This window comes from Bos taurus, chromosome 12, assembly GCF_002263795.3.
Source record: "Bos taurus isolate L1 Dominette 01449 registration number 42190680 breed Hereford chromosome 12, ARS-UCD2.0, whole genome shotgun sequence".
Classification (NCBI taxonomy): Eukaryota; Metazoa; Chordata; class Mammalia; order Artiodactyla; family Bovidae; genus Bos; species Bos taurus.
The window spans coordinates 42,046,408-42,118,496 of NC_037339.1; the positions used below are offsets into that span (position 1 = coordinate 42,046,408).

A 72,089-nucleotide genomic window follows, 5' to 3' on the forward strand; every position below is an offset into this window, starting at 1 on the left:
AGAGGAGCCTGGTTGACTGCAGTCCATGGGGTCGTGAAGAGTTGGACACAACTGAGCAACTTCAATTTCACTTTTCACTTTCATGTATTGGAGAAGGAAATGGCAACCCACTCCAGTATTCTTGTCTGGAGAATCTCAGGGAAGGAGGAGCCTGGTGGGCTGCCGTCTATGGGGTCGCACAGAGCTGGACACGACTGAAGAGACGCAGCAGCAGCAGCACACATTCTTTCATTTTACAAATTCTCATTGAGGCAAAAGTCACATATAAATTTAACATTTAAGTGTATGATTCACATAGTATCTGCATAGGGAATTTCATAAGAGATAGACAAAAAGCAGTTTAATAATTTTCTGGATAAAAGAAAGATTAGTAAGTGACTGCTTAATTGTCATAAGGTTTTCTTTTGTTGTTATGAAAATATTTTTAGAGAAGTGGTTATTTGCAAAACATGTCAAACATACTAAGTGAATCACACACTTTGAGATGTTAATTTTATGTTATCTTTTGTTTACCTTTCATTGTATCAAAGTTTTCTTTTAGAGGAGAGCAGAAGGCAACCTTCACATTGAGAAAAACATTGAGCTGTTTGTGACACAGTTTGGTTTTGCTAAAGGAATGCTGAAGTCTTAGGTCAACTTTACCTGTTAGCATAACTTTCCTTTCACTTCTCAAAATAGCGATAACTGAATTCCAGTTTATAGCTGAGCATATGACCCTGAAGCTTTGTGCAGCATATTTTTGTTCACCCTTCTGTGGTCATTTTTATTCTTCTCCTTGCCCTGGAAACAAGAAAGTAAGTTACAGTTAAGTAAGAGTATTAGTCACTCAGTCGTGTCCAACTCTTTGTGACTCCATGGACTGTAGCCCTCTAGGCTCCTCTCTGTTCATAGAATTCTCCAGGCAAGAACTGGAGTAGGTAACCATTCCCTTCTCCAGGGGATTTTTCTTTTTCTTTTATTTATTTATTTAATTTATTTTAATTGGAGGCTAATTACTTTACAATATTGTAGTGGGTTTTGCCATACATTGACATGAATCAGCCATGGGTGTACATATGTTGCCCATCCAGGTCTCCTGTATTTTAGGGAGGTTCTTTACCATCTATGCTACCAGGGAAGTCCATAGAAAACAGGCTTGCTAATCCTGGGCCTCAGGCTGGGGTTATACATTTGAGAATACAAGTTCCAAGTAAGAAACTAGAGGGTGGGAGAAATAGAGTCAGAATTTTCACTTCTACTGATTTCTTATTTCAGGTTACAGGGCTGATGGCAAGAGCTGTTCTCGATACAAACCTCTCTCTCTCTCCCTCTCTCCTCTGTTTTGATAATCACCCTCACCCCCTTATCCCTGCAGGACCAGGTGCACTAATGCTGGTTTCCTGTTTTGGTGGATTTGGAGAGGGTCAATTATCACCCTTTCTTGTGAGCCTTGGTTCTTGGTAAGGACCCAATGAAAACTCTGAGTTCTTACCCAAGCAAAAACAAGTTTACTGAAGAAAGAACAGAAAGAGTACCTCAAGAGAGAGGTGGCCCAAACTAAAAGAGACACTGGCCCCAGAATGATGAGGTATGGGGGTTTTCAAGACAGGGTTTTTGTATATTCATCTAGGTGGGTGTGGACTGACAGTTTTGATTGATAGACTCTATTGAGCTTGTCTTTCCTGTAAGTCAATCTGTTATAATCAGTATGTATAGAATGTTTATGAACCCTTAGTGGGCTTCGGGCTGCCTAAGGTCACTTGAAGACAGCTGTGCATCAAAAGTGAATGTGCCAAAGTTGAGAAGTCCCCGTAGTTAGTCTGTATCCACTGTGCACCTAGGGTGCAAGCTCTGGAGTTGGAAACATCTCTATGATTATTTTGCAGCACATCTGTGAACACTTCTGGGCCACACGGGGGCATGTCTGGGGTGGGGTTTAGAGACCAATATGAATCTTTCCTGGCTAGGCCACATCTCTTTGCTCATGGCTAACTTCCCACCTAGTATCGTTTATTACATCTGTTTATCAGATGTCCATCTCTCCTACCTTTCTTGTATTAATACCAAGCCTAGCATGATAGGCTGACACAGTGTCTTTGAAATATACAGGCATTTTCTAATAGGGAAATGAAACCCTCCTCCCAATGACATCACTATTAATAACCGAAAGTCATGTTAAAACAACATGAAAACAATTCACCTAATTATATACTTTGAAATATAAAGGGAAATAAAGGATAATACCTAATGTTGCTGAGGCTATGGAAAACAAATTAATTGGCTAAATTAGCTTACATTTCTAAATTCTAAAGATAAAACATTATACTTACTTCATTGAATCGTTGTAAGGATTATATAAGTTATTACAAGTTAAGGATTTCACACAAAGGCTGGCATACAGAAAGCAAATAATAAATATTATATGTCATTACTATTCTTTTTTTTTCCATTAAAACCTAGCTTTAAAACACTGATTTTCGGTCAAGGATTCATGTGAGAATCACCTGGTAAACTTTCAGTGATTATACATCCTGAGAACACAATTTAGGGGCCTCTGATTCAGTAGGTGTTGTATGAAGGTCTAAGTGTTGACCAATCTCCACAGAAAGTACTAATATCTACTCTTCACGATATTTGTTTTGTTACATGAGAAAATATTTAAAATATAGCTAAGTGAAAGTAAATTATGGTATTTATTGTCTAATTTAGACCCCATAGATTTCTTGATAAACATTAAAGATTGAAAACTTATGCCAGTGACAATAAAAGTAATATATCAAATAATAAATTCCTCAAATCAGAAAAAAAAAATATTACATTTGGCCTTTATAGATTTGGACAATATTTTTTATAGGAGAATTTCAAATAGGTAGATAAAGAATCTTTCAGTGTTTAAAACAAAAACAAAACAACTCCAGCAAATGGCTGCAGAGTTACTGTATATTAACTTGTATAGATACAGATAATCTATGATACTGAGTTACCAAAGGGAATTTGAAAGTTCATTATGACAGAAACTCTGTGCTTGCTCAGTTGCTCAATCATGTCCAATTGCCTATGATCCCATGGACTGGAGCCTGCCAGACTCCTCTGTCCATGAGATTTCCTGGGCAAGAATACTGGAGTGGGTTGTTATTTCCTTCTCCAGGGGATGTTCCTGATCAGGGATCAAACCATAGCCTCCTATACAGAAAGATTCTTTACCACTGAGTCACCTGGGAAGTCAAAAACTATAGAGCCAGCAAAAACAGATAATATCAGTTACGCATTGGTATCATGAAAATATTATTCTCATTCTGCAGTCCCTGTTTTTTAGTAAATTTATCTTTAGTTTGTACTGAATATTTTCTTTAAAATAGAAAAAACTTATCCCAGTGTACAAATTTACCAATTTAAAAAGTGTAAATTTGAAGCTGTTTAATTTATACATGTGAACAAATACAACTTGCAAACCTTCTTTGTAAAATTACAAAGGTGCAGCTGTATCAGATTCATTAGGTAGGGAGTTAGGCATGAGCAATAAGGGTGGCCTAGCTGAAAAAATTTCAGTTCAGTTCAGTTCAGTTCAGTTCACTCGCTCAGTCATGTCCGACTTTTTGCGACCCCATGCACTACAGCACACCAGGTCTCCCTGTCCACCACCAACTCCCAGAGCCTACCTACACTCATGTCCATTGAGTCAGTGATGCCATCCAACCATCTCATCCTCTGTCATCCCCGTTTCCTCCTGCCCTCAATCTATCTTTCCCAGCATCAGGGTCTTTTTGAATGAGTCAGCTCTTTGCATCAGGTGGCCAAAGTATTAGAGTTTCAGATTCAACATGAGTCCTTCCAATGAACACCCAGGACTGATCTGCTTTAGGATGGACTGGTTGGATCTCCTAGCAGTCAAGAGTCTTCTCAAACACCACAGTTCAAAAGTGTCAATTCTTCAGTGCTCAGCCTTCTTTATGGTCCAATTCTCACATCCATATGTGACTACTGGAAAAACCATAGACTTGACTAGATGGATCTTTGTTGACAAAGTAATGTCTCTGCTTTTTAATATACTGACTAGGTCGGTCATAACTTTCCTTCCAAGGAGTAAGCATCTTTTAATTTCATGGCTGCAGTCACCATCTGTAGTGATTTTGGGGCCCCAAAAAATTAAGTCAGCCACAGTTTCCACTGTTTCACAATCTATTTGCCATGAAGAGATGGGACTGGATTCCATGATCTTAGTTTTCTGAATGTTGAACTTTAAGCCAACTTTTTTCACTCTCCTCTTTCACTTTCATCAAGCGGCTCTTTAGTTCTTCTTCACTTTCTTCTTTAAGGGTGGTGTCATCTGCATATCTGTGGTTATTGATATATCTCCCAGCAATCTTGATTTCAGCTTGTGCTTCTTCCAGCCCAGGGTTTCTCATGATGTATTCTACATATAAGTTAAATAAGCAGGGTGACAATATACATCCTTGATGTACTCCTTTTCCTATTTGGAATCAGTCTGTTGTTCCATGTCCAGTTCTAACTTTTGCTTCCCGATCTTCATATAGATTTCTCAAGAGGCAGGTTGGGTGGTCTAGTATTCCCATCTCTTTCAGAATTTTCCACACTTTATTGTGATCCACACAGTCAAAAGATTTTTCATAGTCAATAAAGCAGAAATAGATGTTTTTTCTGGAACTCTCTTGTTTATTCAGTGATCCAGCGGATGTTGGGAATTTGATCTCTGGTTCCTCTTCGTTTTCTAAAGCCAGCTGTGACATCTGGAAGTTCACAATTCAGGTATTGTTGAAGCTTGGCTTGGAGAATTTTGAGCATTACTTTGCTAGCATGTGAGACGAGTGCAATTATGCAGCAGTCTGAGCATTCTTTAGCATTGTCTTTCTTTGGGATTGGAATGAAAACTGACATTTTCCACTCCCGTGGCCACTTCTAAGTTTTCCAAATTTGATGGTATATTGAGTGCAGAACTTTCACAGCATCATCTTTTAGGATTTGAAATAGCTCAACTGGAATTCCATCACCTCCACTAACTTTGTTCGTAGTGATGTTTCTAAGGCCCACTTGACTTTGCATTCCAGATGTCTGGCTCTAGGTGAGTGATAACACAACCATGGTTATCTGGGTCATGAAGATCTTTTTGTACAGTTATTCTGTGTATTCTTGCCACTTCTTGTTAATATCTTTTGGTTCTGTTACATCCATACCATTTCTGTCCTTTATTGAGCCCATCTTTGAATGAAATATTACCTTGGTATCTCTCATTTTCTTGAGGAGATCTCTAGTCTTTCCCATTCTATTCTTTCCCATTCCAGGAGAAAGGAACAGTGACCCCCACATGAGACTTGTCTGTGGGTGTCTGGAAGTCCCCAGTTAAAGTGTCAGTCAGTGGCAGCCTGCTGCAGGGTTGGGGGTGTGGACTGTAGCAGTAAATGGATAATATCTTTTGAGGGAGGTCACCAATATCTTCATTACCTCCACCATAGTTTGAAAGTGAAGTTGCTTAGTCGTGTCCGACTCTTTGCGACCCCGTGGACTGTAGCCCACCAGGCTCCTCTACCCATGGTATTCTCCAGGCAAGAATACTGGAGTGGGTTGCCATTTCAGGGAGGGAACACAGCTCCAGCTATCAACAGAAACTTGGTTTAAAGGTTTACTGAGCACGGCCCTGCCCATCAGAATAAGACCTTGTATCACCCTCAGTCAGTCTATCCCATCAGGAAGCTTCCAGAAGCCTCTTATCCTTCTCCATCAGAGGGAAGACAGACTGAAAACCACAGTCACAGAAAATTAATCAATCTAATCACATGGACCACAGCCTTGTCTAACTCAAGGAAACTATGAGTCATACCATGAAAGGCCACCCAAGTAGGACAGGTCATGGTAGAGAGTTCTGACGGAATGTGGTCCACTGGAGAAGGGAATGGCAAACCACTTCAATATTCCTTCCTTGAGAACCCCATGAACAGTATGAGAAAGCAAAAAGATATGACACTGAAAGATGAACTTCCCAGGTCAGTAGGTGCCCAATATGCTTCTGGAGATCAGTGGAGAAATAACTCCAGAAAGAATGAAAACAAAGCCAAAGGAAAAAACAACACCCAGTTGTGCATGTGACTGGATATGGAAGCAAGGTCTGATGCTGTAAAGAACAATATTGCATAGGAACCTGGAATGTTAGGTCCATGAATCAAGGCAAATTGGAAGTGATCAAACAGGAGATGGCAAGAGTGAACATCGACATTTTAGGAATAAACGAACTAAAATGGACTGGAATGGGTGAATTTAACTCAGATGACCATTATATCTACTACTGTGGGCAAGAATCCCTTAAAGGAAATGTAGTCATCATAGTCAACAAAAGATTCTGAAATGCAGAATTTGGATGCAATCTCAAAAACGACAGAGTAGTCTGTTTCCAAGGCAAACCTTTCAATATCATGGTATTCCAAATCTATACCCTGACCAGTAATGCTGAAGAAGCTGATATTGAATGGTTCTATGAAGACCTACAAGACCTTCTAGAACCCCCACCCAAACAAGATGTCCTTTTCGTTATTTGGGACTGAAATGCAAAAGTAGGAAGTCAAGAAACACCTGGAGTAACAGGTAAATTTGGCCTTGGAGTACAGAATGAAGCAGGCCAAAGTCTTATAGAGTTCTTCCAAGAGAACGCACTGGTCATAGCAAACTCCTCTTCCAACAACACAAGAGAAGACACTATACATGGATGTAACCAGATGGCTAACACCAAAATCAGATTGATTATATTCTTTGCAGCCAAAGATGGAGAAGCTCTTTACAGTCAGCAAAAACAAGACCAGGGGCAGACTGTGGCTCAGATCATGAACTTCTTATTGCCAAATTTAGACTTCAATTGAAGAAAGTAGGGAAAACCTTTAGACCATTCAGGTATGACCTAAATCAAATCCCTTATGATTAAACAGCAGAAGTGAGAAATAGATTTAAGGGAATAGATCTGATAGACAGAATGCCTGATGAACTATGAACAGAGATTCATGACATTGTACAGGAGGCAGGGATCAAGACCATCCCCCCAAAAAAAGAAATGCAAGAAGGAAAAATGGTTGTCTGAGGATGCCTTACAAATAGCTGAGAAAAGAAGAGAATCTAAAAGCAAAGGAGAAAAGGAAAGATAAAACCGTTTGAATGCAGAGTTCCAAAGAATAGCAAGGAGACATAAGAAAGCCTTCCTCCGTGATCAGTTAGAATAATCATTTCCAAATAAGAGAAGCACATTTGGAAAAAAGTTTAAATGAAAAGTACTGCATAATACATTAGTTAAATCATAGGAAATCTATGATGAGAAGATAATTAGGGCTACAGACTTCAGACTATGAACACAAATATAATTTAAAACAATAAGCTTAATTCTTCATGTTGAAATAATACAAGAAATATCTCCCCTTTACTTTTTCTTAGATAATTTACTTTAGATACATGTAATTATTAAGTACTTTCTCCTCTTTTGAAATGGACACACATTCTTTTGAAACTAAACAAGCCTTTAGTCAGCTTTATCATGGCAAGTATAACTTTTCAGGGACTCAGGAGCTATTTAGCTGAAATGCAAACGTTAAGGAAGACTGCATCCTTACCTCCCAGTTTCTATAGGAGGATAAGAACTTAATTTCAGTGGGCACCTCACTTTGGGTTGCAAAAATACTTTCTGTGGTAAGTATATGAGATTTCCTCCCACTTCTGGATAAAGCCAAGTAGCTGATACAAATAGTCACCTCAATTCCAAGTGTACCCAGGATGAACTATGTGTAACAAATGGTGCCCTCAAGTCCTCTGACTTAAGGACTAGTCATTGTTTATCTCCAACAAAGGTCCATCTAGTCAAGGCTGTGGTTTTTCCTGTGGTCATGTATGGATATGAGAGTTGGACTGTGAAGAAGGCTGAGCACCAAAGACTTGATGCTTTTTAACTGTGGTGTTGGAGAAGACTCTTGAGAGTCCTTTGGACTGCAAGGAGATCCAACCAGTCCATTCTGAAGGAGATCAGCCCTGGGATTTCTTTGGAAGGAATGATGCTAAAGCTGAAACTTCAGTACTTTGGCCACCTCATGCGAAGAGTTGACTCATTGCAAAAGACTCTGATGCTGAGAGGGATTGGGGGCAGGAGGAGAAGGGGACGACAGAGGATGAGATGGCTGGATGGCATCACTGACTCGATGGACATGAGTCTGAGTGAACTCCTGGAGTTGGTGATGGACAGGGTGGCCTGGCGTGCTGCGATTCATGGGGTCGCAAAGAGTCAGACACGACTGAGCGACTGAACTGAACTGAACTGATTGTTTATCTTGAAACTAGATAATTAGTGAGTTTTATCTGTTTGGCTGTGTCAAATGCTGATATTTCTTTTTGTTTTTTTTTTCAACTTTTTAACAGACTGCTGGTGATTTTGCCCCACATTCTGGTTTAATACTTATTCAATTATAACATGTCTTCTTTCTCTGCAACCTCTGTGGAGAGGGTTTCTGGCTTGGAAGAAGGCTTTTAATTATATTTCCCTAACAATTTTAAAACATTATTTCACCAAATACACATGAACAGCTTCAAAACATTTTGCTGACTGAGTGAAGGAGCAGAGATTTTTCAGTTTGTATCACTTAATTGAGCTACAGCCTCTGACACTTCTATCTCTGAAAGAAGAATGGCTCCTCACCATACTTTACCTAACCCTTATAAAAGGGAAATTCTAACTGTTATTTTAGTCATATTTCTGAATTCTAGCCTCAAGGAAATCTAGAAGAATGTATTTCGGTTTCCTAACATGAGGAAGAAAAAAAAAAAAAATGTGGCAAATTAAAAGTGCTGGTTTTCCAAAAAACTTAAACAATGATCACAAATTTCACTAATTGACTTTGAAGTGAAGACATCTGCTATTCTTTTGCACTGACCTTTCCAAGAAAAAAAATATCAAAAATAAATACAACAGCAATAATAAAAATAAACCAGGCTAAAATACATATCTATGAATAAAAAAAGACATTTAATGCCATCTTCGATTTCTTTGTTCATTCTTATGAGCTGGAAGATAGAAACAAGTAAAACAGCCTTGAGGCTCACGTTTTGGGGTAGAATAGCCATCCCATTAGCCCTGGATGACTTACTCTGGACTGTTATGTGGAAAAGAAATGAGCTTTTACTTTATTGGAAGGCCATTGTAGCCCGGGTTCTTTTTATTACAACAGCATAGCCCATACCAATGGTCGTTTGGTGTTGCTATGGCAACCCACTCCAGTATTCTTGCCTGGGATTTAACGTTTAATATTTGTTCAGTACCCTCTACCAATAGCAGCAGGTGTGGGCTGTAAAGTCTATAAATCCCCAGGAAAGCCTACTTTCTAACATCCTCCTTAGATATTATCATATAGGATAAGACTATAAACTATAAGATGTGCAAAGGAATTATTACAAAACAGCCACAGAGGCAGTTCAAAGGGTTATCAGAGAACAACTCTCCTCCAGTCAATTCCATCATGAGATCTAGTTAGAGGAGGGCATCATTCCAGGAACCCAGGCTTCAGAAGCGCCACGTGTCTCATGATACATCCACCAAAAAGGTAAAAAACAATGCATCAGTCTCAGTTCTGTTGTTCAGCCGTGTCCGATTCTTTGTGACCCCATGAACAGCAGCAAACCAGGCCTCCCTGTCCATCATCAAATATAGGAGTTTACTCAAACTCATGTTCACTGAGTCAGTAATGCCATCCAACTATATCATCCCATGTCATCCCCTTTTCCTCCTGCCTTCAATCTTTCCCAGCATCAGGGTCTTTTCAAATGAGTCAGCTCTTCACATCAGGTGGCCAAAGTACTGGAGTTTCAGCTTCAACATCAGCCCTTCCAATGAACACCCAGGACTGATCTCCCTTAGGATGGACTGGTTGGATCTCCTTGTAGTCCAAGGGACTCTCAAGAGATTTTTCCAACACAGTTCAAAAGCATCAGTTCTTTGGTACTCAGGTTTCTTTATAATCCAATTCTCACATCCATGCATAACTACTGGAAAAACAGCCTTGACTAGAAGGACCTTTTTGGCAAAGTAATGTCTCTGCTTTTGAATATGCTGTCTAGGTTGGTCATAACTTTCCTTCCAAGGAGTAAGTGTATTTTAATTTCATGGCTACATCATCATCTGTAGTGATTTTGGAGCCCCCAAAAATTAAGTCAGCCACTGTTTCCCCATCTATTTGCAATGAAGTGATGGGATCAGTTGCCATGATCTTAGTTTTCTGAATGTTGAGCTTTAAGCCAACTTTTTCACTCTTCTCTTTCACTTTCATCAAGAGGCTCTTTAGTTCTTCACTTTCTGCCCTAAGAGTGGTGTCATCTGCATATCTGAGGTTATTGATCTATCTCCCAGCAATCTTGATTCCAGCTTGCGCTTTTTCCAGCCCAGCGTTTCTCATGATGTACTCTGCATATAAGTTAAATAAGCAGGGGGACAATATACAGCCTTGATGTACTCTTTTTCCTATTTGGAACCAGTCTGTTGTTCCATGTCCAGTTCTAACTTTTGCTTCCTAACCTGCATACAGGTTTCTCAAGAGGCTTGTTGGGTGTTCTGGTATTTCCACCTCTTCCAGATTTTCCAGTTTATTGTGATCCACACAGTCAAAGGCTTTGGCATAGTCAATAAAGCAGAAATAGATATTTTCCTGGAACTCTCTGGCTTTTCCAATGATCCAGAAGATATTGGCAATTTGATCTCTAGTTCCTCTGCCTTTTCTAAAACCAGCTTGAACATCTGGAAGTTCATGGTTTACATATTGCTGAAGCCTGGCTTGGAGAATTTTGAACATTACTTTACTAGCATGTGAGATGAGTGCAATTGTGTGGTAGTTTGAGCATTTTTTGGCATTGCCTTTCTTAGGGATTGGAATGAAAACTGATCTTTCCCAGTCCTGTGGCCACTGCTGAGTTTTCCAAGTTTGCTGACCTATTGAGTGCAGCATTTTCACAGCATCATCTTTTAGGATTTTAAATAGCTCAACTGGAATTTCATCACCTCCACTAGCTTTGTTCATAGCAATGCTTCCTAAGACCCAGTGAATTCACATTCCAGGATGTCTGGCTCTAGATGAGTGATCACACCATTGTGATTAACTGTGTCATAAAGATCTGTTTTGTACAGTTCTATGCATTCTTGCCACCTCTTCTTAATACCTTCTGCTTCTGTTATGTCCATACCATTTCTATCCTTTGTTGAGCCCATCTTTCAATGAAATGTTCTCTTGGTATCTCTAATTTTCTTGAAGAGATCTCTCGCCTTCCCCATTCTATTGTTTCCTCTATTTCTTTCCATTTATCTCTGAGGAAGCTTTTCTTATCTCTCCTTGCCATTCTTTGGAAGTCTGCATTCAAATGGGTATATCTTTCCTTTTCTCCTTTGGTTTTTGCTTCTCTTCTTTTCTCAGCTATTTGTAAAGCCTCTTCAGACAGCCATTTTGCTTTTTTGCATTTCTTTTTCTTTAGGATTATCTTAATGCCTATCTCCTTTACAATGTCACGAACTTTCGTCCATAATTGATCAGGCACTCCGTCTATCAGATCTCGTCCCTTAAATCTATTTCTCACTCCACTGTATAATCATTAGGGATTTGCTTTAGGTCATACCTATAAAAGGTGACACGACTGAGCAACTGAACTGGACTCGACTGAATGATCTAATCGTTTCCCCCACTTTCTTAAATTGAAGTCTGAATTTGTCAATTTGTAAATTAGGAGTTCATTATCTGAGCCACAGTCAGCTCCTGGTCTTGTTTTTGCTGACTGTATAGAGCTTCTGCATCTTTGGTTGCAAAGAATTTAATTAATCTGACTTCAGTGTTGGCCATCTGGTAATGTTCGTGTGTCGAGTCTTCTCTTGTGTTATTGTAAGAGGATGTTTGCTATGACTAGTTCATTCTCTTGGCAGAACTTTATCAGCCTTTTGCCTGTTTCGTTCTGTTCTCCAAGACCAAATTTTCCTGTTACTCCAAGTGTTTCTTGGCTTCCTACTTTTGCATTCCAGTCCCCTATAATGAAATGGACATATTTTTGTGGTGTTAACTCTAGAAGGTCTTGTAAGTCTTCCTAGAATCTTTCAACTTCAGCTTCTTCAGTGTTAATTGTTGGGCATCGATTTTGATTTCTGTGATATTGAATGGTTTGCCTTAGAAACGAACAGAGATCATTCTGTCATTTTGGCTATATATGTACCCAAACAATTTAATTTTTTGTGCATTTTGTTCTTATTAGAGGACATTGGTTCTGTGGAAAGTGAAGATGTGGAGACTAGAAACACACCACGGTTATTTCCGTATCTTTCCAAATAGCAAGAATTCATGAGTCTTCCATAACAATTTCTGGATAGTGATTATAAATTTCTTGTTTCTTTTTATATCCCTCTACATGTTCACGTGGGTTTCCCTGGTGGCTCCGGTGGTAAAGAATCCACCTGCAGTGTGGGAGACCTGGTTTTGATCCTTGGGTTGAGAAGCTGCCTTGGAGTAGGAAATGGCAACCCACTCCTGTATTCTTGCCTGGATAATCCCCATGGACTGAGGAGCCTGGCGGGCTGCAGTCCACAGGGTCACAAAGAATCGGACAAGACTAAATGGCTAAGCACTGTGCACATGTTCAAGAAATTGCTCGCAAACTACTGCAGTATTCTCAACAGGTTCACAAGGCACCTATGGTACATTTTGAAATATTAAACAATTTATATTATTTTAATTTAAATATACATAATAAGCATTATGGAGAAGGCAATGGCAACCCACTCCAGTACTCTTGCCTGGAAAATCCCATGGACAGAGGAGCCTCGTAGGTTGCAGTCCCTGGGGTCGCTGCAAGTCGGACACGACTGAGCAGCTTCACTTTCACTTTTCACTTTCATGCATTGGAGAAGGAAATAGCAACCCACTCCAGTGTTCTTGCCTGGAGAATCCCAGAGATGGGGGAGCCTGGTGGGCTGCCATCTATGGGGTCGCACAGAGTCAGACACGACTGAAGCGACTCAGCAGCAGCAGCAGCAGCAGCAGCATCAATAAGCATTATGCCTATAAAGTATAATACTATACTTTTTGAAACTTTACAGATAATAAAAACCTAGAGTACGTTGCTTTGCATTGAAATGAGGAAACATATTTTCAAGTATACTGGAAGCAATGACATTGTTTGGAATAAATCAAAGAACAAATATTATAGTTTCTGAATCTGACCCAAGTAGAATACCTTGCTGATATTTTTATCACTTTTTGCATTAAAGTCTTTCAAGAACAAATCCTAAGAATGTCAACTAAACATTATTAAAATAATTAGATTTAATTTAGACTATTTGAAACTTTATATTACATACAAGAGAAGATATATTCAAAATAACAAAGCATTCTTCTATAAAGAGGAAACTGTAGCCATTGACATAAAATTAATTTTCAATCATATCTTTATAGTTATTTAATACAAACTGTTGATTATTATGTATATTGCTAGAAAAGCTTACAAAAATAGGTCTATCATTGGTGATTTCACTTTAAAACACTCTTTAAAAATTAAGAAAAGTGATTTAAGTAAATTGAAAGTGGGTAAAAAATATACAGCTAAAGTGACTACTCAAAATAATATAAGAAACATAGAGCAAGGATGTAAAAATGCACAAATGGAATAATTCATAAACAAGGAAACTTCAAATTAAATGTTATGAAGATTATTTGTAAGGTTACTATGTTTTGCCATGTAGTCTAAATTGAAAAGAGTATTAAATTAAGCAATTCCCTACTACTCTCATTTTTATAATAATATACCAGTAGTGAACATTTTAAAGCAGAAAGAATACAGGAAATATTCTTTGGCTCTAGATGCTCATTTAAGAATGATTTAAAAAGTCAGGATATAATGAATAGTAACTTATATGTTGGGCTTCCTAGGTGGTGCTAGTGGTTAAGAACCAATCTGCCAATGCAGGAGAAATAAGACCTGGTTCAATCTCTGGATTGGGAAGATCCCCTGGAGAAGGAAATGGTAACCCATTCCAGTATTCTTGCCTGGAAAATCCCATTGATGGAGGAGCCTGGCAGGCTACAGTCTGAAGTGACTTAGCATAAACACATACAATTTATATGTTAGACTCAAAATATTGTTGTAAAATTTTCTGCAATTATGAGACAACATGTAAATATCACATAGAAAATTCATGGTTGATTTCTGAATCTAAATATTGCTCTACCATGTGTATTAGTAATACCAGTTGCTACTGACTCAGAAGAGAGAATTTTCCCAAAATGCACTGAAGCAAAAACTGTAAAATATAATGATTTAAAAATAGCTGTCTCACAAGACATATTGCTAACAGAATACCATTTATGATATATGGTAGTTCATTCAAAAAAGGATGGCTGGTTAACAGAACACTGACATAAGCAGTAATATTTACATTTTGTAGTTTTAAGATATTTAGTTGACATTAAATATTTCAAAGACTATAGATTTGTGTTAAAATTATATTGTTGTTGTTGTAAGGAACATTTCTTTTTTCCAAATTAAGACCACAGAACACAATTTGATAGTTGTCACTATATATATAGGGAAGGACTTTGAAGGCCAGTGGGATTTGATTACAGAACTTCCACAGGACTGGGGAAACAGACTCTTAGAAGGCACAAACAAAACCTTGTGAGCACCAGGATCCAGAAGAAACGAGCAGTGATGCCACAAGAGACTGAGCCAGACTTGCCTTGAGTGTCCAGGAGTGTCCAGCAGAGGCGTGGATCAATAGTGGCCTGCTACAGGGTCAGGGGCACTGAATACAATAGTCCTGGGAGCCATGGGACATATTGGCATGAATCCTTTGAAGGAGGTTGCCATTACCACCATTACCTCTACCATAGTCTAGCCTCAGTTCAAACTACAGGGAGGGAACACAAACCCACTCATCGACAGAAAATTGTATTAAAGATTTACTGAGGATGGCCCTTCCCATTAGAGCAAGACCCAGTTTCACCCATAGCCAGTACTTCCCATTAGGAAGCTTCAAAAAGCCTCTTATCCTTATGAGTCAGAGGGCAGACAGAATGAAATCCACAATCAGAAAAAACTAATCAAACCAATTACATGGATCACAGCCTTGTCTAACTCAATGAAATAATGAGCCATACCTTATAAGGCCACCCAGACAGATGGGTCATGGTGGAGAGTTCTGAGAAAATGTGGTCTACTGGAGATGGGAATGGCAAACCATTTGCCAGTGAGAACCCTATAAACAGTATGAAAAGGCAAAAATATATGACACAGAAAGACGAACTCCCCAGGTCCATAGATGCCCAATATGCTGCTGGAGAAGAGTGGAGAAATAGCTTAGGAAAGAAAGAAGAGGCTGAGCCAAAGCAAAAACAACACCCAGTTGTGTATGGGACTGGTGATGGAAGTAAAGTTCAATACTATGAAGAGCAATATTGCATAGGAACCTGCATGAATATAAGGTCCATTAATCAAGGTAAATTTGAAGTGGTCAAACAGGAGACAGCAAGAGTGAACATCAACACTTTAGGAATTAATGAGCTAAAATGGACTAAAATAGATGAACTTAATTCAGATAATCATTACATCTACTTAAAATAAATCCCTTAAAATAAACGGGCAAGAATCCCTTAAAATAAATGGAGTAGCTGTCATAGCCAACAAAGAGTCTGAAATACAGTACTTGGGTACAATCTCAAAAATTACAGAATGATTTCTGTTCATTCCAAGGCAAACCATTCAATAACACAGTAATCCAAGTCAATGCCCCAACCAATAATGCTGAAGAATCTGAAATTGAGTGGTTCTATGAAGACATACAAGATCTTCTAGAACTAACACCAAAAAAAGATGCCATTTTAATTGTAGGTTACTTGAATGCAAAAGTAGAAAGCCAAGATATACCCGGAGTAACAGGCAAGTGTGGCCTTGGAGTACAAAATGAAGCAGGGCAAAGGATAACAGTTTTGCCAAGAGAATGCACTGATCATAGCAAACACCCTCTTCCAAAAACACAAGAAATGACCTTTGCACATGGACATCACCAGATGGTCAATACTGAAATCAGATTGATTATGTTCTTTGCAGCCAAATATGGAGAAGTTCTAGGGTCAGCAAAAACAGGACTGGAAGCTGACTGGAGCTCAGCTCAAATAGGCCAGCAAATCTGGAAAACTCAGCAGTGGCCACAGGACTGGAAAGTGTCAGATTGCATTCCAATCCCAAAGAAAGTCAGTGCCAAAGAATGTTCAAATTACTGCACAATTGCACTCATCTCACACACTAGCAAAATAATGCTCAAAAGTCTCCAAACTAGGCTTCAACTGTTCATGAACCAACAACTTCCATCTGTTTAAGCTGGATTTAGAAAAGGCAGAGGAACTAGAGATCAAATTGCCAACATCCATTGGATCATAGAAAAAGCAAGAGAATTCCAGAAAACATCTACATCTGCTTCATTGACTATGCTAGACCCATTGACTCTGGTTCGCAACAAACTGTGAAAAATTCTACAAGAGATAAGAATACAAGATCACCTTATCTGCCTCCTGAGAAATCTGTATGCACGTTTAGAAGAAACAGTTAGAACTGGATATAGAACAATGGACTGTTTTCCAAATTGGGAAAGGAGTACATAAAGGCTATATATTGTCAACCTCCTTATTTAATTTATATGCAGATTATATCATGTGATGCAACCCTGGATGAAACACCAGCTAGAATCAAGATTGCCAGGAGAAATATCAGTAACTTCAGATATGCAAATGACACCACTCTTAAGGCAGAAAGGAAAGAAGAACTAAAGAGCCTATTGATGAAATCAAAGAGGAGAGTGAAAAAGCTGGCTTAAAAGTCAACTTTCAAAAAACTAAGATCATGGCATCTGGTCCCATCACTTCATGGTAAATATATGGAGAAACAATGGAAACAGTGACAGAGTTTATTTTCTTGGGCTCCAAAATCACTGCAGATGTTGACTGCAACCATGAAATTAAAAGATGCTTGCTCCTTGGAAGAAAAGTTATGGCCAACGTAGACAGCATATTAAGAAGCAGAAACAGTACTTTGTCAACCAAGGTCTGTCTAGTCAAAGCTATGGTTTTTCCAGTAGTCATGCATGGATATGAGAGCTGGACTATAAAGAAAGCTGAGCGTTAAAGAATTAATGCTTTTGAACTGGGGTGTTGGAGAAAACTCTTGAGAATCCCTTAGACAGCAAGGAGATCAAAGGACTCAATCCTAAAGGAAATCTGTCCTGAATATTCATTGGAAGGACTGATGCTGAGGCTGAAGCTCCGGTACTTTGGCCACCTGATGTGAAGAACGACTCATTGGAAAAGACCCTGATTCTGGGAAATGTTGAAGGCAGGAGGCAAAGGTACGACAGAGGATGAGATGTTTGGATGGCATCACTGACTCAATGGACATGAATTTGAGTAAGCTTCGGGAGTTGGTTATGGATGAGGAAGCATGTTGTATTACAGTCTATGGGGTCAGTAAGAGTTGAACTTGACTGAATGGTTCAATATATGTATATTTATATATAAAAATTAAAGAAATTGGATATATTTTTGTGGTACTCTTGTCCTAATCCCACACATTTTTAAAGGTAAGCGTATGTCATTTCAGGTAGTATTCAATATTGCTGACCAGAAATGTTTTACAACAGTTGTAGATGACTGACTGCTGTATTTTCTAAATATTTTTCCAGTTTTTAAATGAAATCATTTATTGTGACTATCCTGTCTGTATGTCTTTTTGAATATTGAGTTTGAAAAAGTGCAAGATGATTTATTAGCTTATAGCTTGCTAGCGTTTCAAGAAGCCACACCCATATGTCAGGGTGAGGACTAGTCTTTGTGCCAATACCCCAGACTTCCAATTGAATGCAGTAACTTGATAATACTTGAATTATCCTTATGAAAGGAATAAATGTGTCCAAGATCTAGGAGATGTGTAATATTGTGGAAACTTTTAAAAGCCTCCAGTATCCATATTCCAGTTTCTTCTTTTAGCTTAGAATCCTTCATCTTTTCTCATAAGTGGCCAGCTATAGTCTCATTGTATCAGACCACTGGCTACATATGAGCAGGGGTTAGTAAGTGAACACTACAGCCTTCTTTAAGATTATGTTCTACATCCTAGACACTCACTTCCTTCCTTTGCTCCTTTAGATGGTACTTGGATCATTTGCTGAGATACAGTGATATCTAGAGAAACTGCAAAATCCTTATGGTACAAATGACAGAGCTGTTCTACCAATCCTGACTGCTTTTCTCTACATCAAGAGCAGAGAAGCTACAGACTTCTTTATAAAAACAGTGTTATTGGAACATGGTAAGGCTCATTAATTCATTTACTATCTACTGTTACTTTTAAGCTACAACAATAGAGTTGAGGGGCAACAAAACAGACCATGTCCTTTACTGCAAACTTTGTTGGATTATGAATTAGATTGTTAAATTAAAAGAAATTCATTATGCAAACCATTCTATACTAAATATCTTTCTCTAATAGATTAGCTTTACCCAAATTAAAACAATTACTATAACTGAAAAAAACTTTCTTAACTGATAGTTTCTAAGGGATCAATTTTCCCCCAAAAATGAAAAGAAATGAAAGATAATTAAATTCAAGTTACAAAAAAAAAAAAAAAAAAAAGTCTATGAAGGCTAAAAGACTTAGCTTTTCAGTTGCAAAGTTGCGTCTGACTCTGTGCAACCCCATGGACTTGCAGCACGTCAGGCTTCCCTGTTCATTCCCATTTCCCGGAGCTTGCTCAAACTCATGTACCATGAGTCAGTGATGCCATCCACCCATCTCATTCTCTGTTGTCCCCTTCTCCTCCTGTCTTCAACCTTACACAACACCAGGGTCATTTTTAATGAGTGGGCTCTTCACATTAGGTGGCCAAAGTATTTGAGCTTCAGCATCAGTCCATCCAGTGAATATTCAGGACTAGTTTTCTTTAGGATTCATTTGTTAGATCTCCTTGCAGTCCATAGACTTTCAAGAGTCTTCTCTAACACCACAGTTCAGAACCATCAATCTTCAGCACCTAGCCTTCTTTATGGTCCAACTCTCACATCCATACATGACAATGGGAAAAAACATAGCTTTGACTATATGGACTTTTGTTGGCAAATGATGTCTGCTTTTTAATATGCTGTCTAGGTTGGCCATAACTTTTCTTCCAAGGAGCAAGTGTCTTTTAATTTCATGGCTGCAGTCACCATCTGCATCTTAAGAAAATAAAGTCTGTCACTGTTTCTATTGTTTTTCTATCTATTTGCCATGAAGTGGTGGGACCGGACGCCATGATCTTTGTTTTTTGAATGTTGAGTTTTAAGCCAGTTTTTCACTCTCCTCTTTCACTTTCATGAAGAGACTCTTTAGTTCCTCTTTGCTTTCTGCCATAAGGGTGGTATCATCTGCATATCTGAGGTTATTGATATTTCTTCTGGTAATCTTGACTTCAACTTGTGTTTCATCTAGCCTGGAATTTCACATGATGTACTCTGCATATATATTAAATAAGCAGGGTAACAGTATACAGCTTTGACATACTCCTTTCCAAATTTGTAACCAGTCTGCCGTTCCATGTCAGGTTCTCACTGTTACTTCTTGACTTCACGCAGGTTTCATAGGTAAGGTAGTCTGATGTTCACATTTCTTGAAGAATTTTTCATATTTTGTCATGATCCACACAGTCAATGCTTTTAGCATAGTCAATGAAGCAGAAGTAGATGCTTTTCGGGAATTATCTTGCTTTTTATAAAATCCACTAGATGTTGACAATTTGATTTGTGGTTCCTCTGCCTTTTCTAAATCCAGCTTGAATGTCTGGGGGTTCTTGTTTTACTTCTCGTTGAAGCCTAGCTTGAAGGATTTTAAATATCACCTTGATAGCATGTGAGATGAATGCAACTGTGCAGTAATTTAAACATTCTTCAACATTACCGTTCTTTGGAATTGGAATGAAAACTGACTTTTTCCAGTCTTGTGGCTACTGCTGAGGTTTCCAAATTTGCTGGCATAATGTGTGTGGCACTTTAACAACATCATCTTTTTAAGCTTTGAACTAGCTTAGCTGGAATTCCATCACCTGCACTAGCTTTGTTCATAGTGATGCTTCCTAAGGTCCACTTGAAGACTGGATGTCATGAAAACTACTGATTGTTAAATGTCAATAAATGCCAGAAAATGACATTATTTAAAAGTGTTTTAATGCTGGATACTAGCACTGTGAGAAAATTTTCTTTATTTGTTTGCCCAATTAAAATAAAGTGAAAATCTTTTGAATCCAAGCTTTGAAATACTCCAAGAATGTAATATCTAGTATTACATTGTAATACTAGAATGTAATTGTCTAGTATAGAAATTAGTTCAAAGCAGAAAAATTAAAGACAATAGTAGCAAAAAAAGTGCATTGGTAAACAGTGTATTAGAGTTCCTTGAAATATGCTGCTCTTATATTTAAAGAGGAATACTATAAACTATTTCCAGAAATGGAGCTTACTATAGAGTAGGATTTCAGTGAATTTCTGCTTGTGGTTTAGGTGGGTTGTAAGACAGAAAGGCTATCTCTCACTAATAGTTTTATTATATACAAAATTATAGTTTCTATTATGTGACTTAGGTGATTTAAAAGTCTTATTGGATGCTGAATTCTACAATTCCAATCCAATTACAACTATTTCTGTGAAGTCAATATACTGTTAATTGAATCATAAATGCTAACACCATTGATTTCAGGGGAAAAAAATTAAATTCTTTCTAGAAACAATTGTTTGTCAAAGCAATTGTGATCTCTTAAAGGTTTATGCCTCTTTCAATGCCTGTTTTCTTCAGATGGAAATTATCTTGAAGAATTTTAGGTTTATTTATTTCTCAAAATATCAGAGCAGCAGTACACTGGTTGTAGTAGTGTAGCAGCCACTGTGATACTGGCTTCATAGCCTACACTGGAAGCTAGAGCGAGTGGGATGGGAGATTTAGACAGCATGAGAGTGAGGAGTGTGTCTATGGAAGAGCAGAACTATGGATGATGGAGCCATGAAAGATATTCATCCTGCTGGTGAAGCTCATTCAGATGAGTGTGTCACTGCTGGAAACTGACCAGACTCACAGAATTTAATTCAAAGGAAGAAGATCATAATTCAAGGGAACTGATCTTTGATTCAGTTCTAAGGTGGAAAGTAGGAAAATAACATGTTTCAGGTAGCTTCACAAATTACCGCAGAATGAGTCAGGGGGCTTTTAAACAACAGAAAATTGTTTCTCCCAGTTTTAGAGGCTGGAAGTCTGAAATCAGGGTAGCTGTGTGGTCAAGAGAGAATCTCCTTTTAGATCACAGACTTCTCGCTGTGTCCTCACCTGGCTAAAGGCAAGGAGTCCTTGTGGAATCTCTTATATGTGCTGTGTGAGCTCAGTCACATCCAACTCTTTGCAGCCCCATGGACTATAGACCATCAGGTCCTTTGTTCATGGAATTTTCCAGGCAAGAATGCTGGAGTGGGTGTCATTTCCTTCTCCAGGGGATCCTCCCAACCCAGGGATTGAACCCACAACTTTGATTTCTCTTGTAGTGGCAAGCAGATTTTTTACTAATGCACCACCTGGGAAACCCACAGAGTCTCTTATATTAAAGCACTAACCCCACTCATAAGGGCTCCACTTTAAGAGCTAATCACTACTCTACAGCACCCCCCCCCAATACCATCACATAGGATATCATAATTTCAACTTATGAATTTGGGGGAAACACAAACATTCAGACCATAGCAGAATGCCAATTCAAAGATGAAGTGACTGAGAAGAAATGAGTATTACCCATGAACCCTGCACATACAATTAAAAATGCACACATGGACAGCAATGTTTCTCAGAAGTCATGATGACTTTCCAGTACTGAAGGTCTACAAGATGCCTGTGCTACTTGCTCCATTGCAGATAGATGGTATCATTCCAAAAGACACAGAACTCTCTCAGAACAATCCAGCCAAAAAGCAGCCAATTGGAATCCTAAAGACATTAGTTGCATATACTTTAAAGAGATTCAGAGAGACTGGGCTAAATTTGATTGAATAAAGCAGACAGTCATAGAAGTTCCTGCCTTCTAGAAAATGAAATCCATCCTAGACTAATGCAAGCAACAGTCATTCAAAGCTCAAGTATGTTCTAGTAGAGATGTTGTATCTTCTTGTTCTCAGAAACTGTCTTTGGATTTAGATTTAATTGATATTGGAATAAATGACAGGTTTGACTAGTTATCTTGACAAATATAGTACGGCTCACATTAAATAGTCATTTGACTCTCACCAGTAAAAAATCTACTGTAGGTCTCTCACTGTGTCTACAGCTGGTGCCATCCACACCCCTCCACCTTTACCCTCCACCAACCCCACCCATTACACATCTTCCTCCATTCATAAATTCTTACTCCAATTCCCCCAGCTCTTCAGATTGCCAGGAGACACAAAACCTACTTGTTTTAGTCAAAATGGTGTCATCTATGAGAACCAGCGAGGTATGCTTGTAGGACTTCTCTGGAAAATGTAACTCTGGGTTATGTTCTAATAAAGTTGTCCAATGTCTTTATAAAAAAATCATTCAATATCTCACATACATTCTAAAATTAAATCTAAAAATAAGAAAAAGGACCAACTAAAATAACATGATTTTTAAACTATTGAAGAAAAGAGGACGACATTAAAAAAAAAAAAAAGGAGGGGGTTATCAAGCTAAGTGACTAGGATCTGAATTTCAAAGAAGGAATTAAAGAGAGTTTCTGGGATCTTCATCCAAAATTGAGCTTCCGGAGTACTGATGGAATATATCACTATCATTTCCCATGAGCTATGTCAGGATTACAATGAAGACTTCAATGCTTATTTTGATGAGGGTAGGACCTTGAAAGCCAGGACAGAGACTGTAGCTAGAATATTTATTAAACTGGGTGCACAAGGGAAGCATCTTTCTCAAGTTCAAAATAATATCAAAATGTTCATGAAGAAATCTTACAAACTAACAAAAAGAACAAGCATTCTAGTCACAATTATGGTAGAGAAAACCACAACTATCTTCTATAACAAGGTGGTTCACATTGAAAGAAAAATAGATTAATTTCACCAATGGCAAGCAGTGTCATGGCAAGAGAACTGTTCTAGTCCCAGAGGAGGTGATTATGTTTAAGCTTATTTAATATTTTAGCAAAGCAAGCCATCAAAATTCATGTCTTTCAGAATATTATTTTACAAATATGTTGACAGAAGTATCCTTTTATGTTTAAACAACTTTTGAAACCAAAATATCAGCTGATTCTTCTTTTATTGTTGACACAAAGAAAATCACAGAAATCATCTATGCAAAATAACTAAAATAAGATACACTGAGAAAAACACTTTAGAGATTACTCAAAATGTATTCTACTAAGGAAATAGTTCAACTGAGAATAGTGCAGGCACATTCATGAAACATAAATTCTTCACTAACAAGATTGTATAGTAACTTAGATCAGGTTGGAGTGCATCAATAGAAATATACAAGCACAAAAATTCTCATATTTTCACATTTAGACTGAATCATAATAAGATTGACAATATCCTGGCCAAGGTACAATAGTAACTAATACTGGAATCAGTTGTTAATGCCTAGCCTAACAATGATCTATTGAATTAATTTCTACTATCAGAACATTTGCAAGAAAATATTTTTATCCATTTTCTTGAAACATGATTTTCCTGCCTGGTCTAAATTATCTCACCACTAATGTGTATTTTTTAGTGAGATCTAGTTTCCCTTGGTTGAAATTGCCCTCATTTCCGAGGTTCTTCAAAGCCTGTTTTATTCTGCCAAAACACCTAGAACTCTTTATTTAACTTTAGCTTCTCCTCAAGACACTATGCTCACTGAACATTGTGCTTCTTACATGTGCTAATTTGTACTAAAAGTTTAGTGATAAGTGATAAGTTACAGGGAAATGTTTTTATGGAATGTATGAAGGAAAGTCATAATACTTTGCAGTTTACAATATTAATATTTTCAATAGTATAAAATTATGAATATACTTGTATATGCTATGTAAAATGATATTTAGCTACATATTTTTGTATATAACTATATTGATCACGATCAACTGTGGAAAATTCTGAAAGAGATGGGAATACCAGACCACCTGACCTGCCTCTTGAGAAACCTATATGCAAGCCAGGAAGCAACAGAACGGGACATGGAACAACAGACTGGTTCCAAATAGGAAAGGAGTATGTCAAGGCTGTATATTGTCACCATGTTTATTTAACTTATATGCAGAGTACATCATGAGAAACGCTAGGCTGGAAGAAGCACAAGCTGAAATTAAGATTGCCGGGAGAAATATCAATAACCTCAGATATGCAGATGACACCACCCTTATGGCAGAAAGTGAAGAGGAACTAAAAAGCCTCTTGATGAAAGTTAAAGAAGAGAGTGAAAAAGTTGGCTTAAAGCTTAACATTCAGAAAACTAAGATCATGGCATCTGGTCCCATCACTTCATGGGACATAGGTGGGGAAACAGTAGAAGCAGCGTCAGACTTTATTTTTTTGGGGGCTCCAAAATCACTGTAAATGGTGATTGCAGCCATGGAATTAAAAGACGCTTACTCCTTGGAAGGAAAGTTATGACCAACTAGATAACATATTAAAAAGCAGAAACATTACTTTGCCAACAAAGGTCCATCTAGTCAAAGCTATGGTTTTTCCAGTAGTCATGTATGGATGTGAGAGTTGGACTGTGAAGAAAGCTGAGTGCTGAAGAACTGATGCTTTTGAACTGTGGTGTTGGAGAAGACTCTTGAGAGTCCCTTGGAATACAAGGAGATCCAACCAGTCCATTCTAAAGGAGATCAGTCCTGGGTGTTCTTTGGAAGGACTGATGCTGAAGCTGAAACTCCAATACTTACCTCATGCGAAGAGTTGGCTCATTAGAAAAGACTCTGATGCTTGGAGGGATTGGGAGCAGGAGGAAAAGGAGATGACAGAGGATGAGATAGCTGGATGACACCACCAACTGGATGGACATGAGTTTGGGTGACCTCTGGGAGTTGGTGATGGACAGGCGGGCCTGGCATGCTGCGATTCATTGGGTCACAGAGATTCAGACACGACTGAGCGACTGAACTGAACTGATATTTATATATCAGTTTTTAGAAATCTAAACTGTTCTGGCAAGATTTCTTCCTAATCCCTTGCTTTGGAATTTTATAAGAACCACTGAACCATTCTTTTGGTAAAGGGAGGCTTAGAATCTGGAGACATCTTCATAGGAAAATGACTTTTCCTACACTTAAGATATATTTACCAGTTTTTGAAAGCCAGTAGAAAATAAAATAAATATTAATGAATCAAGTTCTTGCAGATGGTTTATTTCTTTGTACAACAGTGCATATTAACATAGAACTGTTTGTATAGCTTAGAAAACTTCTAACTAAAGGATTATTAAATGGCATAGTACTTCATGAAAATTATTCAATATAGATTTTTAAAAATGGAAACTAAAATAAACAGTTTAGAAAAAAGATATCATGCATACATGATATAATTACATTATAGGCATAATTAATGCCTAGGGTGAAAATGAAACTTCACATGTTTCTCAGAGTATGACAGAAGAAACTGGAAAAAAGTATGATGTATAATTTGTACATTTAATTTCCTAAAAGTTGGAACACAATTTACCTTTGAGGCTACCTTTATCTTTATTCTGGGAAAGAATAACAGGATGCCATTTATTAATATAAAAAGGAAACTAAAAAAAAATCATTGTTAATGAAAAATTCACTGAAAGAAGTTATTTTCTTCATAAACTATAAAAGATCGTAATAGTTACATGAATAGTTTCATTTCAACAATTTTTTGCAAAGTATTTATTTTAAAATAGAAATTAAAACAATAATGTGCTTATATGTATATATGTGTGTGTGTATATATGTGTGTGTATATATATATATATATATTTCCATAGTTCAGATTTTTGAAAACTGAAAGTATAGATTCCTGATGATTGGAGTAAAATCTGAAAACTCTATCTTTCTTTCACTTTTTACTGAAGAGAAGGAAAATGAACTAAAATGCACTGGATGCAGCTGAAAGGAGACATGATTTACATGCCCCACACGGGGTGCTATTTCAAATTAAATAATTCAGACCTTGGCAAGCACTGAAAGTGCTTTATGATGTTTTTGTCATTTGAAGGGGGTAAAAGAAAAACCACACTCTCCAGGAATGAGGGAAAGATCTCATGCTGGGTGTAGGATAGAAAATGGAAGATATTTTCATCTCCCAAAAAGTCAGAGTTGTACGCACACCAGCAAAGAATGACCTCATGTAGCTCAGGAGGGTGAGCAATAGCACAGGCAGAAGCCAGTTTCGGGGAGGAGAATCTGAAAGCATGAGGACTTCATTTACTGCTGTGAGAAAACATAGAATACATGGTCATTTTCTTAAACATTTTAAAAATGTATTCAGAGTAATAACTTTCCAGTAATTAAATGATGTATCCCTGAGACTTTAGAAATTGAAAGCCATACTGCAATAAGACCTTAGTGGACTTGTAAGGCTAATGACCAAGACATTCACAAATATGTTTCATCTTGGCATTAATGAAATGCTTCATCCAAGAAATATCCCTTTTCATTACAGAGTCTAATCCTGTTTTTTTCATTTGTGTTCCAGAAATGATTTATAAATTGAGGTCACTATACTGACTAAAATAGAAACAGCTATGTGAGTATCATAGAGGTATAGATAAAAGCCTATACAAATCAGAATTGCCAGGTAAAATACAGGACGTTCAGTAAGAAAAAAAAAAAAAATTGGTGTTAATATGCCCTCCATAACATGGCATGGGATATATGACACTTTATATATTTTTAAAAAATTACATTGGATTTATCTGAAAATAAAATTTAATTGGGTATCTTATATTTCAGATCAGATCAGTCGTTCAGTCGTGTCCGACAATTTGGAACCCCATGAATCAGAGCACGCCAGGCCTCCCTGTCCATCACCAAATCCCAGAGTTCACTTAGATTCACATCCATCGAATCAGTGATGTCATCCAGCCATTTCATCCTCTGTCATCCCCTTCTCCTCTTGCCCTCAATCCCTCCGAGCATCAGAGTCTTTTGCAATGAGTCAACTCTTCACATGAGGTGGCAAAGTACTGGAGTTTCAGCTTTAGCATCATTCCTTCCAAAGAAATCCCAGGGATGATCTCCTTCAGAATGGACTGGTTGGATCTCCTTGCAGTCCAAGGAACTCTCAAGAGTCTTCTCCAACACCACAGTTCAAAAGCATGAGTTCTTCGGCGCTCAGCCTTCTTCACAGTCCAACTCTCACATCCATACATGACCACAGGAAAAACCATAGCCTTGACTAGACGAACCTTTGTTGGCAAAGTAATGTCTCTGCTTTTGAATATGCTATCTAGGTTGGTCACAACTTTCCTTCCAAGGAGTAAGTGTCTTTTAATTTCATGGCTGCAGTCACCATCTGCAGTGATTTTGGAGCCCAGAAAAATAAAGTCTGACACTGTTTCCACTATTTACCCATCTATTTCCCAGGAAGTGATGGGACCAGGTGCCATGATCTTCATTTTCTGAATGTTGAACTTTAAGCCAACTTTTTCACTCTCCACTTTCACCTTCATCAAGAGGCTTTTGAGTTCCTCGTCACTTTCTGCCATAAGGGTGGTGTCATCTGCATATCTAAGGTTATTGATATTTCTCCCAGCAATCTTGATTCCAGCTTGTGTTTCTTCCTATCCAGCGTTTCTCATGATGTTATCTGAATATAAGTTAAATGAACAGGGCAACAATGTACAGCCTTGATGTACACCTTTTCCTATTTGGAACCAGTCTGTTGTTCCATGTCCAGTTCTAAGTGTTGCTTACTGACCTGCATACAAATTTCTCAAGAGGCAGATCAGGTGGTCTGGTATTCCCATCTCTTTCAGATTTTTCCACAGTTTATTGTGATCCACACAGTCAAAGGCTTTGCCATAGTCAATAAAGCAGAAATAGATGTTTTCCTGGAACTCTCTTGCTTTTTCCATGATCCAGCAGATGTTGGCAATTTGATCTCTGGTTCCTCTGCCTTTTCTAAAACCAGCTTGAACATCTGGAAGTTCACAGTTCACATATTGCTGAAGCCTGGCTTGGAGAATTTTGAGCATTACTTTACTAGCGTATGAGATGAGTGCAATTGTGCAGTAGTTTGAGCATTCTTTGGCATTGCCTTTCTTTGGGATTGGAATGGAAACTGACCTTTTCCAGTCCTATGGCTACTGCTGAGTTTTCCAAATTTGCTGGCATATTGAGTGCAGCACTTTCACAGCGTTATCTTTCAGGATTTGGAATAGCTCAACTGGGATTCTATCACCTCCACTAGCTTTGTTCGTAGTGATGCTTTCAAAGGCCCACTTGACTTCACATTCTAGGATGTCTGGCTCTAGGTCAGTGATCACACCATCGTGATTATCTGGGTTGTAAAGATCTTTTTTGTATAGTTCTTCTGTGTATTCTTGCCATCTCTTCTTAATATCTTCTGCTTCTGTTAGGTCCATATCATTTCTGTCCTTTATCGAGCTCATCAAATGTTCCTTTGGTATCTCTGATTTTCTTGAAGAGATCTCTAGTCTTTCCCATTCTGTTGTTTTCCTCTATTTCTTTGCATTGATCGCTGAAGAAGGCTTTATTATTTCTTCTTGCTATTCTTTGGAACTCTGCATTCAGATGCTTATATCTTTCCTTTTCTCCTTTGCTTTTTGCTTCTCTTCTTTTCACAGCTATTTGTAAGGCCTCCCCAGACAGCCATTTTGCTTTCTTGCATTTCTTTTCCATGGGGATGGTCTTAATCCCTGTCTCCTGTACAATGTCATGAACCTCATTCCATAGTTCATCACGCACTCTATCTATCAGATCTAGGCCCTAAAATCTATTTCTCACTTCCACTGTATAATCATAAGGGATTTGATTTAGGTCATACCTGAATGGTCTAGTGGTTTTCCCTACTTTCTTCAATTTCAGTCTGAATTTGGCAATAAGGAGTTCATGGTCTGAGCCACAGTCAGCTCCTAGTCTTGTTTTTGCTGACTGTATAGAGGTTCTCCATCTTTGGCTGCAAAGAATATAATCAATCTGATTTCGGTGTTGACCATCTGGTGATGTCCATTTGTAAAGTCTTCTCTTGTGTTCAGGAAGAGCGGTGGTGAGGAGATACCCCTCATCCAAGGTAAGGAGCAATGGCTGTGCTTTGCTAGAGCAGCCATGAAGATATACCCCACGCCCAAGGTAAAAGAAACCCAAGTAAGATGGTAGGTGTTGCAAGAGGGCATCAGTGGGCAAACACACTGAAACTGTACTCACAGAAAACTAGCCACTTTAACCACACTAGGACCACAGCCTTGTCTAACTCAATGAAACTAAGCAATGCCCGTGGGGCAACCCAAGATGGGCAGGTCATGGTGGAGAGATCTGACAGAATGTGGTCCGCTAGAGAAGGGAATGGCAAACCACTTCAGTATTCTTGCCTTGAGAACCCCATGAACAGTATGAAAAGGCAAAATGATAAGATACTGAAAGAGAAACTCCCCAGGTCAGTAGGTGCCCAATATGCTTCTGGATATCAGTGGAGGAATAACTCCAGAAAGAATGAAGGGATGGTTGGAGCCAAAGCAAAAAGAATACCCAGCTGTGGATGTGACTGGTGATAGAAGCAAGGTCCGATGCTGTAAAGAGCAATATTGCATAGAAACCTGGAATGTCAGGTCCATGAATCAAGGCAAACTGGAAGTTCTCAAACAAGAGATGGCAAGAGTGAATGTCGACATTCTAGGAATCAGCGAACTAAAATGGACTGGAATGGGTGAATTTAACTCAGATGACTATTATATCTACTACTGCGGGCAGGAATCCCTCAGAAGAAATGGAGAACCCATCATGGTCAACAAAAGAGTCCGAAATGCAGTACTTGGATGCAATCTCAAAAACGACAGAATGATCTCTGTTCATTTCCAAGGCAAACCATTCAATATCACAGTAATCCAAGTCTATGCCCCAACCAGTAACACTGAAGAAGCTGAAATTGAATGGTTCTATGAAGACCTACAAGACCTTTTAGAACTAACACCCCCAAAAAGATGCCCTTTTCATTATAGGGGACTGGAATGCAAAAGTAGGAAGTCAAGAAACACTTGGAGTAACAGGAAAATTTGGCCTTGGAAAATGGAATGAAGCAGGGCAAAGACTAATAGAGTTTTGCCAAAAAAAAAAATGCACTGGCCATAACAAACACCTTCTTCCAACAACACAAGAGAAGACTCTATACATGGACATGACCAGATGGTCAACACCAAAATCAAATCTTATATTTACATTTAAAAAATCTGGCAACCCTGATAAGAACACCTAAGTTGTATTCCTGTTAGAGAAGACAGTGTCTCCCAAATGTTTTCATGACACGACCTACATAAAATGAGCTACATGCAGTCAAGTTTGACAAATGGGGAGAGGGTACTGGGCTCCAGCTATTGCATATACACCATAAACACATGACTGTCCATGGTGAGAAAGTCTGTTCTCCTGGATATATGATCACTGAAGGAAAGATATCTGACTTGTTTTACATACATTTATTATTTCAGTTACATTCACAAACATCAATTCCTGAGAAATACTGTAGTCTATATATTTTCAAATATTTTCTCTCATTGCCTCATGAAAAACTTAGGGAGGCATTTTAATAAATAGAGTTAGATTTTTGTAATCAGATTGATTCAAGTTTAAATTTTAATTCTTCCACTTTGCAACTCTATGATTTATGGAAATTATTTTGGTTTGGAAACCTGTTTCTAACCCATTTTGATCTGTTTCCTTAACTTAAAGTGTATATAAGTTGCCTAAACTGGGACTAATATCAAAGTATTTGTAAGATCACAAGTTAAAAGCCTAATATGTCACTCAGCATTAAAAGATAACTTCACCAAATAATGTGAAATGGATTTCTATGTGGTTGTCTTTAAAGATTTTATACCAGTGTAGAGTGATTCCATTCCTGATGCTGGGCAATGAAAGTAGATTAGGACTCTCAGTTTAGATAAATGCATTTTTATATATTTCCTAAAGACTGTGGATTCTCTAAAGTCTTCACTGAGTTAAAGGAATTTCCCAGATCTACCTATTTGAGCAATATTGTACTACTGCTTTACTGAAGATACTTTGTGGTAATGATATTTGCCTTCAATGAGAGTTAATTTAAGAAGAAGTTTTATCAATGTAAATTAATTTAAATTCAGGAATGTTTTTGCAAATCACATGTATAACTTAAACATTATTCTTTTTATAAGGACTTTTGAGGAAGATTATCTATTTACCTATCTACCTATGGTGGATGTTGATTGTTAATTGGCCCATGAAATATCTATTCCCATCTTACGTTAAAAGCATCCTAATTTGGGGGACATTATCTCCCCTTGCTGATGTTCGTTTCAAATGGAACTACAAATGAAGCAACCATATTATATTCAAAATGAAGGGTGGACACAAAAGCTATAAGGGCTGGACATTCTCTTGTGGAATTTTGAATTTTGAGTAGGGTGTAGGTTGGAATTTGTATCAGAGAATTTAAAATAAGGTAAGGCTAAAATATATAAAAATTTGTCTTTATGAAATGAAAGAAGTCTGGAGATAGAAAACAGCCTGATATGGAGGTTCCATACATCCCAGGAACCAGATTCCTTCTCTTTTTTTCTGTCCTTCTCACCAAAGGTCTTTCATTCTCAAGGTTGATTCAACATGGTGTACAGATACTGCTCCAAGCATCGATGTGCATCTCATGTAGTGTCAATGAAAAAGATTAGAAGGACAAAAAGTGTATCAGTTCACTTCAGTTCAGTTCACTCACTCAGTCGTGTCCGACTCTTTGAGACCCCATGAATTGCAGCACGCCAGGCCTCCCTGTTCATCACCAACTCCGAGTTCACTCAGACTCACGCCCATCGAGTGCGTGATGCCATCCAGCCATCTCGTCCTCTGTCGTCCCCTTCTCCTCCTGCCCCCAATCCCTCCCAGCATCAGAGTCTTTTCCAATGAGTCAACGCATGAGGTGGCCAAAGTACTGGAGTTTCAGCTTTAGCATCATTCCTTCCAAAGAAATCCCAGGGCTGATCTCCTTCAGAATGGACTGGTTGGATCTCCTTGCAGTCCAAGGGACTCTCAAGAGTCTTCTCCAACACCACAGTTCAAAAGCATCAATTCTTCGGCCCTCAGCCTTCTTCACAGTCCAACTCTCACATCCATACATGACCACAGGAAAAAACATAGCCTTGACTAGACGGACCTTTGTTGGCAAAGTAATGTCTCTGCTTTTGAATATGCTATCTAGGTTGGTCACAACTTTCCTTCCAAGGAGTAAGTGTCTTTTAATTTCATGGTTGCAGTCACCATCTACAGTGATTTTGGAGCCTAAAAAAAATAAAGTCTGACACTGTTTCCAGTGTTTCCCCATCTATTTCCCATGAAGTGATGGGACCAGATGCCATGATCTTCGTTGAGCTTTAAGCCAACTTTTTCACTCTCCACTTTCACTTTCATCAAGAGGCTTTTTAGTTCCTCTTCACTTTCTGCCATAAAGGTGGTGTCATCTGCATATCTGAGGTTATTGATATTTCTCCCAGCAATCTTGATTCCAGCTTGTGCTTCTTCCAGTCCAGTGTTTCTCATGATGTACTCTGCATATAAGTTAAATAAGCAGGGTGACCATGTACAGCCTTGAGGTACTCCTTTTCCTAACTGGAACAAGTCTGTTGTTCCATGTCCAGTTCTAACTGTTGCTTCCTGACCTGTATACAGATTTCTCAAGAGACAGGTCAGGTGGTCTGGTATTCCCATCTCTTTCAGAATTTTCCATAGTTTATTGTGAAAGTGTATACTAGTTACCTAAGACAGAATCTTTTAAGGAGTTTTCCAAAATTTCCATTGTACTACTTCCACTGTCATTGTGGCTGAAGAAGGTCACCTGCCATATCAGTAAGCAAACGATGTTGCAGTCCTCGAGACATTAGCCACTGCAGCTGCCCCTGAGTGTTAACTCTGAGGGGATTCTGGGTGTTAGGTAGTCAGAATAGAAAAAAGGAGTCCAGAATCATGGTGGCTAAAAGACAAAGAAGGAAAAAGCCTAGAAGAACAGAACAAAGGAAGATCTAAGGACCAGAGTGAGAACCTCAGGTGAAGCAAATAGCCTTCCTTGCTAGCCCAATTTACATAGGGCAGGCTCAGAGGGAGGAGAAAAAAGCATATAAAAACAGGAGCCAAAATTAAGCCAGGCTTCTATTCTCTTCACCTCTTTGGGTCTTCCCGCCTTCATTCCTCGAGGATGTATTTTCCTTTGCTTGACAAATAAAATTAAGCTGTAACACTGATCTGTCTGTCACTTCAAATATTTGCTGCGGTGAGACAGAACTGAGGAAATTACACACTGTCCTGACATCTCTGGTGCCTTTTCTAGGATTTAACCTGGTTGAAACAACCTCAGCTCAGTCACTGTGAGGCAGAGACCAAACACAGCAGAAGCCCAACTCAGCAAAACCTCCTGTAGTGGAAGCTGAACACGAAGAAAACCCAGTGCACTGGAAGTGATAAGCCCAGCGAGCTGGAAACTGGGACAACAAAAACAAACTCAGCTGAAAGCTCATGTGGCTCAATCTCAGATTCCAAAAAACCTCTTGTTGGAGTAGGAAATCCTCGCTCGTATGGCTGGAAGGACATATGGCTAACAAAATCTTAATTCCCTTACAACTTCTCATTTCTTATTTCCTTTAACCCCCTATGAACACGCAAATGGCAGTAGATTGAATTGAGAGACTCTGGAGAGGCTACCCCCCCAGTGTGTCCCAAAGGCTAGACTATCCTCTGTGCTCTAGTAGCTGTTGCCCAAGAGGGTGAGGGTTCTTCTGTCCTTAACCTCCTTTGTGCCAAGGATCAGGCCAATGAAAACTGTGAGCACAGGTCAGATATTTAGCAGATTTTCTGGCAGGTTATGAAAGGAATTCCTCGGCATGCTTTTCCCACTGCTTTTCCCTCCCTTTCTTCAGCTCCTCTCTTCAGCTATGCCACTACTTATGAAGTATTGAGCAGGTCATCATCTTTCTGTCATGCGAGTGTATGTTCCTTGGTTCTTTGTCTCATCACAACAAAGATTTGGAGTGACAGACATTAAAGCCCCCTCAGCATGTCACTGGCACCCCACTCCAGTACTCTTGCCTGGAAAATCCCATGGACGGAGGGCCTAGTGGGCTGTAGTCCATGGGGTCGCTAAGAGTCGGACACGACTGAGCGACTTCACTTTCAGCATGTCACAGCTCTCAGGTCTTGGATAGACTGTGTTATAGCTCTCAGGTCTCGAATTGACCATGTTATAGCTCTTAGACAAATCAGTGTTACAGCTCAGTGTTACAGCTCTTTTATTTAGAAGATAGCAGGAAAATCCATCTTCGAAGCATGAGGGCACGTTGATCCAAAGACATGAGGAGAAGAGCGCTCCAGTGTGCGGGGGAGAGAGACAGAGACAGAGACAGAGAGAGCGAGCTTTGGGTCCTCTTTTTATATGTTTATCTCTCCCTGGGCCTGTCCTATGTAAATTGGGCCAGCCAGGAGTGTTTGTTTTACCTGAGGTCCTCACTCCAGTCCTCAGACCTTCTTTTGTTCTATTTTCTTGGGCTTTTCCCTTCCATGTCTTTTAGCCACCACCATTTTGGACTCCTTTTCCCTATTCTACTTACCTAACATTTCCGTTTCTGAAAGTTGTGTTTGAAACAGTTTACCTAACATCAGGACTCAAACTCATGTGGCAAGGACTCTGTGCTATGCTTATTCACTCATATCCAACTGGGACTTGAGCCCTGGCCAAACCCCATGGTGCCTGGCTTGGGGACCTAATTAAGGTCAGGCTCTTTATGTCTCATTGCAAAAAATTCAGTGATAGACACAGCTAGCAATGGCAACTCACTCCAGTACTCTTGCCTGGAAAATCCCATGGACAGAGGAGCCAGGTAGGCTGCAGTCCATAGGGTTGCAAAAAGTCGGACAGGACTGAGTGACTTCACTTTCACTTTTCACTTTCTTGCATTGGAGAAGGAAATGGCAACACACTCCAGTGTTCTTGCCTGGAAAATCGCAGGGACGGGGTAGCCTGGTGGGTTGCCATCTATGAGGTCACACAGAGTTGGACACGACTGAAGCGACTTAGCAACAGCAGCAGCAGCAGAGAGAAGCACACTCCACAGGGTGTAGACAATCACAGGGCAAGTGCCATGGAATGAGTTGTGATTAGTTTTCACTGGCTGGGTGATTTCATATGCTAATGAGTGGAAGGATTATTCCAACAATTGGGGAACCATCCACTCCTTGGTCTTTTGGTAGTGCCTTGGAACTAACAAGGTGCATCTGAGTGTGTCATTTAGCTTGCAGATTGAGGATCAAGGTTTTGTTGGCTTTGACTTGTCATCTTGGACCCATTTGATTTTAATCAGTTTATGTTATGCCCTTGGGCTGTGCCATTCTTTCAAATGTTGTGTCCTGCCCCCCTTCCCTCCTGTTTCATTCTCTTTTCCTGAGCCCTGCCTGGGCCCACATTGTTGCCTCTACAATCTTCTGCAGGGATAACCAGAAAATAGCTGGCCCTGGGGAAGGAAATACTGTATAGTATCCAATCCCTCTAGATATTCAGGCCTTCATCTTCCATGTTTCCTACAACATGTGAAACAATAGAATCTTTCAGTGCATCCACTAGGGTGGGTGACAGGCACACAATGCCTGCTAGGAGTCCATCTGTTGATGACATCTCTTCAAGGGAAATTGGGCTTCCAGGAATAATGTCTCCCACTTTGAGAGTTAGCTCCGCAGGGCCAAACCCTTGCCACCTTTCTCCTAAAGTTACAAACATATCCCCGAATCAAATCTCCTCTCTACTTTTATGGAACATCTGGTCTATTGCCACTTATCAATTTGTTCTTAAGCCACTTACTAACTCCTACAACCAGGACCCTGCCCCTTGTAGCCAACATTTATCCACCTCACTTATTAAAATACTCCTAATACCCCTAACAGGACCAGATAACTCACTACTTTGTCATTACTTCTGTTATTACCTGAAGTGGGTCAATGACAATGAAATGTTTACCATTGGAAACACTCTAAATTCCTCTTATGGAGGGAGGAAATCAGTGACTCACATTCCCTCAGAGAAATAAGAGGATAAAGCTTTGGCTTTATCACCAGGTTCCCAGTCTTAGGGCACAGGCTTAGGTTGCTTTACATCATGGTATCTACTCCCATCTACAGTGCACAAACCAGCAATGAGTTAAGATTGCTGCTGCTGCTGCTGCTAAGTCGCTTCAGTCGTGTTCGACTCTATGTGACCCCATATACGGCAGCCCACCAGGCTCCCCCGTCCCTGGGATTCTCCAGGCAAGAACACTGGAGCGGGTTGCCATTTCCTTCTCCAATGCATGAAAGTGAAAAGTGAAAGTGAAGTCGCTCAGTCGTGTCCAACTCTTAGTGACCCCGTGGACTGCAGCCTATCAGGCTCCTCCATCCATGGGATTTTCCAGGCAAGAGTACTGGAGTGGGATGCCATTGCCTTCTCCATTACAACCCCTTAATCCTACCCAGCACTGGTCAGGCTGGAGACCTTGGAGACACCCAATTCTAGTCTGGAGGTCCCAGGAGGTTGACCTGCTTAGGGATCTGTTCTAAGAAGTTTGTCATACCTCAATCTGCTTGGGGATCTACCAGTTCAGGAGTCCCAGGAGGTCGACATGCCTTGACCTGCCCAGGGACCCAATTCTCGGAAGGCTGACCTGCCCGGGGATTCAGTTTCTAGGAGGCTGTCACACCTCAGCCTGCCTGGGGATCTGCACCCTGACCAGGAGATGCCTGGCTCTCCTGGTGACCATCGCAACAGTACTGAGTAGGACAAGCTTCAAAAAGACTCACCCCTAAGGAAGTCTACCCATAAAATAGGAGTCCTATTAAGTTTTTCTTCTTTTTTTTCTTTTCCTCCCTGTCATCACCATCTTTCAGATAGGAAATAATCAACCTACTTCCCAACAGATGCCCTTGAGATGCATCCTTGATAACTGGAAGCTGTTCAGTCCTCTAATTCTAAGGAGAAGTCACTTAAAATCCTTCTGTGTTACAGTGTGGCCATGATGTCCTCTGGGTGACAAGGAACACTGGCCTGAGGATGGGAGTTTAAATTACAATACCATCCTGCAGCTAGACTTATTCTGCAAAAGACAAGGGAAATGAACAGAGATCCTCTATGTCCAAATTTTCTTCCCACTAAGAGATATGAAGGAACTGTCTTAAATATGGGATTGCTGTATGCCCTAAAAGCCTTAAATTTGCCAACCCAGATTTAGGTTGCCACCTAAATTTGCCACCATTTATTAGGCAAATGGTGTTAGGCACAGACAACCAAGAGAAGGACGCCCTCCATGAAGATTCACCTCCCATGGCTCCCAAGTTGCCTGGTACTTCCTCCTTGTATCCAAACATGCTCCAATATTCAGAAGCACCCCCTCCACCAAAGCCAACTGAAGTATGTCCCTTAGTTGAAACTGGAGGAGAATTTAGACCAACCCGGGTCCATAGGCCCTTCTCCCTCTTAGAACTAAGATCAAACAAGACCTGGGAAGTTATACAGATGATCCAGGCAAATAGATAGATACAGTCCAACACATTACCTTGATCTTTGACTTGACATGGAAGGACATCATGGCTATATTTAGTCAAACTTTATCTGACCCTGAGTATGCTAGGGTCTTAAAGGAAGACCAAAGGTATGCTACAGGGCTTCGAATATCAAGCAATAAATATCCAGTATGGGAAACTGCAGCCCCCCTCCTCATATCTTAACTGAAATTATAATAAACCTGAGTACATCTGGGAAAGGGATCTTTTTCTGATCTCTCTAAAGGCAGGACTAAAAGCAGTGAAGCAAAAAGTAATCAGCTATGCCTGGGTCTCAGCAATAATTCAGGAGCCCAATGAAAACCCCATTGCCTTTCTGGAAAGGCTAAATGAGGGCCTCCAAAAGTTTGCCAATCTGGACTTAGACTCTGACGAGGGACAGGTGATTTTAAAGGACAAATTCCTGCCCCAGTTGCACCAGACATCAGGATAAAGTTACAACAGCTGCAGCAGCAGGACCCTGCTGCCTCTTTAGATGAGACGGTTCAGACAGCCACCAATACTTTTTGTAACAGAGAACAGGAGAGGGAAGCCAAGGCCCAGGAAAAGGAGAAAAGGAAATGCTGGCCGCCCTTCAGGGAAGCCCTATGGTGAATCCTTGAAGGACAGGTACGAGACAAATGCCTAATCTGTAGACAAGGCAGGACATTGGGCCAAAGAGTATCCAAACCATGGCAAGTCTCCTAAAATGGCTTGCTACAAATGCCATCAATTGGGACATTGGGTAGCAGCCTGCCCTTGGGACATAACAGCCTCAAGGTCAAGTGCCAAGCCTTCCCTCACTATGGTTCAACAGGACTGAAGTGGCATGCTCCAGCCAGCCTGCCTATCATGGATAACCATCATGGGGCTGGAGCCAAGGGCACAACTGGATGTGGCAGGTAGGTCCAACAATTTCTTGGTTGACACATCGGCTAATCTCTCTGTCCTGACCTCTAGAGCCTTCTCCTTCCAAAACTACCATTTTGGGTGTTACAGGAAAAGCAATTAAAAAAGATTCACATGAACACTTCTTTGTTGCTGGGATGGACAAATATTTTCCCAACAGTTTTTGGTGGCCCCTGAGTGTCCTATTCGCTTACTGTGGAGAGATCCTTCCCTGCCTTCAAAACTTTGCAGCTATTGCAGTCCTAATAGAAGATGCTTTAAAACTCTGTCTTGGGGGCAAACTATTTTTACCAGCCACCAAGTGAAACAACTCTTGAATGGGAGAGGCCATTTATTGATGTCTGATCAAAGGATCCTCAGATATCAAGTAGTGATGATGGAAAATCCAGGCCTAACCATATCCCCTTGTGAGGTTCTTAACCAGCTACCCTTCTGCGTAACCCCCAAAGGCTCTCTCCACTTTAACTTTTGCCTAGAAACTTTGGACCACTGGACAAAACCCCAAGAGGGACTGTCAGAAGATCCTCTAACCAATCCTGTGGAAATCTTGCACACTGATGGAAACAGCTTTGTTTAGGAAGGGAAAAAAAAAGAGAGAGAGAGAGCTGGATATTCAGTAGTCTCCAATTTTGAGACCATAGAAGCTAAACCTTTGCCACCAGTTACTTCAGCCCAGTTACCTGAGCTCATAGCCCTGACTGGAGACTTAGAGCTGGGAAAAGGAAAAAAGAGTAGCCATTTGCACGGACTCCAAGCATCCCTTTCTTGTGCTACATGAACATGCTGCTATTTGGAAAGAAAGAGGCTACTTGACCACCTGAGGGTCCCCAATCAAACATGCTGATCAAATTCTTAGGCTCTTGGAGGCAGTTCACAGTTCATCTGTCCACTGAGATTTCAGTCACCTACTGTAAAGGACACCAAAAAAAGTAGCACAGAAGAGGCATGAGGGAACCAAGCAGCCGGTCAGGCAGCTAAGAGAGCAGCATTACAAAACAATGACCTAATAGGGGTTGCCACCTTAGTTTCCCAGACTAATTTGCCAGAAACTCCTTCATATATTGAGGTGAGACTCTTAAAGCTAGAAGAAGGGTCTTCAAGAAAATCATATGGGGTGGTTCCAAAAGGAGGGAATCCTTTTTCTGCCTGGGAACCTCCAGTGGAAGTTGGTTAGCTCCTTACATGCTACCACTCATTTTGGGGAGAAGGCCCTCCAAAGATTATTAAAAAAGTCCTTCAAAGGGACAGGCCTCCAAATGACTATAAGACAAGTGGTCTTCTCTTGTCCTGCTTGTCAATTAAACAACCTCTAAGGAGTTCAAAGACCACAGCTGGCCCAGACCATTTAATGAAGTGGGACCTACCCAGGAGAGAACTGGTAGATCTGGGACTTCACCCAGATGCCAGTTCCTGAAGGGCATTTTAGTAATTCTGAAGGGCATATTAGTCATGATAAATACATTCACAAGATGGATTGAAGGCTTTCCCACCCAGACTAAGAAGGCTGAGGAGGTGGTAAAAAAAAAAAAAAAAAAAAAAACTCCATGAAATCATCATGGGATTTGGTCTGCCCAGGTCATTACAAAGTGGAAATGGGACATCACTTACTTCTAAAGTCACCCAAGGGGTCTCTAAATCATTGGGCATTACCTATTATCTCCATTGTGCTTGGAGGTCTCAGTCTTCAGGAAAAGTAGAAAGAGTCAACCAATTCTTAAATTCAGAAATAAAGATAACCCAGGAGAAATTTCTGGGATGGAAGGAGGCTTTACCAATAGCTCTCCTCCAAACCCATATTTCCCCTAAGGAACATCTTGGTTTTAGTCCTTATGAGATGCTATATGGGAGACCTTTTGTTTATGTCAATGACCTCTTGCTAGATCCAGAGGTTCAGACATTCTGGTCTTATACAATGGCCATTGGGCAATTCCAACAGCCTATACGCATGTGGGTGTCAACCAGGATCCAAAAGATTCTAAAAAGCCACCACTATATGCTCCAGGGACGCAAGTCTTAATTAAAGTCTGGAAAGATGTGTCCCCAAAGGCTCAACTCCAGCCCACATCGAAGGGTCCCTACTCTGTAATACTTTCTACCCCTATAGCAGTCAAGGTACCAGGACATGACTCCTGGATTCACTACTCATGAGTCAAGCCATGGAAGAAAACAGAAGAGGACACTCAATACACCTGTGAGCCCCTGGGAATTCTCAGGGGCTCACAGGTGTATTGAGGGCTACAGATTAGTGCCATTCTAACTAACACCCCCAAAATTAAGTTTCTGGGGATAACATTTCTCAGGATAGCTCTAAAGACCCAACACAGCTGGGCAGGGGTTGTCCTGTAAAATAGACAAGAGATAGACCTCCTGATCCCTGAACAAGGAGTGATTTGAGCCATATAAAATGAGACATGTTGTTTCTGGGTAAATGGCTTCAACTAAGTTAAAGAAAGTCTCTCAGTCCTCAAGAAAACGATTCAGATCCTACAGGATCTCAAAGAATGAGCTGGAGAGTTCTCGAGGTGGCTACAATCTCTCTGAGGGATCCTTCTCCTGGTGAGGGAGAATCTGGAGCTTGTTAGTTCAGTTCAGTTCAGTCTCTCAGTCGTGTCCAACTCTTTGCGACCACATGCATTGCAGCACTCCAGACCTCCCTGTACGTCACCAATGCCCAGAGTTCACCCAAGCTCAGGTCCATCTAGTTGGTGATGCCATCCAACAATCTCATCCTCTGTCATCCCCTTCTCCTCCTGCCCCCAATCCCTCCCAGCATCAGAGTCTTTTCCAATGAGTCAACACTTTGCATGAGGTGGCCAAAGTATTGGAGTTTCAGCTTTAGCATCATACCTTCCAAAGAACACTCGGGACTGATCTCCTTTAGAATGGACTGGTTGGATCTCCTTGCAGTCCAAGGAACTCTGAAGAGTCTTCTCCAACACCATAGTTCAAAAGCATCAATTCTTCAGCATTCAGCCTTCTTCACAGTCCAACTTTTACATCCATATGTGACTACTGAAAAAACCATAGCCTTGACTAGATGTACCTTTGTTGGCAAAGTAATATCTCTCCTTTGAATATGCTATAAAGTTGGTCATAACTTTCCTTCCAAGGAGTAAGCATCTTTTAATTTCATGGCTGCAGTCACCATATGCACTGATCTTGGAGCCCAGAAAAATAAAGTCTGACACTGTTTCCACTGTTTCCCTATCTATTTCCCATGAAGTGATAGGACCGGATGCCATGATCTTCGTTTTCTGAATGTTGAGCTTTAAGCCAACTTTTTCACTCTCCACTTTCACTTTCATCAAGAGGCTTTTTAATTTCTCTTCACTTTCTGCCATAGGGGTGGTATCATTTGCATATCTGAGATTATTGATATTTCTCATAGTAATCTTGATTCCAGGTTGTGCTTCTTCCAGCCCAGCGTTTCTCATGATGTACTTTAAATATAATTTAAATAAGCAGGGTGACAATATACAGCCTTAACGTACTCCTTTTCCTATTTGAAACCAATCTGCTATTCCATGTCCATTTCTAGTTGTCGTTTCCTGACATGCATATAGGTTTCTCAAGAGGCAGGTCAGGTGGTCTGGTATTCCCATCTCTTTCAGAATTTCCAGTTTATTGTGACCCACACAGTCAAAGGCTTTGGCATAGTCAATAAAGCAGAAATAGATATTTTTGTTTTGTTTTGTTTTCCTGGAACTCTCTTCCTTTTTCGATGATCCAGCAGATGTTGGCAATTTGATCTCTGGTTCCTCTGCCATTTCTAAAACCAGCTTTAACATCTGGAAGTTCACGGTTCACATATTGCTGAAGCCTGGCTTGGAGAACTTTGAGCATTACTTTACTAGTGTGTGAGATGAGTGCAATTGTGCAGTAGTTTGAGCATTCTTTGGCATTGCCTTTCTTTGGGATTTGAATGAAAGTTGACCTTTTCCAGTCCTGTGGCCACTGCTGAGTTTTCCAAATTTGCTGGCAGATTGAGTGCAGCGCTTTCACAGCATCATCTTTCAGGATTTGAAAGAGCTCAACTGGAATTCTATCACCTCCACTAGCTTTGTTCATAGTGATGCTTTCTAAGGACCACTTGACTTCACATTCCAGGATGTCTGGCTCTAGGTCAGTGATCACACCATCATGATTATCTGGGTTATGAAGATCTTTTTTGTACAGTTCTTCTGTGTATTCTTGCCATCTCTTCTTAATATCTTCTGCTTCTGTTAGGTCCATACCTTTTCTGCCCTTTATCGAGCCCATCTTTGCATAAAATGTTCCCTTGGTATCTCTAATTTTCTTGAAGAGATCTCTAGTCTTTCCCATTCTGTTGTTTTCCTCTATTTCTTTGCATTGACCGCTGAGGAAGGCTTTCTTATCTCCCCTTGCTATTCTTTGGAACTCTGCATTCAGATGCTTATATCTTTGCTTTTTCTTCTCTTCTTTTCACAGCTAATTGTAAGGCCTCCTCAAACAGTCATTTTGCTTTTTTGCATTTCTTTTCCATGGGGATGGTCTTGATCCCTGTTTCCTGTACAATATCACCTACTTCCATCCACAGTTCATCAGGCACTCTATCAGATCTAGTCCCTTAAATCTATTTCTCACTTCCACTGTATAATCATAAGGAATTTGATTTAGGTCATACCTGAATGGTCTAGTGGTTTTCCCTACTTTCTTCAATTTAACTCTGAATTTGGAAATAAGGAGTTCATGATCTAAGCCACAGTCAGCTCCTGGTCTCATTTTTGCTGACTGTATAGAGCTTCTCCATCTTTGGCCACAAAGAATATAATCAGTCTGGTTTTGGTGTTGACCATCTGGTGATGCCCATGTGTAGAGTCTTCTCTTGTGTTGTTGGAAGAGGTTGTTTGCTATGACCAGTGTGTTCTCTTGGCAGAACTCTATTATGCTTTTCCCTGCTTCATCCGTATTCCAAGGCCAAATTTGCTTGTTACCCCAGGTGTTTCTTGACTTCCTACTTTTGCATTCCAGTGTTGGTTAATGCCCCTACTAATACCTGTTATCACCATATTGACACTGCTTATGATTGCTCCATGTATTATTGATTGTCTAACCCATTTTGTCTCTGCCCAGGTCAACATGCTACAACATGCAGTGGCAGTTCAATAAGGATATATAAAACTACAGCCAACCATGGAAAATGTCCCTCACCCTTAGATGGGCAGTACTATAAGGACTCTGAGCCTTGAGACTAGCAAAAGGAGGAGGCCCAATGCCCCTCACCTTCCTAATTCAGCAGGAAGTAGCCAGAGAGATCTCTACACCCCTATTTCCAAAGAATTGGCCTCCCATCTTTTGAGGAGGGGAATGTGAAGTAGTTAAAATAGGAAAAAAGTAGTCCAGGATGGTGGTGGCTAAAAGACAAAGAAAGGGAAAGCCTGCAAAAATAGAACAAAGGAACGTCCAAGGACCAGAGTGAGAACCTCAGGTGAAGCAATTAACTCTCCTGGCTAGCCCAATTTACAATGGGCAGGCTCAGAGGGAGGGGAAAAAAACATATAAAAAGAAGAGCCATATAAAAACATAAATATAAATATATATATATATATAGAGAGAGAGAGAGAGAGAGCACGAGCGCGAGCGAGCCAGGTGCTTCTCTTTTCTTACCTTCTTTTGAGTTGGCTTGAGGATGTATTTTCTTTTGCTTGCCAAATAAAACTAAGCTGTAACACTGGTCTGTCCATTGCTTTAAATTTTGCTGTGGTGAGACAGAACCGAGGAGATTACACACTCCCCCAACAAGGGTGAAGAAAATCAGGATACTTGTCCTAGATGGTTAAGCTGCATATCAAAGAAGCAATTTTAGTGAAATCAGACCCTTTCCTCTTCCCGTATATGAAAAAGCACAAAATTCTTGAGATATATCAAAAATATTTGAGATGTCTAATTTTCTTTAAATAATGGTAATCTGTTGATGTTTCAATGACCTGTATTTTGGTTGCAAAAAACTCTTATACATTCTGACCCCTCTCTTATCTTTTAAGAACTGTACCCAGGAGCCATTTGAGAGGACGCCTCCCGGGCTTGAGTCCTCAGAAAATCCATTGAATAAAACACTAGTCTCAACTTTTAGGCTGTATATATATATGTGTGTGTATATATATATATATATATATATATTTTTTTTTTTTTTTTCAGTCGACAATATCTAACTAGCTAAAAACATAGTTTCATGATTATAATGAATGTGACAGAGGCTGGAAAATGTTATATTTATCCCATTTATAAAGATTTTTAGTTAGTATTAAAAAAAAAAAAAAAGTAGCGTCCTTAGCTAAGAATGAGAGCAAAGCTATTGGATATGAAATTAGCAGCCTACACTACTACAAAATAAAACACAACACTGATTGGAAATTATCCTTTCAGTAGCAACACTTCTCTTGAAATGTCATATATTTCCTACTACCTTTACCAGAGATTACTTGGTTTCAGCCTTTTCTAAAGCTGGTTTTTCATGCTGCCTGATGAATCTATTGTTGCAGGGAGGAAGCCAATTCTGACTCCATGTTGGAACTGTTTCTTTGACTGGTTTTTTGTTGCTTTTGTTATTATAAACATATAGAATGGTTTGCCTCAGGGAACCTGACCCTCTGCCTGAATGTTAAACTAAAGTGCCTTTGTTCATAAAGCTGTCCACCTGTGGATGGCAAAAAGGAAAAAATTAACACATACCCTGCCTGAAGCTTGCCATTCTAGGAGATGTTTGTAAGTTTAATGACCTTTTTACTTAGTTTCCTCACCTCCCCTCATCTCTAATCTATAAAAGAACCTGGCATCCAAACCCCAATAAGATGGTTATTTTGAGGTGCTAGCCTGCAATCTTCTCAGTCTACAAGCTCCTCGATTAAAATCTCTTCTTTGACTCAACACCTAATCTCTCAGATTCACTGGCCAATCATGTGATGAACAGAGCGAGCTTGGACTTGGTAACATTATGAGTTGGTCAATATCTTGCTTATAAATTTATTTTCTACTTAAAAGAGGATGATAAATTATGATTAACTCAAGACATTTTAGGGATCTCTCTCTAGTTTGAAGAACTACTATGACGGGGCTTACCTGGTGGCTGAGACAGTAAAGAATTTACCTGCAATGCAGGGGACTTGGGTTTGATCCCTGCGTTGGGAAGGTCCCCTGGAAAAGGAAATGGCTACCCACTCCAATATTCTTGTCTAGAGAATTCCATGGGCAGAGGAACTTGGCAAGCTATAGTCCATAGGGTCAGGAAGAATTAGACATGACTGAGGGACTAACACTACTACTATAATCATGCATATGTTCTATATGGACATGTTCAACTTTGTAATATTGCCAAACAGTGATCTGTAGAAAATTTCAATAACAAATATTTAATGTATAGATATTCACATATAACACTAATACTTCAGATACTATTAATGGGCAATTCAGAAAGGATAGCATTAGCAGTTTATAAAACCAATCTCCTTAGGAAAGCTAAAAATAACCTCCATTTTTATGTAATTTCTTGAACTATTATTACTACCTTTGTGTATCACCTAAAGATTGTTTACCAAAATTTGGATATTATCTATAAAAGATAAGAGAAGAGTTGACGTTTGACAGATAAAGAAATTTAATTTTCTTGACATTGACTTAAATTCTTGGGCCTTTATTTCATCACACGTTAACCATAAATAAATAAATAAATAAATAAATAAAATATATTTATTATTATTTTTTTAAAGAGCAAATGTGGTGCTAGGAAAGAATATAATAAAACCTGGATTGCTTCCTGGGATATTTTCAAGCTGTCAAATAATAAATAAATATATGCTTTAGAAGCTACAGATATGTTAGTTTTCTAGAATAGAGTGCTGTGAATGCACACAGAAGCCCCTGGCCACAGTTAATTTAAGATAATACAAAAACATCCTATCCAGAAGAGCTCATCTGTGAACCTCCACAATGCAAACTGGTGTAGTGTTTATAAAATAATCTTTGTAATGTTTTTCACCAAAGGGGCTTAAAAATTTTATCATGAGAAATATATATAAAGTCAAACTTACCATTTTAACTATTTTTAACTGCTATTCAATACAATGGCATTAAATATATTTGCATTGCTTTATAACCTTTACTGAAACCATTTACCTTAGATTGTGACTTTTAGCCATGTGGCCGGGACTCAGTTCAGTTCAGTTCAGCCACTGAAAGTAAAAGAATTTCAAAATTGTTGCCATAATGATTTTTGCATATTTATATATATGTTGCTTCTTTGGCTTTTTCCATACTTTCTAATAACACGTTTATACTGACAGCTGTGAATCCTGGAAACTTGTTATATCTAACTAAAATCCCCTGGTTACTTTCAATTCAGTTCAGTTCAGTCTCAGTCATGTCTGAATCTTTTCAACTCCATGGACTGCAGCACCTCAGGCCTCCCCGACCATCAACTCCTGGAGCTACCTCAAACTCATGTCCATCAGTTGGTGATACCATCCAACCATCTCATCCTCTGTAGTCCCCTTCTCCTCCTGCATTCAGTCTTTTCCAGGATCAGGGTGTTTTCAAATGAGTCAGTTCTTCACATCAGGGGGCCAAAGTGGAGCTTCAGCTTCAGCATCAGTCCTTCCAATGAATATTCAGGACTGATTTCCTTTAGGATTGACTGGTTTGATCTCTTTGCATTCCAAGGGACTCATAAGAGTCTCCTGCAACACCACAATTCAAAAGCATCAATTCTTCAGTGCTCAGCTTTCTTAATCTCCAACTCTCACATCCATACATGACTACTGGAAAAACCATAGCTTTGACTAAACAGACTTTTATTGGCAAGGTAATGTCTCTGCTTTATACTACGCTGCCTAGCTTGGTCATAGTTTTTCTTCCAAGGAACAAGTGTCTTTTAATTGCATGCCTGCATTCATCATCTGCAGTGATTCTGGAACCCATGAAAATAAAGTCTGTCACCATTTCCACTGTTTCCCCATCTATTTGCCTTGAAGTGATGGGACTGGATGTCATGATCTTAGTTTGTGGAATGTTGAGTTTTAAGCCAGCTTTTTCATTCTCCTCTTTCACTTTCATCAAGAGGCTCTTTAGTTCTTTTTCACTTTCATAAGGGTGGTGTCATCTGCATATCTGCAGTTATTGATAATTCTCCTGGCAATCTTGATTCCAGCTCGTGCTTCATCCAGCCTGGCATTTCATATGATGCACTCTGCATATGTGTTAAATAAGCAGAGTCAGCCTATGCCGGGAGCCAGCGGAGGAACTCCGCCCATGGCAAAGGTCATGAGTAAGGGGGCTCGACATACACAAAGGCGGGATTGAGCCTCAGGAGTCCCCCTGGAAATTCTCGAGCATCTACCCCCAAAACCAGAATCTGCCTACTTTACTGCTTTGTGCTCTCACCTACACCTCTGACTTTATGGGGGGCTGTCCCCCACTACCATCTCTCTCTCTGAAAAAGAGTTAACTTACAGCTCCAGTTAATAAAGTTCCTGGGCATGACAAGAGTGTTTTAGTTCATAAACCCTTCAGATGGCTCTCTAACTTGCCTGACAGGTTTACCCGGACTCCTACAGGTATGCATATGATTGTTTACAGTCTCCCAGGCAAGAGAGGCATGGGGAGCTTAAGATATTCAAATAGTATAGAGCCTCTTGGAGAGTTAGAAATTGTCAGAATAGAAATAGTAGAAGATTTCATTGTTGAGCCAATGCTTGCTGCAAAATTTCCACATCCCCTGTATTGTTTCCTTGGAAGTGTATTAATTAATATAGTTGGTATGTAGAAAAAATAAGTAGTGGCCTTGGTGTTAACAACTTTAGACCCTTAAGGTAATAAATTCTTTCCTTTGTTGTAAACCCACTGCACCTCTGCCCTATAGGAATGCAACTTTATCTAACACCTGTGGAGGATGGTGCCAAACTTTAAAATAATTACTCTTAGAGAAAATAAGTCTTATGGTTGACAAACCTTTGTCAGAGTCATAAAATGTTAACAGGCCTTCTGGCCAGAAGATGATGTAAATCACCTAAACCATTTGTATATGGTAAGTTTGCAGAAAAGAAACCCTGGTTTCTATAAGGATCAAAGACTGCTGACTTTGCATGATTTCAACCTCCTATTAGCCTCTATGTGCAACTTAGGGTATAAAAGCCCCTGTTGAAAATAGAGCTATGGGCCTTGCTAACCGAAGCTTAGTCTCCCCATGTCGTTCTTTCTCTCACCTTCTGGCTGAATTCCCATATGGAGCATGGAGGCTCGTCAAGCCTAATAATTTTGCCTGGGCTTCTAAGAGCTGACCTGGGAGGCCTTAGTGTTTCCTTTGGAGGACGCCTGCGGCCTATGTAGGTGACGCAAACTCCTTGTCTTGGAGTTTTATTGGTTTTTCACGTAAACCAAGTTATTCATCCTGTTTTCTCCACTGAATTTTCTCACTGAGCTATCCCTATTTAACCACTCTTTATATCTCTAATTAATATTTAATTAAGCTAGTGCTATTCTAATCGCCAACACCTTCCTCCTGAGGGAATCCCTGGATCCAACTGGGGCTGGACCCTGGTAAGCATATAAGCCTTGACATATTCCTTTCCCAGTTTGGAACCAGTCTGTTGTTCCATGTCCAGTTCTAACTGTTGTTTCTTGACCTGCATACAGATTTCTCAGGAGGCAGGTAAGGTGGTCTGGTATTCCCATCGCTTGAAAACTTTTCCACATTTTGTTGTGATCCATACAGTCAAAGGCTTTAGCATGGTCAATGAAGCAGAAATAGTTGTTTTGATTGAATTTTCTTGCTTATTTTATGATCCAGCAGATGCTGGCAATTTGGTCTCTGGTTCCTCTGCCTTTTCTAATTCCCACTTTAACATCTGGAACTTCTGGGTTCACATGCTGCTGAAGCCTAACTTGGAGAACTTTGAGCATTACTCTGCTAGCATGTGAGATGAGTGCAATTGTGTATTAGTCTGGACAATCTTTGGCATTAAAACTGGCATTTTCCAGTCCTGTGGCCACTGTTGAGTTTTCCAATTTTGCTGGCATATTGAGTGCAGCACTTTCACAGCATCATCTTTTAAGATTTGAAATAACTTAACTGGAATTCCATCACCTCCACCAGCTTTGTTTGTAGTGATGCTTCCTAATGCCCACTTGACTTTGCACTCCAGATATCTATTTCTAGGTGAGTGATCACACCATAGTAGTTTTCTGGGTCATTAAGATCACTTTGTATAGTTCTGTATATTCTTTGCTCTTTTTAATAACTTCTGCTTCTGTAGATCCACACGGCTTCTGTCTTTTATTGTGCCCTTCTTTGTATGAAATTTTCCCTTGTTATCTCTAATTTTCTTGAAGAGATCTCTAGTTTTTCCCATTCTATTTATTTCCTCTAGTTCTTTGCATGATCATTTAGGAAGCTCTTCTTATGTCTTCTTTTTATTCTTTGAAGCTCTGCATTCAGATGGATATATCTTTGCTTTTCTACTTTGCCTTTTGCTTCTCTTCTGTTCTCAGCTATTTTTAATGCCTCATCAGACAACCATATTGCCCCTTCACATTTCTTTTTTGGGGCAATGGTTTTGATCACTGCACCACATACAATGTCATGAACCTCTATCCATAGTTCTTCAGGCACTCTGTCTATGAGATCTATTCCCTTGAATATTTGTCACTTTCACTTTGTAATCATAAGGGATTTGATTTAGGTCATATTGGAATGGTCTAGTGGCTTTCTCTACTTTATTCAATTTAAATCTGAATTTGGTAAATAATGAGTTCATGATATGAGCCACAGTCAGCTCCCAGTTTTGTTTTTGCTGACTATATAGAGCTTCTCCATATTCGACTGCAAGGAATATAATCAATTTGATTTCAATTGTTACTATCCGTGAAGTCCATGTGCAGAGTCATCTCTGTCTTGTGTTTTCAGAAGAGGGCGTTTGCTGTGACCTGTGTGTTCTCTTGGCAAAACTCTGTTAGCCTTTGCCTTGCTTCATTTTGCACTCCAAGGTCAAAATTGCCTGTTACTCCAGGTATATCTTGGCTTCCTACTTTTCCTTTCCAGCCCCCTATAATGGAAAGGACGTCTATTTTTGGTGTTAGTTCTAGAAGATCTTGCAGATCTTTATAGAATCAGTTTCAGCTTCTTCAGCATTAGTGGTTGGGGCATAGACTTGGATTACTGTAATATTGGATGGTTGCCTTGGAAATGAACAGAGATCATTCTGTCGTTTTTGAGATTGCACCCAAGTACTGCATTTCAAACTGTTTTGTTGACTATGTGGGCTACTCCATTTCTTCTAAGGAATTCTTGTCCAGAGTAGTAGATGCAATGGTCATCTGAATTAAATTCACCCTTTCTGGTCCATTTTAGCTCACTGATTCCTAAAGTGTCAATGTTCACTCTTGCCATCTCCTGTTTGACCAGTTGCAATTTACCTCAATTCATGGACCTTACATTCCAGGTTCCTATGCAATATTGCTCTTCATAGCATCAGATTTTACTTCCATCACCAGTCCCATCCACAATGGTTGTTGTTCTTGCTTTGGCTCAGCCTTGGGCACCTACCAACCTGGGTGTTCATCTTTCAGTTTCATATCTTTTTGCCTTTTCATACTGTTCAGGTGTTCCCAAGCCAAGTATACTGAAGTGGTTTGCCATTCCCATTGCCGATAGATAATATTTTGTCAGAACTCTTCACCATGAACCATCCATCCTGGATGGCTTGACACAGCATTGCTCAAAGTTTCATTGAGTTAGAGTAGACTTTGATCCATGTGATCAGTTTGGTTAATTTTCTGTAATTGTAGCTTTCATTCTGTCTGCCCTCTGACTGATAAGGATAAGAGACTTTTGGAAGCTTCTGAATGGGAGGGACTGGCTCTGGGAGAATCTGGTTCTTGATCTAATGGGCAGAGTCATCCTCAATGATGCTTTAAATCAATTTTCTATTGATGGGTGGGTCTGTGTTCCTTCCCTGTAGTTCAATATGAAGCTAAATTATGGTAGGGGCAGTGGCAGTAATAGTGATCTCCTTCAAGAGGACTCATGCCAACATGTCTTGTGGCTCCCAGGTCTGTTGTATTCAGTGCCCCTGACCCCACAGCAGGCCATTGTAACCCCATGCCTCCATGGGAGATTCCTGAACACTAACAGCCAAGTATGGCTCAGTCTCTTGTGGGATCACTACTCCTTTCTCTTAGGTTCTGGTGTGCACAAAGTTTTTCTTGTCCCTCCCAAGAGTGTTTCCCCAGTCCTCTGGAAATCCTGCATCAAATTCCACTGGTCTTCAAAGTCAAATTTCCTGAAGGTTCTCAGTCCCTTTGCTGGATCCCCAGGTTGGGGAATGTCTTGTGGGCTCTAGAACATTTGCAACAATGTGAAAACTTCTTTAATATAATTGTTCTCCAGTTTGAGGGTCTTCTGCTTGGTGAATCTATGGTGCGGCTAATAAATCCTCCAAGAGGATTTATGCCACATGCAGTGCCTCCCAGGTCTGTTGCAGCCAGAGCCCTCATCCCCATGGCAGCCCCTACTGGTCTGTGACTTTGCAGGAAACACTCACTCAAAGGCAGGTGTGGTTCCGTCTCTTGTAGGGTCCCTGGGTCCTGGAGCACACAAGGTTTTGTTTGAGTCCTCTGAGCATCTCTGGTGGGTATGGGCTTTGACTCTAAACACAATTTTGCCTGCCCTACCACCTTGTTGGGGCTTCTCCTTTGCCCTTGGATGTGGGTATCTTTTTTTGGTGGGATCCAACTTTCTTCTGTTCAAAATTGCATCAGCAACTAGTTGCAATTTTGGAGTTCCACAGGAGTACATAGGGCAGTCCCAAATCTTGTTCTGGGTACTTTAATGGATAATATTACATATTAAAATATTATATATGATATGTTTCTAGCCCAATTGTACATATGTCCTTCTGATCTTAAATATGATGATAGATAGTAAAGTATTGCTGCTCTTTTTCAGTCTCCCAGTCATGTCTGACTCTTTGCAATGCCACAGACTGCACCATGCCAGGCCTCCCTATCCCTCACCATTTTCCAGAGTTTGCCCAAGTTCATGTTCATTGCATCAGTGATGCCATCCAACCATCTCATCCTCTGATGCCCTCTTTTCCCTATACCCTCAATCTTTCCCAGCATTAGGGACTTTCCCAATGAATCACCTGTTCACATCAGCTCACCAAAACACTGGAGCTTCAGTTTCAGCATCAGTCCTTCCAACGAGTATTCCCGGTTAATTTCCTTTAAGATTGACTGGTTTGATTTTCTCAGTGTCAAAAGGACTCTCAGAAGTCTTCTGCAGCACCACAGTTCAAAGGCATCAATTCTTTGGCACTTTGCCTTCTTTACGATCCAGATCTCACAACAGTACATGACCACTGGGAAGACCATAGGCTTGACTATATGAACCTTTGTTGGTGGAGTGATGTCTCGTCTTTTCAACACACTGTCTAGGTTTGTCATAGCTTTCCTGCCAAGAAGCAATTGTCTTCTGATTTCATGGCTATAGCCACCATTCACAGCGATTTTAGAGCCCAAGAAGAGGATATCAGTCACTGCTTCTAAATTTTCTCCTTCTATTTGCCAGGAAATAATGGTGCTGGATGCCATGATCTTAGTGTTTTTTTTTTTTTTAACATTGAGTTTTAAGTTGACTTTTTCACTCTCCTCTTTCACCCTAATCAAGAGGCTCTTTAGTTCCTCTTCACTTTCTGCCATTAGAGTAGTATCATCTGCATATCTGAGGTTGTTCATGTTAGCAAATTATATATATGGTTTTAAGAATAAAATATAACCTATATGCATAGTGAATAATTATTTTAATACTTATATGATTGTATTTTTCTAACATGATATATATGTCAAATATACTAGCTTTTAGTAGCAAAAATGTGAGCATAAATGTCTATCATATGATTTCTGGGTTATTTTATGCATTCTGGTAGAACTTATATAGAATGTTCACAGAAATGTAATAAAATTCTGGTTTAGCATGATCCAGTTAACTTAATTTTTCTCAATAAAATTCTCATGTTAACAGGAAAATTCTGCTGAAATGGTCGCAACTACACACCACTGCAACTGAATCACAAGTTAGGATAGGTAAGCACTGAGTATTTTTAAGAGACTTTGCTGGAATATTTTTCATTATAACTTAGAAATCTAAGGATGCAATTTGAGACTTCAAACTTTCATTCTTTGGTGAATCATCTTTTAAATAAAAGCTATTTTTAACTTAAGGCTCATAAAAAATAGTACATTGTGTTTTATTAACACCGCTCTCATTCCACCAACCACTACCACAGCCACACACACACGCACATACGCACAAAAACCCCTCAATGGAAGCTAATATCTGATTTTTATTCCATCCTTCTCCAGCAGATGGCAGTGTGGCTGTGGCATATTAACTCACATTACACACACATCAGGGTTGGGCTTCCCAGGTGGTAATCCACTTGCCATTGCAGGAAGATCCTCTGGAGGAGGAAATGGCAACCCACTCTAGCATTCTTGCTGGGAAAATGCCATGGACAGAGGATCCTGCTGGGCTACAGTGCCTAGGGTTGCAAAGAGTCAGATACAACTGAGTGAACACACACACACAGTGTAAATATATGAGGAAAGAATATATTAGGAAAAGAAAAGAAAAAAGGTGGCACATAAGAGGCATATGCTTAGAGTCAAGATATAAATTATTTTTTATGATCCTTTCATTTTAGTGGGGCTTCCCAGGTGAAGAATCTGCCTGCCAATGCAGGAGACGTAAGAGACATGGTTTCAGTCCTTGGGTTGGGAAGATCCCCTGGAGGAGGGAATGGCAATCCACTCCAGTAATCTTGCCTGGAGAATCCCATGGACAGAGGAGCCTTATGGGCTAGAGTCCATGGGGTAGCAAAGAGTCAGACACAAGTGAAGCAAAAAATTAGATAGACTGAGCTAAATTGGGGATGATTATAGGGTGGAAAGCCAATACCTTGTACTTCTGGGGTAAGTAGGCCCAAATAAAGGGAAATCAGTTTCTGAAGATACCAATACAGAATGTGGGGAAAGCCAATTGTTTTTTAAGGGAAAACAAGACACTTTATATTTATGTTCAGGGGGTTCATAAATATATTTATGTTAATAAAATTTATTCATTTCACCATATTGAAATCTTTCCAAAGTCTCATAACTCTTTGTATAATTAATTTCCTTACTTTTCCCACAATATCCATTAACTTTTTATATAAGATATAACAATTATTACATGGTTTATATAATGTCTATCCACTATAGCTAAAATATAAGCTCCAAGCAGTAAGAGTTTTGGTCTTTTGTTCACTAATATATCTGAATTTCTGAGAAAGGTGCCTGGCACATAGAAAACATTCTCATTAAATATATATGTTAATGATCCTCCAAATTGTTTTAAAAAAGTGTTTCAGTTCAGTTCAGTCCCTCAGTCATGTCTGGCTCTTTGCAACCCCATGAATTGCAGCACGCCAGACCTCCCTGTCCATCACCAACTCCCGGAGGTCACCCAAACTCATGTCCACTGAGTCGATGATGCCATCCAGGCATCTCATCCTTTGTTGTCCCCTTCTTCTCCTGCCCCCATCCCTCCCAGCATCAGAGTCTTTTCCAATGAGTCAACTCTTCGCATCAGGTGACCAAAGTATTGGAGTTTCAGCTTTAGCATCATTCCTTCCAAAGAACATCCAGAACTGATCTCCTTTAGGATGGACTGGTTGGATCTTCTTGCAGTCCAAGGGACTCTCAAGAGTCTTCTCCAACACCACAGTTCAAAAGCATCAATTCTTCGGTGTATTTAATTGAAATAATTGTTTATATGTCTTAAATTAGATGCAGTATAAAAAAGTACATATAAAAGTGTTATATGAAGTATAATTTATTCAAATGTTTTAAGCACACTGCCAAGCATTTTTAATTATTTTTTAAACATGATTTTTTTGCTTTCATTTTCTGCTATTCTTGTACAATGTTAATGCATGGTATTAATCAGTATGCACTGTAATTCTCAGCTAAAGGAAATAATTAGCCTATGCTGGTCAGTCAGTTAGTCATTCAACTAGAGCTTGGAGTAGGCACTCACATCCTTATCAAACATAAGAATTGCTAAATTCTAATGCAAGTGATGTATTAGATAAAGCATGCTGAGTTTAATGAGCCTGGAATGAAATGAGGTGAGTAATGCAGTTACTAAAATTCACCAGTGGTCAGCAAATGTAGAACCTTGTGACTGTATTTTGTCATCTCAACATAATGGTTTATTCTCCAGAAAGAAGCCTCATTAACTATTCTTAATGTGTTTAAAATAAGTCATCAGTCTTAAAAATAAATACAGTTGATAGAGTTGTCTAAATTCGATTATTTTAAGACAGGCATGACGCTGAGAGAAGACACAGCAATTACTTGTCCAATGAACTGTATAATGTCTTGGTATTCTTTCCTTTCTTCTTTGAAGACTGTCTAGATCTCCAGTATTTGGAGAGAAAAGGCAGAGGATTATGATTTCTAGGGTGAGATTCTGACTAGGAAAAAGAATGTAAAATAAAGTTTTAAGAAACCAGAAAATAACATATGTTCAAATTTATAACATTTAACAATTTTTGAGAAATTATTTCCTTATTCTCATTTTTATTCACTATATGATGCTTTATATTTCAAATTAAGATAGATAGATCAGTTTATGCTATTGCATTAACAATACTTTATAAGTTTGTAACAAATAAAATTAAACTAAATATCCATACTGTATATTTCAAGTTATCTGTGAACTTGTAAGAAAACATAAATTCTAAGTTGACACATTTACCTACACTTAAAGAAATTTGTATTTTTTAAAATATCCAACCAAAAATGCAGATACCATATTTATACTCTGTGCCTTTTTTATCATTTAGATATCTTCAAACTACTCAGTATCTGATGAGAAATAAAAATATTTTCATGTAAATATAAGGAATTTCCAGGTGGCTCAATGGTAAATAATCTACCTGCCAATGCAGGGGAGGCAAGTTCCATCCCTGGATTGGGAAGATCCCTTGGAGAAGGACATGGCAACTCACTCCAGTATTCTTGCCTTAAAATCCCTTTGACAGAGGAGCCTGGGGGGCTATAGACCATGGTGTAGCAAAACAGTCTGACATAACTTAGTGACTAAACAACAACAGCAAGTAAATATAAAGAGAAATGAGTCCTTAAAAGTTAGACAACTATGAAGCAAATAATTTCTGTAAGAAAAATTTTATTTTCAGTTAATTTGTGCAAAGCAATTTAATTTAAAATTATTTCTAATCAGCCCTGGAGAAAAGTCAATACATTTTGTAAGTCCACATGAAAGATAAAGGTTCCAGAATGTATTAGCTCTTAATTGTTTTCCATTTCAGATTATAAGTTCATGTTAAAATTAAAGATTAGTTATGCATATAGTAAAAACCTTCATTTTAATCAGTAGAAATCATTTTATGATATAATAACTCATGCTTAAATTACAATTTTATAGATGTTTAAAACACAATATAATTAAGCTATAGTACAGAAATCAACATAAGATGCTTAGGTTCTCTTTTAGACATAGACAGTATGTTTTATTTAAAGAGGGAATGAACTTTTTCTTACTATTCTTAGTCACGTGAAAAGTTATTATTATTATAAAATTCTGATAACATATAAGAATATTCAAATGACTATGACATTTGGTAATTCACATTGGTTTCATTCAGATGAAGATCTAACTAATCCTTGAGTTAGTTAGTTAGAAAATATATGCATCATTTCAAACATAATCTTTTCTTCTGGATACATTTAATTCTAAACAGCATGCAGTTTACATATATTCCTATTGCTAAATTAAATAAACAAGGAGAACTTTAGACTGAAGTGGCTCTAAGGCTGTGGTAGCTTACATATTCAAACCAAGAATCTAATCCTATAAATGCCTGAGGAAGCCCTGGGGCACGTCCTTGGCAAAAGAACATTTGCCTTTTAGTTGCCAAAAGCAGCCAACAGAGAAAGGCAGAAGGTCTATGGCAGGCCAGTGACAGGGATGCCATCCCCACTAGGTGAGCTGGAGTGGAGAGGAGCCTGACCCAAGAGGCAGGGCTTGGCCAAGAAGTGGCATCCCCTGATGCTACCCTTCCCCTTTCACCTCTACAGCTCAAGCCAAGTGACATTCCCCTGGTACTATTCTTTCCCTCCCACCTCTAAAGCTCAAGCTGCAGCACACACCTCTCCACACTCACTTTTTAACTGACCTTTTTATTCTGTCTGTTTGCTCCCTAGCCAGTGATAAATTTTAATAATAAATCATCCTTTATGTGAAAAAGAAATCAAAAGGGCAACCAATTGTAACAGCCAATTGGGCTTTAAGCTATAACTAATCAAATACTTTCTTTTTTATGCTTTGGCACTGTTTTCTTTTTTTAGATGTACTGTGTTGTTTGTGGGATATTAGTTCCCCTCTTACTTCCCTAACCAGGGATTGAACCTGGACCTGGAAGTGAGGCACTGTCTAATACTAGGCTGCCAGGGAATTCTCAGGTGTCTTTCCCTTATCTCCCATGGATGGAACCCTCTGAACCATTTCTGATTTGAGTGCTGCTCCAGTCAAATAGATGAATGTTCAAATAAACTCAAAATATTTAATATGGTTAAGTTTATCTTTTAACAGTACATCATATATCTGAGTATATAAAAATTCACATGAATGAATATGCATAACAAGGAAAAAAACAGAGATATATAAGAAGTTATGTCAGTAAAATGGCAGAGGAGGAATCCCAGCCATAGTTTCTTGCAGCAATATTGATTTAACAGCAACGTGTGGACCATTACTTGCTGAGATGTCAGGATTTAGTCAAGTAGTTGAAGTCCTCAGACAAGCACAAATCCAAAAATAACTGCATGAAAATGAGTAAGGAGAGTGATTTCACTTTACCATGTCAGCCTTCACACTAAGCTGGAATAGCTGAGTGTCGAGAGAAATTCACATGAAAATTTGGCCCACAAATTCACTTGGGAAAAGAGAGAGGGGAGCATTCATCCAACATCCTTCTAGTGAGTTACTCAAGGGAATGGTTTCTGTCTTCCCTCATGGAGTGCTGAAGGACATGGCATGTCTAGGACACCTAAGAACTAAAGCAAAAGATTTAGGCTACAAAAGCAAAACCAAACAGATGGAACTACATCAAACTAAAAAGCTTCTGCACAACAAGGGAAACAATCAACAAAGTGAAAAGGCAATCAATGGAATGTGAGAAAAAATTTACAAACCATATCTTCGATAAGGGGTTAGTATCCAAAATACATAAGGAGCTAGCAACTCAATAGCAAAAACCAACCTCATTAAAAATGGGCAAAAGACGTGAATATAAAAATGGGCAAAAGACATAAATAGAAATTTCTCCAAACAATGTATGCAAATGACTGACAGCTATATGAGAAGATGCTAAATATCACTAATCATCAGGGAAATGAAAATCAAAACCATGAGATAATATTTCACAGCTCTTAGAATGGATGTTATAAAAATAAGCAAAGATTAAAAAGCATTGGTGAGGATGCAGAGAAATTGGAATGTGTGTATACTATTGGTGGAAATGTAAAATGGTGCAGCCATTAGGGAAAACAGTATAAAGTTTCATCAAAAAACTTAAAAAAATAGAATTATCATATGATCCAGTAATGCTGTTTTGGGGCATATATCTAAAAAATTGAAATCAGAATCTCAAAGACATATTGGAACATCAATGTTCAGAACAGCTTTATATACAATAGCCAAGAAATGGAAGGGCTTCCCTGGTGGCTCAGTGGTAAAGAAACTGCCTGCCAATGCAAGAGACACAGTTCCATCCCTAGATCAGGAAAATCCCTTGGAGAAGGAAACAGCAATGCACGCAAGTATTCTTGACTGGAAAATCCCATGGACAGAGGAGACTGGTGCACTACAGACCATGGGATAGTAAAAGAGTCAGATATATTTTAATGACTAAACAAAAACAAAGATACGGAAACAACTAACATTTATCAGCAGATGAATGCATAAAGAAAATCGGGTATATACATTTAATGAAATATTATTCAGCATTAAAAAATAAGAAATCCTGTCATAACACAACAACATGAATATAATTGAATGGCATTCTGCTGAGTGAAAAAAATCCAGTTACAAAAGGATAAGCACTGCATAACCCCACTTATATAAGGTATCTAAAATAGTTAAAATTGTAGAAACAGGGTGTAGAATGGTGTTTTCCATAGAATGGAGAGATGTTCAATGGGTATAAAATTTCAGTTCTGTGAAGTGAAAAGCTCTAGAAGTCTACTGTACAATATTGTACTTGTAGTCTACAATATTATACTGTACTTGTACATTTAGGAATATATTGAAGATAGGTCTAATGTGTGTTTCTATGACATTAAAAAATATTAGTTATGTTGAGGTTGAGAGTCTTGTTTAAAAATATTTTGCTCAATACAACCCATATTCATAGTAAAGTTTGAAATGGTAATTTAAAACTACTCTGATATTCTTGCATTAGCATCAGTGTAAGGGGATCTCATCAGTGATTTCTATTTACATTGTCTTCTTCTAATTTTCCTGAAATTTATGGCATATTTAGTACCTCCAAATTTTAGCTGTGAAGGAATTTGAAAAATTAAAATAATAGCTCACTTTTTGGAATAGGTGTGTAACAAAGGAGAACAAACCCGACTGCATGTTGGATCTATTATTTTAGCTCTAAACTTTGTTTTCCTTACTGGTTCCAAATAGGAAAAGGAGTTTGTCAAGGCTGTATATTGTCACCCTGTTTATTTAACTTATATGCAGAGTACATCATGAGAAACGCTGGACTGGAAGAAACACAAGCTGGAATCAAGATTGCCGGGAGAAATATCAATAACCTCAGATATGCAGATGACACCATCCTTATGGCAGAAAGTGAAGAGGAACTCAAAAGCCTCTTGATGAAAGTGAAAGTGGAGAGTGAAAAAGTTGGCTTAAAGCTCGACATTCAGAAAACAAGATCATGGCATCCGGTCCCACCACTTCATGGGAAATAGATGGGGAAACAGTGGAAACAGTGTCAGACTTTATTTTTCTGGGCTCCAAAATCACTACAGATGGTGAGTGTAGCCATGAAATTAAAAGATGCTTACTCCTTGGAAGGAAAGTTATGACCAACCTAGATAGCATATTCAAAAGCAGAGACATTACTTTGCCAACAAAGGTCCGTCTAGTCAAGGCTATGGTTTTTCCTGTGGTCATGTATGGATGTGAGAGTTGGACTGTGAAGAAGGCTGAGCGCCATAGAATTGATGCTTTTGAACTGTGGTGTTGGAGAAGACTCTTGAGAGTCCCTTGGTCTGCAAGGAGATCCAACCAGTCCATTCTGAAGGAGATCAGCCCTGGGATTTCTTTGGAAGAAATGATGCTAAAGCTGAAACTCCAGTACTTTGGCCACCTCATGCAAAGAGTTGACTCATTGGAAAAGACTGTGATGCTGGGAGGGATTGGGGGCAGAAGGAGAAGGGGAGGACAGAGGATGAGATGGCTGGATGGCATCACTGACTCGGTGGACGTGAGTCTGAGTGAACTCTGGGAGTTGGTGATGGACAGGGAGGCCTGGCGTGCTGCAATTCATGGGGTCACAAAGAGTCGGACACGACTGAGTGACTGATCTGATCTGATCTGATCTGACCCATGCTTAGTCATGCTAACTTTGCACCTTTGTAATGGAACATTGCCTGTAGCCTGAAATGTGCATAATAGCCACTTCTCAAGGCTCAGCTTCTCCTACTTGACCTTTACACGTAAAACAGTTTTCATTCATATAGAGATAAAAAGTTGTAGAATGGAAAATAATGTTTGTCTTGTTGAAAGGTTTGCAGGAATGTCTTGACCAGACCTACACGGGCAACTGCAAAAACAAAGGATTATCACATCACTTCTGGGGTCTGACTAATACCAAGAAGTCTGCAACAGCCAGCCACAGCCCCTCCCCTTTTCATGTAAAAGAAGCCAGAATTCTAATCTCAAATAAAATGGTGCTTTGGGACACTAACTGGGTTCAATCCCTGGGTCGGGAAGATCTCCTGGAGAAGGAAATGGCAACCCACTCCAGTGTTCTTGCCTGGAAAATCCCATGAACGGAGGAGCCTGGTGGGCTACAGTCCATGGGGTTGCAAAGAGTCAGACACTACTGAGCAACTTCACTTCTCATGGGACACTAGTCTGCAATTTTCTCAGTCTTTTGAAATAAAGTTTTTATTTCTTTTTGAATAAGGTTGCTATTTCTTGTCACAACACCTCATCTCTTCGTTTATTGACTTCTCTTATGGGTGACCAGTAGTAGCTTGAACTTAGTAGCAGGTGTTTACTTGTGGGTTGGTAATAACTACTTGTCCTGTCTACTACAATTTAGTCTTTATTTGTTTACCTTTTCTGTGTGATTATGTTGTTTTTAAGTGATATTTTATTTTTAATAGAATAACTGATTTATTAAAACTCTATAAGAAACATTTTTAAAAATATATATTTGTGCATAATATTCTTATGCTATTAATCTGATTATTTTAGTAGTCTTATCCAGGAATTAATTTAGAGCCTGATGTTTCTATGTCTGTCTAAAGAAAAAAAAATATGAGACACACTCAGTTTTCAGTGTATGAGTGCTGAGATGTGTCTTGTGAATATTCTGGAGTCAGATGTGATCATCTTGACCCAATCAGGGAGCACTTAGTGTCATATAAATAGAAAAGCACTTTTGAAATTATAATGGTGCCTATCATTCAAATTGGATTTCTAGCTTGATCTCTGTTTGTTTCATGCAAGACTCCTAAAAGGATAAAAGTGGAAGAACAATCAAAGGAAAAAATAAAAAGGAAAATACAGAAATACCATTTCACTAAATCTTTTATAAAATATTTTGGTTAGAAAAGAGTAATATATTGAGAAACAGTCATGATTTTTGTTTGTTTGTTTGTTTTCCTTTAGACCACTTCACATGAAAACAGACCTTTAAACAAGCAAATCTTTGAACATTAGCAGACATATTCTAGTTCAATAAACTGAGAATTAAAAGCAAAAAGAGTCACACATCGGTATGTGCAATCCTTAGACATCACATCTTAATAAAATATTGTCTTGTTTATAAGTCTTAAAATTAGATTCTGTATTACTCCAAAACTTATGTTAACAAGATATATTTTAAACACTTTTCTGATTCATTTTCCTCTGTATTTCTTTGACAATACGTTACTCAACTAAGGCTGCTAGTGAAAGAGCTATTTTAAGAATAATGCTTAAGAGCATCCATGTTAAAATGTATATCATTTATCAGTGCCATTTTTCAACACTCAAGTGGTGCACCACATTTTTTACATACTTCATAATCAGAATACATTCAATAAATACAACTGAGAAAGAAGAAGCAACATTAGTCTGGAAATGGTAACAAAATTAAAAATCATACCAAGAAAATCTTAATAATTTTTGGTATTCAAATTGGCAAAAAAAAAAAAAAAATTGTGAGAAAACACAACATGATGAACAAAAATGTTCCTTACATAATATGCAAGAATAAATGCTACTTGGTTAGCATAATTAAAGCCCTTCATTAGAAATCCAAGATATATTTTTCTTAATCAGAATCTAGAGATTATTACAATAAGATTTGTTCCATAAATAATAGAGATGCTGACAAACAAAAGATACATTAAAATATTTCAATATGCATCTTAAAGAAAAATATTCAAGTATTTTAGTATTTTTGTAAGGAAAAAAGAAATATATATATGTATTTGGTGAACAGAGGAAGAAGTAAAAGTAAATGCAAAGGGGACAGATGACTAGAGAAGAAAAATAATGTGTTCCACAAAGTGAAAATAGATGGTATAAAACACTATGCTAAATATATTATTATTATTATTATTACATATTTGAAACTTGCATAAATGCAAGGGGATTCTTAAAGACAATGTGTATAATAAGAAAGGGAGCCAGAAACTGAACCCAAGATTTTTGGTCACTTTCCAATGAACAGTGTCTGTTCCTACCTCTTTTTAATTTTCTTAGTGCACATTTTATAAAGCACTAAACCTCACATTTATCTGAACCTCACATTTCAGAACATGCAGAACAGAAACAACAAATTATGTGATACAACTTTCTTTACAAGGATTTATCTCATGGGGGAAGGCAATTTCATGTTCTCAGATGCTGCAGCTGCTGCTGCTGCTAAGTCGCTTCAGTCGTGTCTCAGATGCTAAATATGGATTTTATTTGTAATTTAGTATGACATGACATAATAACATACCATATAATTATGGTTTAGTCATTAATGTTTATTGAATAATAATAAAAACAAGGAGATATGAGAATTATAAGCTATTCATAACTTGTAAGGATTGTATTTCCCTTGTGGCCCCTTCATCAGTTAAAATGGTTGTATCTTACAACTTTTCCCTTTGCTTTGGGCTATTTGTAGGCACTTCTTTTGCAGTGATTAAAGTGCTAGTTTTCAGTGAATCCATTAAGAAGAAAGTGACTAATTATGAGCATTAACAGTAAAGATTATGGGAAGAACAATGTGTTTAATTGTGAATACAGAAAACCACTATGTTAAAGCTGTAATCTGAAACAAATGAATATAACATGTAATAGATAACCAAAAATATTCACAGAGAAGAAATGTAGGCTATTATCTCTGAGAACAATAAAGAAATGAGATATGAAACACTGAAAGAAGAGTTTTCACTCTCCTGTTTAATCTTGAATAGCTGGTAGAGAACAGATATGAACTGAAGAAGCCTGCCTCTCACATCTCAGCTCCTAACTCTCCCCTACAAACGGTGCCATCTCCCAATACAGAGTCATTTGTTTTCTGCCTGCTCATGATGCCTTTCTTCCTCTTCTTCTCCTATCTGCCTGAAGAAGGTCTATTAATTCTTTAGTGCAGAATTCAAAAGGACATTTTCATAAGCTTTTGCAACACTCTTAATTGATTACCTCCACTGAAATACATGCATTTTAATGCTTCTTATATACTCTACTGCAACTGTTTTTCATAAAACTTTTCCTGAGATTAGAAATATTGTATTATAAGCCAGTATATCCCCAGAATTAAGTAAAATACTCACACACATTAGCTATTCAGCAAAGATATAACAATTAAAAAATATTTGCCATATTTTATGGCATTTGATGCTCAGATGAAATCCTGATTTAGGTACAAATACTTTCTAATAATGGATAAAAGTTAAAAAATAAACTATTTTTATTAGCAAAAATAGTTGAAGTCTGCAATGATCTGAATATATAACAAAATACTTCTGCCTAGAAATGTGTACAGTACAATGAGAACTATAGAAATGAACATAGAAAAATAACACAACAAAACACTTAAAAACCTGGGTAGAGCAGTTGTTTGAAAGTAAAAATAAACATTTCAAATCATCAAAAGAAAAAATAAAAGATACAAGAATAATTTATTAGAAAGAAATTGGGCTAACTCACTGAGTCCAAGGAAGGTTTATATAAGAACATCTATAGCAACTATGTTGGGAATACAATTCCTGAATAAAGAATAGAAGCAAAGACATACTAGAGGTTATTTAAATAATATAGTGTTAGAATGAATTACTGGAAGTAAGGATAATAATTCAGGATCAGATTCATTATGAGTTTTGAAAGTATAGCCTACAGGATATCTCAAAAATGCAGTGGAGAGAGAGAGACTTTCTGAGAGAGAAAAGGACATTCATGACTTCAGAGTTTTTGGCAGATCAACTGTAATCTGTCAAAATGGATTTTCCATGAAATCAGATGTGCAAGAATATTAAATGAACCATTTTGAAGGAGGTAGAAGGCTGCTGGTGTTACATGATGGGAGTAAATAATAGTAGGCTTCACTTGGAATCTCTTACTTATGTTTCTTGAGGTAGGAAACAAAGATATGGCCTGAGAATAGGATAGAGAAGGAAATGGTAGAGTTTTGGAGACCTAGGAGAGTGTGAAATTGTTTTCAAGTAGATGAGAGAAGAGAATAAAGAACTATATTATGGTGACTGGGCAGCACTCGGTGTTCAATTGAGGTTCATAATTATACAATTAGAGAACAGATAGAGTAGTAAAGTGTTTTTTGTTTCTTTGTATTCACATTTGACAGCTTTAGTGCAAATAAGAGTAGCCTAAGTGTAGATGCAATTAAAATTGCGACTTTGCCAAGCAATTCTTACAAAGTGAGAAGGGGCAAGGGATGTAATGGTATTTAAAAGGAAAGTATTATAATCAACGAGCAGAATATATACTGCATAGGAAAGACAAGAGGTTTTCAAAGAGGAGAGAGAGAGTGAAAATGTAATAACCAATCAATAAATAAGTATCAACAACAAAAAAATGTTGTTGGTTTAGAGACACTAAAGTTTATAATATGGAAGGATGAGAGGCTGGATCAAAGAAGATGAACAATTTAATATGCAGCAATTTCAGTCTGTGGATCTATGCTGATTCCTGAAAATGATTATCCTTTACAAGGGCTTTTCAGCAAAATGTTAATAATGGAATTAATACTAGATTTTTTGTTTGGTCTCTTTTTGTGACCGTTTTTGTAGCTACATCTGGGTTTGCACATGTATTTGATGAAGGCCAGTCACAAATTAAAAAGGATTGTGCATGTTGATCCCCATTCGTGAGATTTCATGTCAGATTTCTACAACATTAAGGCAATGAATCAGCTATCTAAAAAGGTAAGATTTGTTGAGGCAACAAAATAAAATCATCTTATTTAAAAGTTAAAATTTAATCATGTATAGGCCTAAAACAGAAAAGCAAATTTTCCTAATCTTTATTAATGTGTAATAAAGAATATACTATCATATGGAGGGCAGCACTTCTTTTAAGTTAAGGGTCACAATTTACTAAATAGACAAGGAAATTTCTTCTTCCTCAAAATTCATTTTTTGAGCTTAGAGACCATGAAGAACTATAATTCATGTTGTTGCAGTACAATGGTTTGTGATATATCTGAATTTCAACAATATGTTTTAGAACTAATCCAGAAAAGTAAGTTACAAATTTTGAAGTTAGATTGAAATAAGTTGTTATTGGGAAAAAAGAAATTAAAGCCAAGGGGGAAAAAGTCACCTCTATATCTTGAGTAAATACTATATTACAGTCTAATTATCCTTCACTGAATCTAATATACTGCTCCTCAGACATGATAGGAAAGTTGTTGTTGTTCAGTTGCTAAGTTATGTTCCACTCTTTGTGACCCCATAGACTGCAGCACATCAAACTTCCCTGTCCTTTACTATCATCCAGAGTTTGTTCAGATTCATGTCCATTGAGTTGGAGGTGATGCTATCTAACCATTTTATCCTCTGATGCCCCCTTCTCCTTTTAACTTCAATCTATTCCAGCATCAGGGTCTTTTACAACCAGTCAGCTCTTCGCATCAGGCAGCCAAAGTATCAGGCTTTCAGCTTCAACATCAGTCCTTCCAATTAATATTCAGGGTTGATTTCCTTCAGGATTGATTGGTTTCATCTCCTTGCAGTCCAAAAGATTCTCAAGAGTCTTACAGAAGACATGTTTTTAAATTAATTTTGTCTCTGAATTATGAATTTTCAAGGTAATATTAATCAGCTTAATTTTTGTTAACGAAAGAGTACTTTTTTTCATTTTGCTAAATCTGAAAAACCCAAAGAGATATTTTTTGTTTGTATAACTTCTAAACCATCAGGAGTATGGTGGAATGGTGAGTTAGAAGGGGGAAGTCAAATCCAATATAAATCTTATAATATTTCCTTCTGTTAGCATATAAAGTGATCTTTCTCTAAATAACAAAACAAACCTTTATATTGGCTTATAGACTAAAGAAATAGCTTTCATTGCATTAGTAAGAGTCCAAATGTAGGCTTAAATAACAGCTGCTGGCTTTAGTATCTATGAGGATCTTCCCATCTATCCACTCATCATCCTTAACCTTGACCCCATCTTCAGATTTACAGAAGCAGACTGTAGCAGTTGCAGGCACCATCGCCAGACATTACAATACTTAGAGGAGGAAGTGAAACGGCCTCTGTCTTAGAATGTTCACTTTTAGAAATGCTGAAACTTTCCCCAAAATCTTTCCAGAAGTCCTCTTATATCTGATATCATATTCCTGAGCAATTAATGGGCAAGATTATTTAGAATGTTCTCAGACCAGTGCCAGTGGTGTGATTTGAGGGTCGTGGTGGTGGTGATTTTTGCCCTTGAGGAGATACTTGACAATATCTGAGACAGTTTTTGGTTGGAATAATTAGAGCAGGGCTACTGATATTTAGTGGGTAGAGGTCAGGAAGAGTGATAAACAACCTACTACATGCAGGGCACACTTCCATAGCAGAGAATTATCTAGCCCAAAATATAAATTGTGCTGAATCTGAGAAACCCTGTCTTAGAGTAATCATGTCCATCTTCAAGCTAGGGTAGATATTAATGTCTAGTGAGGCACATGGATCAGTGAAGAAAGAAACAATAGATAAAGAAAATTGCAGTTCTCTAAGGGACAAAGCCACATAATGAAACTAGACATGCAGCAACACCCTTAACTTCACCCTCCTAGTAACAAGTACAATTTAACAGCCTTATATTTACCTTCCAGTAGAGATAAGGCTTTCTACCTTCAGCTGCTACTGCTGCTAAGTCACTTCAGTCATATCTGACTCTGTGCGACCCCATAGATAGCAGCTTACCAGGCTCCCCTGTCCCTGGGATTCTCCAGGCAAGAACACTGGAGTGGGTTGCCATTTCCTTCTCCAATGCATGAAAGTGAAAAGTGAAAGTGAAGTCGTTCAGTCATGTCCGACTCTTAGTGACCCCATGGACTGCAGCCTACCAGGCTCCTCCACCCATGGGATTTTCCAGGCAAGAGTACTGGAGGGTTACCTGATTAAAAATACCATGGTGGCTGACCTCCTGATATTTCAGTTATGGCTGACTGATTCCTTGATGATAAAAATAGTATTCAAATATTTGAATACTAGAATACTAAAAGACAATGAAAATGCATTGTTTTCTGCATAATGCTAATAAAGTATTGGCAATTGGATTAGAAAATAACATTACTTATTTTCTTTTTGACTTTATAACAGTGATATATTAACATAGAACACTGTGTGTTAATGGGCATGCATGTATGAATGCAAAAGAAAATAATTCTTCTCTACAAAGAGCCTGGGAGGTGAACTTCCAGAGGAGTTGGACAGTCCTTATTGTTAAGCCTCCTAAAAGTCTTCATAGATTTTCTATGCTTTTTCTATAATATATATATTATATAATATATATATATTATGTATATAGTAATAATTGTTTCAAGACAAAGACAAAGGTGATTTGAAACATTCTGTACTGATTTCCTTTTAAATAGCTTAGAAATATATCTAAACTTTAATATATATAATATTAAGAAAACATACTCCATTAATATACTTATATATAATGATATTTATCATATAAAGTCAAAGTACACTTTCTAGAATTGAGATTATTTTTAATTCTAGCTTTATTCTATCTTTTATTAGAGATTAAATGATGCTTTAGAATTGCAAAACCAGAAGGAGAAAAAGTTTAAATAATACTCAAGAGAAAACTACATCTCAATAAGAGTAGGTAATTTCTTTCTAGATCCCACAGCTAGACTAATTGAGACAAAACTATAATCTCAGAACTGCTATCTCATAACCTGCTGCACAAATTACTAGGTATCTCTTTGGAATACAAGGTAGGCTGCAGGAAAATAAGAGCTGGAGAAAAAGAAATTTGCACAAGATTTTACATTTGAGATTTCTTGAAGATGAATATGCATAAAGGAATACTTGTAGTCCTTAATGATGCTAGTGGTAGTAGGTTTTGCAAAACTAATGAAATGACAATAAATTATATGTAATATTTTCTACCAGCAAATTTAGCAATCATACCTCCCCAGATTACTGTTTAGATTTGAAATTATTATTTTTACATGACAGGTAAATAACCAGTTTCCTTTAATTAGAATAGATTAAGAGAAGTGAAATGCTTTTGAAAATAGCAGTGGAATGGAATGGTATCTTTCATCAAGAACAGAATCATGTTAATGTCTTATGCTGTCTAGTTACCATGAAAAATAGGTTGTGGTACATGCACACTTTAATTATTAACACTGAAATCTGCTGAAATTGAAGTATTGCTCTTAGTAAGAGCTATTACTGCTGAAATGACCCATTTAATAGTGACCCATGATATCAAAGTATGGATTTAAATTGGTAATTAATGAGTCCATTTCTGAAAATGTTAACACAGGAGTCCAATAAAAATGCTAACTAGATCTCAAATACCACAGACAGTATATTGACATATTAATATGTATTACTTATGTTAAATGCTTTGTAGATTTAGATATGAAACAAAATGATAAGGAAAAATATTTCTTTAGTGTCCAAGGAGTCATTAGCAAACTTAGTAGATTAGTTTACTTTTCTTGTTGTTTTTAGACCTAATATATTTTGCATAAGCATCTTCTTTTATCATATTCTACAGAAGCCCAACAAATGAAAGTGAAAAATAATTTAAATTTGACACTATGATCCGAAGGAGGAATTTTGGAAAATGGACAGTAAATGTTACTCAGTTTACTGGTTACTTGTTCCAAGCCCTATGTAATACTAGCTGTCCCAACTCACTCTTTCTATATATATCTTTCCAAAAGAAGAATATAAAGCTCCATAGGGTGCTACATAGTCAATTATACTGTAATTTAACAGTTAAGTATGTTTTAATAAACATAAAAAACAAGCAAAACAAATAAACTTAACATACCTATTGTAGCATGATCATTTCCAAAGTCACCAATTTGTGGTTGGAATACATTAATTGATATTTGTTCAGATTTTTGTACTTAACCATCTTAAACAAATATCAAAATTAAATTATGTCCTCTAAATATATAGACTGACAGTACCCTAGATATGTTAGAATAAGTTAAGAAAAAGAACATAATATTTATAATTTTCTAAAGATAGTTTTAAAGCTACAACTTCCACCTCAGAATAAATGTATACTATACTATAATAGTGATGGTGAATATGAAATATGCTAAATTATTATCATTTACAACCACCTAGGTCTTTAAATTTAAATAAGAATAGTAGAAATTTTAGGGAAATATCAGTAAATTTATCTCAATATGATTATTAGTGTCTAATTTTAAATATATAATAGAAATATATGGTAGAAGGCACTTCAAAATATTCTGAAAACAAGTACACATACTTAGATGTGCACATTAATTTTTTTAACCAGACATTTTTAAAATAATTATGCCATTCCTTTTCATTTAATGCTGTGTATTGCTGATCCTGTTTGTGACGCCAATTGTCCTGATGTATCTCACTGTGCTCACTGTTCGCTGAACACATGATAAGCAAGGCGTGAGGCAAGAGGCTGAAAGAAAATGCTAGGAGCCATAGGAACTGTAGACCATTTTATTCTCTCCTGACTGGTGCAGCAGCTCTAGCGCCAGACATAACGTAACACAACATAAACGCACACAACCCCTCAGGGCTTTTCCAGGTGAAGCTTATATATATACTTACAGAACAAGAGTAGCCTGTGACCGAGTGAGTACCTCGTAATGTGCATGCACAGTGCTATAAGTGATCTCAGTTGTTACATAACCAGGCGAAGTCATTGTTTACAGAACACGGGATGGGCCCTAAGGGGTGGGGCGTGACAGTGAGAGTGTGGGGCGAGAGAAACTGACTGATACCATCTTGTTGATTACCCCACTCGCTGCAATGGCTGGCCTCTCAGTTTAGTGTGTGGTTCTTTCAGGGACCGCGTGCCTGATTCTGTGGTTTACTGTACCAATGGCATTCTGTAATTCAGTCCTGATACTGGAGTTATACTTTCTCTCGTACTTAGATTTTTAGATACATTTACCACAGTCCACTTCTTAAGATGGTCAAATCACAGTGGCACCACATAATGCATATTGTTGTGATACTTTCCCTTCCCTTTGTCATATGGTTTATGTGGCCCAGTCCAATAAAATACTTATTATTTTTAAAGGAGATAAAAATATCTTTATTATAAGCATGAGCTTTTATCTGGATATATAATGATTCAATCTCTGTCACTGTTGTCTTTAGAAACAAAGAGTAGGAATATTTAAAATAATATGCTGACAATTTTATCCACTCCAGTGTTCTTGCCTGGAGAATCCCAGGGACGGGGAAGTCTGGTGGGCTGCCGTCTATGGGGTCGCAGAGTCGGACCCGACTGAAGTGACTTAGCAGCAGTAGCAGCAGCTGACAGTTTTTCTTTTTGGAAAATTATGAACTTAATGGACAGTAAGATGAGAGCTGAAATTCAGAATATCCCAAATTCACT

General features: G+C 38.4%; 1 long non-coding RNA gene across 1 annotated transcript; it reads left to right on the forward strand.

The window, feature by feature from the left end:
- Positions 1-9,063: 9,063 nt before the first annotated feature.
- LOC132346715 (uncharacterized) lies at positions 9,064-53,905 on the forward strand. The gene is made up of 3 exons (XR_009496628.1): positions 9,064-9,557; positions 18,171-18,333; positions 53,712-53,905. It is a non-coding gene; the product is annotated as an uncharacterized lncRNA (long non-coding RNA).
- Positions 53,906-72,089: the final 18,184 nt, after the last annotated feature.